This window comes from Microtus pennsylvanicus, chromosome 5 (genome assembly GCF_037038515.1).
Source record: "Microtus pennsylvanicus isolate mMicPen1 chromosome 5, mMicPen1.hap1, whole genome shotgun sequence".
NCBI classification, from domain to species: domain Eukaryota; kingdom Metazoa; phylum Chordata; class Mammalia; order Rodentia; family Cricetidae; genus Microtus; species Microtus pennsylvanicus.
The window spans coordinates 69,584,977-69,645,924 of NC_134583.1; the positions used below are offsets into that span (position 1 = coordinate 69,584,977).

A 60,948-nucleotide genomic window follows, 5' to 3' on the forward strand; every position below is an offset into this window, starting at 1 on the left:
CATTACGGTATGACTCTAAGCCTATGGGGCTCAGGGGGTGGCACATGGTGACTTGAATACGAATGGCCCCCATTGGCTCATGTATGTGAAGGCTTAGTACCAAGGGAGTGACGCTATTTGAAAGAATTGAAAGGATTGGGAGGTGTTGCCTTATTGGAGGAAGTATGTCATTGGGAGTGGGCTTTGAGGTTTCCAAAACCCATGCCAAGCCCAGAGTCCCTCTCGCTCTACTTTCGGATCAGGATGTAGCTCTCAGCTACTTCTCCAGCACCATGCCCCCCGGCCACCATGCTCTCCGTCATGATGATAATGGACCAAGCCTCTGAAACTTCAAACAAGCTCCCCATTACATGCTTTCTTTTATGAGAGTTGCCTTGATCATGACGTCTTTTCACAGAAGCAGAACAGTAACTAAGACATCGTGTCTTAGAGAAAAACTGCAGCCTACTTCTCCATTGGTCTTCCTTCCTTCCATGCATCCTCCACACAACAGGCACATGGTCTTTTTGAAGATAATAGAATTCCCATAATCCCATTGTTTGTTTAAGGTCCCCTGTGCATCTCATGGGATTCAGAATAAAGTCTGAATTTCTCCCTGTGATCTGTACAACCCCGCTGACTTTGAATATTCTCCTGGGCCTCACTATGATACACATGATATTGCCTCAGTCCATAGGTACATCCTGCTCCAGGGTCTGGGCTTTGTTCTTACTTTAGGCTCGAGGGGTCTTTTGCAGCTCTTCTCACAGTTGGGCGCTTCTCAGCTATCAAGTATAGCAAACAGTTCCTCCCGCTGAAAGTAGATGCCATGGTTTGGACGTGGTTTGAGGGTGTCTGCTAAAGAAGGACTTCCTCAGTCTCTTGCTTCTGATTCTAACACTCGGCTTTCTCTCCTAAGCATACTCTAACCAAGATGCGGTCCACCATGAGATTCCTCCCCAGAGACAAGACGACATCAGCACAATGCTCTTACACATACTCTAACCATAATGCTGTCCACCAGGAGATTCCTCCCCAGAGACAAGACGACGTCAGCGCAATGCTCTTGGCCCTCTAGAACTCTAGGCTAAATAAAACTCCTTCCTCAATAAAATGCCCAGTCTCTGAGACTTGTTGAAGCCACAGAAATGCAGTGGAGACCCCCCTTCCCCCCCGTTACTCTCTGGTCCATCACCATGGATTATTTATCGTGGTGTTTAATGTTGGAGCTGGAGAGACAGACTGGCAGTTAAGAGCATATAACAATCCTGCAAAGAACCTGAGTTTAAATTCCAGGATCTGGGGTTGGAGAGATGGCTCAATGGTTAAGAACACTGGCTGTTCTTCCAGAGGACCTGGGTTCAATTCCCAGCACCCACATGGCAGCTTACAACTGTCTGTAGCTCCAGTTTCAGGGGATTTGAAACCCTTATCACCAGTGTCCATAAAATAAAATTAAATGAATTATTTAAAAAATAACTTTCAGCATCTGTATCGAGAGACTCATAACTACCTGCAACTCCCAGCTCCAGGGTCTCTGACTCCTCTGGCCTCCTTGGGGAGGTACATACACACACACACACACACTTTAACATAATATAAATATCTTTAAAGGTCTACTTGTTTTATTTATTTACTTATCTGTGTGGACACCCCTAACTAGAATCTAAAGCCCACGAGAGTGAGAAGCCGGTCTCATCCTGTTGTTCACTGTCTCTCTAGCTCCCAGCTCAGTTCCTCGAGCACTGGACACTCCATACTGGTGGAAGGCATGTCAGGTCCGCATGACTTAGACACTGCCCTTGTAACACAAGTCTACTCTTACATCCCAAGAGACCCTGAAGCCCACCAAGCCCACCGGAGCTGCATATCTGGCCCTGGCCAGCTCAGCCCCCAGCCATCCGGGCTACAGTCAGAATGGAAACTGGCCCCGGGAGCTGAGAGGAGTCGAACTGCAGAATTACTAACGGCTCACCTCCCTGGAGCTCCTGGTATTAACTCTGGTTCCAGGCACCTCCACTTCAATTAAGACTCGGCACATTTCAAAATATCTCAGAACAGCAGGACACTGATTGAATTTGAGGTGCTGGGAAGCCAAACGGAAAATACAATAGTCAAACCACTAGTCCTCTGACATCGTCGTTAAAAGCTTGACCCTACACCTCCTTTAATGCGCCATTCTCTTCCAAATTAATCTGGAATAAGCGTAGTAACTTGGGCTGTTTTTCACCTGTCCCTTGGGGTGTCTGCTCCGACTCTGGATCTGAGGTCCCAGTTTGTGCCTCAGCCATATTCCTTACAGGGTTTGTGGATCTCGAAAGTGTGTTTGAATTATTCAAGTGGTGGTCTGCATGCATTTTTCAAAAATAGTCTCTGAACGAATATGTCATTATGTACGTTAAATACCCTGCTTTGGTCATATGAATTATGATATAGTCATCCAGCAAAATATTGATTAATCATTAAAAAAGAATGGTGAATCAGTACTCATTCATATAGAAACATACTCAAGATTTGTGTTAAATACAACATCTCTGTGCACGTGTGCAAATGGATTTCCTTCCTTCTCCCTGCCCTCCCCCTCTCTCTCTGAGACAAGGTCTCACTAGCTAGCCCTAGGTAGCCTGGAACTTGCTATATAGGCCAGAGTGGTCTAAAACTCACAGAGATCTGCCTGTCTCTGCAGACCCCACATGCTCAGATTAAAGGCATGTGCTGCCTTGCCCATTTTAGTTTGGTTGGTTTTGTTGGCTTTGTGTGTGTGTGTGTGTGTGTGTGTGTGTATGTGTGTTTTGTTTGAGACAGGGTTTCTCTATGTAGCCATGGATATCCTAGAACTCACTCTGTAGACCAGGCTGGCCTTGAACTCCGAGATCCTCTCGCCTCTGCCTTCCCAGTGCTGGGATTAAAGGCGTGCACCACCACCACGTGGTTGTTGTTTGTTTTCTGGCACAGGATTTCACATAACCCCGTGCTGGCCTTGGGCTCACAATGTAACCTGCTTCCTGCCTTTGCATTGTTGCGATCACAGGTATGTATATCATGTGTTTTCTCTGAGCACAGACTATTTCTGCAAAGGGGCTCAAAGTGTCTACGCTAGCAGTTGAGATAATGTGTCAGGAGCTGGTTTCTGTCGGGCATCACCAAGGGCTTCTTCCCTGCACCTGTTGGGAGCAGCCAAAAAGCACTTATCCCAAGTGCTGCCGTCTTAACTTCAGACTCCATTTGACCTGCGAGGTGAAACAAAGTTCAGGTTCCCAAGCCCTAGGAGAGCTGGGAACTTTCCAGAGGCTGACCCACCTCCTCCCTGAACCATAGAAAAATAGTCGTTATGCATCTTTAGTTCTCTAGAAATAATATGGCTTCTCCTAACCACAGAAGGAACAGTGAATCTGATTGGTTGGACGGCAAGGCTTGCATTGTACATCAGTCGACAAGGAAGGCCCCTCGTCTTTGATTTCCGATTGGTAAAAATGGTAACTGTAACTTGACAACAAATGCTTGTGATTTTTGTACTTAAATATTTGCTTCAGCTGGCATTCAGGATGGAGTCTGCTCTGCAGCCCTGATGGATCAGCCCCCACCCCAGGTCCCCCACCAGGCTCTTCTTTCGTGCTCCCTGCATTGAGTCTTGCTTTGCAATATCTGCTTGGGTTGATTCAGAGCCTTGAACCACAACACACCTGTTTAACCTCCATAGTAACTGGGAGAGGGAGATGCTACAATTATCTTGCATGTACAGATTAGGGAACTGAGGCTGAAAGAGGCAAATTATAACAACTTCGGTGTCTTACACTATTTAAGATATTTTAAAAACCCTATTTATTTCTATGTTTTATTTATTTGGATGTGTGGAGTTTTTTGTTGTTTTTTTTTTAACTCTTTGCCCTTTGGGGGCCTGCCACCCAGTTCCCAAGTAAATACACATTGACTTATTCTTACTTATGAATGTCCAGTCTTCGCTTGGCTTGTTTCTAGCCACTTTTCTTAACTTAATTATCCTATCTACCTTTTGCCTCCAGACTTTTATCTTTCCCTATTCTCTATGTCTTTCTTTACTTCTCACCCCATGGCTCTCTGTGTGGCTGGGTGGCTGGCCCCTGGTATCCTCTCTTCTCCTCTTCTCGCTTCTCCTTCTTCCTCAGCCTAGTTCCTCCTCCTATTTATTCTCTTTGCCTGGCAAGCCCACCCACCTATCCCTCTCCTGCCTAGCTATTGACTGTTTAGATCTTTATTAGACCAATCAGGTGTTTTAGACAGGCAAAGTAGCACAGCTTCACAGAGTTAAACAAATGCAACATAAAAGAATGCAACACATCTTTGCATCATTAAACAAATATTACACAGCATAAATGAATGTAACACATCTTAGTATTCCACAACAGATATGTGTGCATGTTTGTATGTGTGCACATGTGTGTGCCAGGGCACAAATGCAAAAGTTAGAAGACAGCCTCAGATGCTCAGTCTGCCTTCCACCTTGTTTGAGACACGGCTCTTTCAGTGTTCACCACTGTGTCTGCCAGTCCAGCTGGCCCATGAGCCTCCGGAGATTGTCCTGCTCCACCTCCCCGTAGCTCTGCTGGGAGGACAGACGAACACCGCTGCACCGCCTTTCCTGTGGGTTCTGCGGATGCAAAGCAGACACTGTCCACTGAGATATTTCCCCAGACTCTTAAACTGCATAAACAAACTATCTGGGCATCGGTGGTGCACACCTTTAATCCCAGTACTTGGGAGGCAGAAGCAGGCGGATTTCTGTGAGTTCGAGACCAGCCTGGTCTATAAGAGGTAGTTTCCAGGACAGGCTCCAAAGCTACCAAGAAACCCTGTCTCGAGAAACAAAAAAACAAACAAAACAAAACAAAAAAAAGCAAAAACCGACACTAAACCTTTTCCTTTTCTGAAATATCAAAACTGAGAGGAAGATGGAAATGTTTAACTTCTGTTGCGGCAGTGAGCACATACCCAGGTTATATGCCCTCCCTCAGCCCCTCTCCCACAGCCTCCAGTGAGGGCAGTCAAGAAGCTTCTAGATGCTATGCAGAGCTCAGCAGCAGAAGTAGGGCAGAGAGAAGGCAAGGCGGTAGGAGGCCCTGGGTAGTAGGCCCTGGGGAAAAGTCCCTTGAGATTGCTTTCCTGACTGAGGGTAACAGCGCAGGAAGTCCCTCAGGCTGCCCTCACTGCGACCTTTACCTAACAGCTCCCAGGTGAGACCTGTTATTAAGCGTGTTGATGTTAGACCTCCCACGAGCATTTGTGTGACATTCATCTCCAACAGCCGTAAACGTGACCTGTCCCATTTTCATAATTTGGTATTTTATAAAACCGTGCACCACCAGAACACCTGATGGAATGCAAGCCTGTCCTCTCCTATCCCTCGCTTGGGCCCGTGCCCAGACACAGCACGTTCTTGAGCCCTCTTTCATCAGGGGTCCCTTCAGAGCTGCTGTTCTCTGTGCTGGGGACAGAACTCAGGGTTTCAGGTATGCGAGACACGCAGTCCACTGCTGGCCCATACCCTGCTGATTAAGCCTATCTCACCCAAACCGTATGACCTAGGGAAAAGGAACAAGAATGGGCTCCCGATTCATGAGTCAGCGCCTCCCTTCAGTTACTGAGTGATTTCCACACTGGCAGGTTTGTGTTGTTGTTGTTTATTTTGTTTTGTTTTGAAAGAGAGGGTCTCACTATGCAGCCCTGTCTGGTTTAGAATCTACTTTGTAGGCCAGACAGATTTGAACTCAAAGGAACCCATCTGCCCCTGCCTCCAGGAACCTGGGATTCAAGGTGTGCACTAGCACCCCAGCTGGAGGAACTTCTTTTTTTAATTTAATTTATTTATTTTGAGGAACTTTTGATAAAGCAGTAACTGCTATTTGATCACCTGATAGCCATCTCCCTGCCGGTCTCTGGAACGTTCTCAAACTCACTTCTGTGGGCTGCTGCTGAGTTCTTCTGGAATTGGTTGTAGCCCAAGGTCTTCCCCAGCGCCTGGTTCTCTGGCCTCTGTGGGCCGCCTATTCTGCTGCCCTCTGCTGCCTGATTCTGACACTAAGATAGAGATGGGGTTTTGGAAAACAAATCTGTATCCTCGACAAATTTTAGGAGGGCTCAGGAGGCTGCATCTTTTAGGTCCTTGAAATCTATCATCTTGAAGACAAGACACTAAATGTCTTAGTTACTTTTGTGTATCTATGACCAAAATACCCGAGAGAACAGCTTAAAATGGGAAAGATTTGTTTATTTATTATCATTGTTTCTGAGGGTTCTGTCTAGCATGGTAGAGAAGGCATGGCAGAGAGAGCAGCTTTGCAGCACAGCAGCCAGGAAGCAAAGAGAGGACGCAGAGAAGACCAGGAAGGAGTCAGGGACAAGATGCCCCCAGTGACCTACTTTATCAGGTTTAGCTCTGCCTCCAAAAGTTTCCAGAACTTCTCACTTTCACCGGCTGAGGATGTATTGTAGGGGACGTGAGCCTTTGGAGGGATTTTCATATTCAAACCATAACATCTGGGCAGTGCGTAAATTAGGTCAGCTTTGTGTGTGTGTGTGTGTGATGCCAAAAATATGAGATTCCAGTTGCCTACTCATCCTGTCTAGGCTCTCTGAGATCCTATGTCAAGTTACAAATGCAGAGAATCACTAGGGAAGACCTAAGACTTTTGGGGATGTGATGTGATCATCGTGTGGAAGGGTTTCCGGATCCCTGTAGCACCTTGCCATGGACGCTACAGACAGCAAGGGAGGGAAGAGCCTCTGCCAATCAAGAGTGTTACCTCCTGGGATCTGAAGCTAGAGCACTGCGCACCCCTCTGGCCTCTGAGCTCAGCCCTGTAAGTCATCCCCATCGCCCTGCCTTGCAGGAGGATATGGCTGCGCTGCTCTGTAATTAGTTAATGAACTGTCTTAATGGTATTTTTGTATTCACTCAATCCCCACCCTTAGGGCGTAATGGTATTGTAGGCTATTTTTAAAACATTCTTGTATTCAAATAGAGTTTGCATCAGCAGAGACCACGGTGGTGGTCATCCTGCTCTCCCTGGCGCTTCCAAGCTGTGCTAGAAACTACCCAGTGAGTTCTATCAGGAGCAGCCAGACTATCTCCACTGCTCCAGGGGCTGCCCAGCCAGAGGCCACTAGCCCTCTAATATGGAAAGTAGTAAAAGCAGTTTATGGTCTGGATCCCGTGGGCCACGGTTTAGAACAAATTGTTTTCAAGAGTGCTGGTCATCATCTTTGGATGAGAACAAATTCTTCTTTATCTTTACAAGAAAATACTGACATGGTTCTTAGTCTACCCGTCTTTTACCTCCTTTTTTGGAAATACTAGAGAGTTACAGTTAGAAGTTCGAGCATGGGGTCCTGGCAGTGTAGCTCAGTGGTAGAGCTAGTGTGCACAAAGTGCCTACTATGTGCAAAGTTCTGGGTTCCATCCCCAGCACATCCCCCCCACAACGGCCATTGCTTAATGAAAACCTCAAGCTTCTATTTCTTTCATTTCTTCAACAAGTGGAGGGCATCGTTATTCTTAGTTCCTTGTCTTGTTGCGGTGACGAAGAATCCTGACAAAATCAACCCAAGAAAAAGAACGATTCCCTTTGGTTCACAGCTCCAGGCTGCAGGCTGTCACCACAGGGAGCTCAAGGCAGCAGGGGCTTGAGGCAGATGCCATATTATGACTGTAGTCAGAAGAGGGCTAGTGCTTGGCGCACTTTCTCCGTTCTAAGCATTTTATTTACTTATTTATTTATGTGTAGATGTGTATTTATGCGTGTACACATGTATGTGTATATATGTAAATGTGTGCATTGCATACATGTGTATGTGCCTACATGTGAATATGTATATTGCATACATGTGTATGTGTGTATATGTAAATATGCATACGTGTGTACATGTGTGTATATGTATATATGTACATGTGTATATGTATATATGTGTATGTGTACACGTGCATGTGTGTATATGTAAATATGTATGTGTATGCATGTATGTGTATACATGTAAATATGTATATGTGCACATGTGTATGTATGCATATGTAAATGTGTATATGTGTGTGCATGTGTATGTGTATATGTGTAAATATGTGTGCATGTGTATGTTTATGTGTGCATGTGCGACATGTGTATGTGTATATGTGTATGCGTGTACATGTGTGCATGTGTATGCATATGTTTATGTGTGCATGTGCGACATGTGTATGTGTATATGTGTGAACACGTGTACACGTGTAGACGTGTATGTTTCTGTGTCTGAAGGAGCTTCATGTGTATCATGTGCACACAGGTGCCCTCAGAGACCAGAGGACAGTTTGTATGCCCAGTAACTGGGTTATAGACAGTGGTGAGCTACCCAGTGTATGTGCTGGGACCCTAACTTGTGTTCTCTGGAAGAGGAGTAAACATTTTTTCCTGGTTTTCCTAGGCAGGGTTTCTCTATGTAGCTCTGGTTGTCCTGGAACTCACTCTGTATACCAGACTGGTCTCAAACTCACAGAGATCCCCCTGCCTCTGCTTCCTGGGTGCTGGGATTAAAGCCATGCACCAGCACCGCAGGGTGCCATTCTTAATCTATAAGCCATCTCTCCAACCCCACTTCCTCCATTTTAAACAGCCCAGGATCCCCTGCCCAAGGAATGGTCCCACTCAAAAGTAAGATGAGTTTCCCCACATCAATGAACTTAATCAAAATAATCTCCCATAGGCTTGCTCCACAGTCCATCTCCCAGGCTGTTCCAGTGGACAGGGGACACCATCACAGCCACGGGCACTGTGATGAGTTGAAGTACTTCGGTGTATATTGGGTGTCCAGCCCCATGCCAAGTGTGGTCCACGAACCTCCTATGACATCCTCATGGTAACTGAGAGTGATTGTAACTGGATACTGTCTTTTATCTACTTTTAATATCCGGAAACTGAGTCCTGGAGGCACTCAGTAACTTCCAGGTTCACGTACAGCAAGCGAGAGAGTCAGAATCCTTAAGGCTGTTATAAGAATACCATGAGACTCACTAATAAATAAATATCTACCCTGTGCCAAACATCACCAACTGTTTTAAGCACGTCTCTGGCAGACCCTGCATGCTAGCTGGGAGGGTTAACCCCTCAGAGCTTTTCGTGCCACCCTTGCGACAAGGTCTCCCCAGTTCCCCACGAGGAGCTTTGGACTTTTCTGCATCGTATTTTAGTTGCTTGTATGCAAGTCGGAATGCTCCCACAAGAATATCGGTTCTCTGAAGGCAAGATCAATCTCTGCTCCCTCTTAATCTCTAACTCCTCACACAAAGTAGGAATTCCTGTTAACAGCCATCTCTACAAACCTAACTCCGCCGGCATCCACAGTAAGCAAAGCCACGTTATTAAACGCCCAAAGGTCACATCTGCACAACGAGACTTCTCTGGAAGCCTAAGAAAAGTTTCCTCACAGATTCGTCACCAGACAAGTCCTCAAGCTCCTGCGGCCTTGCAGCCTAACCGCTTCAGAACGAAGTGTGGAGACAAGGGACCCCTTTGTACAGTCCAGGACACCAATAATCACGTTCCAGCAGACTGGAATTCACACACAATAGAGTGAAGTCTGAGGGTGCCTGCCTGTAGACTGTCTTGTTTACGTGTCCTAGAGCCAATTGTACAATCGCTGACTGTCTTTGTCACAGCTCTATTGCTGTGACACCGTGACCAAAGCAACTCTTTTAAGAGAAAGCATTTAACTGGGGGCTTGCCTATAGTTTCAAAGGGTTAGTCCATTATCAGTCACGGTGGGGAGCACGGTGGCAGGCAGGGTATGCTGGAGAAGTAATTGAGACCACATCTTGATGGGGGGGAGGGAGAGGGAGGGAGGAAGGAGGGAGAAGGAGGGAGAAAACATGGGATTTTGAAACCTAAAAGCCCACCCTCAGTGACACAGTTCTTCCACAAGGCCTTCCCTACCCCAACAAGGCCACACTCCTTAAACCTAACCTTTTCAAATAGTGCCCCTCTCCAGCATCAGACATATGAACCTACGGAGGCCATTCTTACTCAAACTGCCACACCAGCTATGTTCATAGAGACTTAGAAGGCAAAAGCTTATTTTTCAGAGACACGGCTCGCTTTGGTGACGATGGACTTAAGATTGCAGAGGTGTCTGTGAGCTGCGCAGGCTGGCGTTCAGAACCCTTGCCCTCTTGCCAGTCCACCTGAAATTGCAGTCCCCTTCTGTGCGACGGTGGGAAAGTTCCCTTTGCTCCCTGTACCTCAGTTTCCTAACCTGTGAAATGGCAGCTTCACAGCCTCCCTTTGGAGCTTCTTGTTGGGATTCAGTAAGTCCTAGAAGGATTTAACTCTTTGAGGACATTATTTGGGCTCAGAGGTAGAGAGACTTTGGGTTTAATCCCCAGGGGAAAGGAGGAAGAGGAGAAGGAGGGAGGGGGAAGAGGAGGGGGATGAGAAGGAAGCTTTATATGTTATTTAGAAAGCTCCATGGTGGGACAGGAAAGATATCTCAACAGTGAAAAGTGTTTGCTGCTCTTACAGAGGGCCTGGGTTCAGTTCCTAGTACCCATGGTCAGCAGCTCACCACCATCCATAACTCCAGTCCCACGAGATGTGACGCCATCTTCTGGCTTTTACAGGTACCTGCACACACGCACATACATACAGCGTGTACACATAACAAACAAATGAAAATAAAATAAATCTTAAGAAAGAAATCCTCATAGAAGTTCTTTCTATGATTATACTCTGGTATACATTACTTGATCTGCAACTGTGCTGTCAAGAAGCCATACTTAATAAATTTGTATTTGGCATTACCTACCACAGTTAACAAATTGAGCTAATGAATTGGTCTTATCAAAGAAGCCTTCCCATCCATCACCAAGGTCTGTGGCTTTTTGCTTTGAAATATGCTTGGACTCTATCTGTTTTTTCTCCCTGGTAGGTTGCAACTAAGGCTTGAAGTTCTGGTTATCCACTCACCAACTGTGTGCCACTGGGTAATTTTCTTCTTTAAAGATTTATTTAATCCCAGCATTTGGGAGGCAGAGGCAGGAGGATCTCTTTGAGTTTGAGGCCAGCCTGATCTACAGAGCTAGTTTCAGGACAGCTAGAGCGGTTCCACATAGAAACCCTGACTCAAAAAAAAATATTTTTATTTTATATGTATGACTGTTCTGCTTTCGTGTATGTACATACACTGTGTGTACCTGGTGACCATGGAGGCTAGAAGAGGGAAACAGATCCCCTGGAACTGGAGTTAAGGGTGGTTGTGAGCCATCGTGAGAGTGCTAGGAAGGTCCTCTCTTAACCTTTGAGCCATCTCTCTAGCCACTGTGAGTCTGCGTTCTCCATTAGTCAAACATAATAACCACGTTCCTTTCCTAGGTCCTTAGGAGAACAGAGTGAGATTGTACTGCCAATAATAATTGGCTGAAGGTTCTTTTGCTTTATTTGGATGACAACTGTGGAAAGACAGGGACCTTTATGTAAATGAGAAAGAACCAAATGATTGGTATCTTCTCCCACATCCAGATGTGGAATGTGAGGGTCTTGGATATAATTAATCAGAGTAACTTTAGGAAATCCTAATGGGTTTTCCTTGGATGAGGGTAAACTCCAGGCATGGATCTAATAAAATCAATCCTACAGAATGCAAACCGCCTGAACACTCCCAAGATTTCATCCCCACTACCAAAAAACAAAAAAGAAAGGAAGGAAGGAAGGAAGGAAGGAAGGAAGGAAGGAAGGAAGGAAGGAAGAGAAAAGGGAGGAAAGGAAAGGAAGAAAGGCCAGAACAGAACTTGTTAGGTGAAGCCAGATGTGGTGGCACTGTCTGAAATCCCAGCATTGAAAAAGCCGTCTCAAGAAGATCATGAGTTCAAGGCCACCTTCTATTATTTGTCCCCTTGTAGACCAACTTTGAACTACACAGAGAAATCCTATCTCAAAAACTAAAGTGGGCTGGAGGGTAACGGTGCCTGCTACCAGACCTGACCACCTGAGCTCCATCCCCAGATCCACACAGCAGAAAGAAAGAACTGGCTCTTTTGTTTTGCTTCTTGAAAAACAGTTGGATACAGTCCTGGCTGTCTTGGAACTTGCTCTGTAGACCAGGCTGGCCTCAAACTCATGGATCCACCTGCCTCTGCCTCCCGAGTGCTGGGATTAAGGGCTTGCACTACCACCGCCTAGCTATGAGAGAACTGACTTTGGCAAGTTGTCCTCTGATGTCTGCATACAAGTCATGCCATTCAGGCAACCACAGATTTACACATGCACATAAAATAAGACATAATAAAAAATTAAACTCTTAAAGAATAAAGAGAAAAGACGCATTGAAAATGCTTCATGCATGCAGTTGTTTAAATTTTTAAAATACAGTTCCAAATAATGACGGCCTTTCTATACTCTTTGTGCTCTTACGGTTATTAACATAAAACCATCAAGAAGGGAAATAGTGCACACTGCTGTGGTTCTTTCTTACTTGCAAAAAACAAAGCTTCTTTCCATCCCTGAAAAGAGATCAAATTAAACCAGTTTGACCTGCTGGGGTGAATAGCTGCTCCCCAGTAGAAGAATGTGATCTTCAGAAACAGACAACAAACCAAAACATCTCATTAAACTAAGGATGAAATTCCAGACAGACCTAAACGAAGCCATGAAAAAGAGCTCTTCAAAATGTCATACCCTATTTTTCTAGAAAACTGGGAATGGCTTTGGAGAAATGTTCTGAGGAGTTTTTCTGTTTGCTTTTACCACAATTTGGGGAGGAGATTACTTTTTTTGTTTGTTTTAAAGTGTTTTCAGGCTTAACACAAGAGTATCTGTCCAACAGCCAAGATGTGACCCAGAAACAGCAAAGCCCTTAGAAACTTGGCTTCTAGAAAATTCTCTGATCACTGGGAGCTCGTCCCAAGGTCCCATGCTGCCTGTCTGTTTGTATTTAGACCCTACATACAGACAAATGCACACGGATGCTCCATGGATGTGAGGGTTTGGACTCAAGAGCAAGGAAGTCCATCCGATAACAAGACAGTAATAAAGCACCCTATTTTACAGCTGAAGATGAATTATTGCCTCTGCTCTCTGGGCAGTGGAGCCACCAGGGCCTGTTTGTAGTTTTATGTACTGTCTGGATTGTTTACAAGTGTGTGATTTTGGAACATAAGGTACTAAGGACAAAGCGGTCCTCATAACCGTCATCGCCAGAGTCCCAATACTTCTGAGGACAAGGGAAGGGACTAATCATGCCACAGACCATAATTCACTAATTCCAGAACATTTATTCAGCATCGGCTTCAGCTATGAATGAAATGCAGTTAGCCACAGGGATACATGCATGCGAAGGACCCCTGCTTATGTCCTAATGATGAAGATGTGTGTCACACACATACTCATTTTAGGAAGTCCAGTTGCAGCCACGGCAGCTGCCAGGGGTGCCAGGAGCACCTGTGGGCCCTTGACTGGCTCCTTCGTGACCCTGGCTCTGCACATTGGTTCCTGTGAATGTGTTTCCCTTTCGTCTTCCCCAACCTGTTTAAACTTGACCTTGGTTCAGACACTACTCATTCATTTCCATCTCCTTCTCAAGACCTCCCTAGTTGGAGGCATCTCTCTGACTGGCATTCCTCATCCTGATACTGTCAGATATCATGTTGCTTGAAACAGGTACTCTGGAAGTGTTTTTGGAAAAAAAAAATTGATTCCTCACTTGGGCCTGCTACACAGCTAAATTTGGGGTAAAACTTAGTGCTTCTCTGTTTTATGTCTGTCTCCTCTACTGTGCGTTCCCTGCTTGTCCCTGGAACAGGTCAGCATGTCAATCACTCAAGGAGGGTCTGTCTAGCTTATTTCTTCCTTCCTCGGGACTGAAGGCCCTACCCCTGCAGTCACCTTAGATTCCAGGAAGAACAAATTCCACAGGAAAGATGTCCCTTCCCCAAGATGAGGGCACTTATCCATGATGGCAAGGCTGCACCCTGGAGCAGAAGTGACCATCTACTGAGAACAGACTGCGTCCCTCGAGTGATGACCGTGATGAGGACGTCTTCAGATTACCTTGCAGAACTGACATAGTGCTCAACCAGACCACAGCCTGGCCAGGATCGCCTGATTACGGACCCTTCGCCACCCCAATTCTTCCTCCATTTACCTCTAAACATCATGTCAGTACCCAGAGGGTGAACTCCAGCTCACTGGACCCCTTATGTTTTGTCTCACCAGCGTACTCACTCTGAGTTAAAATCCTTTCTCTGCTTGTCACTATCAAATTGGTGTGTTGGGCTGGGCGGCAGACACTCACTCTTTTGGAGATGTGTGAACCTATGCTTTCCCCTAAAAACTCCAACTACAACCTCTGATGGGCATGCAACCCATTTCTAATTAGCCAAGGTTTCCCAGAGAAGCAGGGTGTGTGTGTGTGTGTGTGTGTGTGTGAAGAGAGAGAGAGAGAGAGAGAGAGAGATTGATTTGTGGAATTTGCAGTATAGGGCATTGAGCTGAAGACTTGGGAAGCATCCAAAGACAAATTGCTGGCAGAGTCCCTCCTGGGAGGCCAGTCTGTATCCTCTTTAAGGCCTTCAGTGAACTGAACAGAGTGTCCCTTAGTTATGGGAGGCAATCTGCTTTGCTTTGTATCTGTGGGCTTACGGTGGTGCTAAGGACTGAACCCAGGGCCCTGCACATGCTAGGCAAGTACCACCGAGCTACGTTCTCAGCTCTACACTCTATGGATTTAAATGATAATTTCTTTCAAAAGCCAACCAAAGAAGAAGTCTTCCCAGAATCACCCCAAATAACATTTGCCCAAATACCCAAACACTGGTGGCACAGCCAAGTTGGGGTGTAAAACTAACCAGCTCTAGCACATCATCTTGAAAGGCACAGAACAAGCTGTGTGTGTCCCGTTCTAGGTCGGGGATAGTTGAGGTATTGGGTAAATCCCTAGAGAGTCTAGAAGACCAGGACGCCCAGGAAGCAACTGTATACGCACCTTTTGGAAACGACAGGAGAGGAGGAGGCACCGAGACCCGCTTGAGTCCCACTTGGCACGACAGAGACGCCACCAGCACAACCCTGGTGCTTTTCCCATCCTGAAAATAGCCTAAGAACAGATTCGAGCAGAAATGTCTGCTGTCCCTCTGGGTTTGAACTTAGCCCAGCCCTAACTATGGGAGGAGGGGGGTGGGAGGAGGAAAGAAAAACACAAAGGAATGCTGTGGCCCCGGGAGAACTCCTTGGCTGTGGTCTCTGACCTGCCCTTTATGACATATGTGTGCCTCCTGTAGTCTTCCGCTTTCTCCCAAGCCTACTTAATGCACCCAGTGGATTTTCTTACCTTCTGTCTGCCGCCAAGCTGACATCAGCCCCCTAGAGACAAACCAGGCTTGGGGAAGGGGGCCTGGTGGTTTCTCAGACAATTCAATTCCGAGCTTGATTTTGCAATTCTAAACCCCGAATTTAATTTCCTCCTTGGTTATAGAGCTGACTGTTGATTGGACAGGAGGGGAAAGAAATTCCAGGCAACTGGAGCAGAGGTGGAATGCCTTGGGCTGTTTTTCAATGACAGTCCTCATCTTTGTGTGTCTACAGCTATCCGGTGGCCTTATTCACTTCCCTGTTCTGCATCTGTAAAAATCCCTTTCATTCCTCCTCAATCCTAAAAGAAAAATGGGCAAAGGATAGGGACAGACTGTTCACAGTAGAGGAACCCAAACAGGAAAAGACACCCAATAGTACTCAACAGAGCCGTAACACAAACGAAAAGCACAGGGGAAAGGTGACCGCTTGGCCAAGACATGTTTAGATAGCCGCAGTTCAGCAAAATCCTGAAACACAGGCTCTCAGCTCTGCCCCACAAGGCCGACCTTTCCTAAACTTCTTGGAGAGGGGCTTAGCAAACTGACTAGCTGTTGCGGGAGGTCCTTCCGCTCCTCCAGCCAGTAGCCGCTGAGATAAGGACCTCCCGCAACACCGCACTGGGCAGACGACAAAAGCACTTGTACTTACGGGTATTGGTTGATCTGGTCTGCACATCCATGCAAAATCCCACTCATAGGAATATCCATTGCAAAAGACTTGGCATGTCTACCAAGCGGCGAGCAGTTAAATAGATAAGCAGATACTCTATAAGACCCTGCAGGGGGAGGAAAGGGATGTACGGCCAAGACAAAATGTTTCCCAGGGAAACTGTTAAGGGAAAGAGTGCAGTGGAGGCTGGGGAGATGGCTGCACACACATGAAGATCAACCCCAGACCTTACCGAAAAGGCTCGGACTGCCAGTGCGGTGCCTGTGAGTTCAGGGCTGGGGAGATGGAGACAGGAGGATCTCTGGGATTTGCTGGGCACCCACTTCAGTCAATAGGTGGAAGATTGTGTCTCAAAAATAAGGTGAAAGTTAAGACAGCTGATGTTAGTCTCTGGCTGGCACACGTATGTACATATATGATCATGTGAGCACACGTATGTGTGTGCGTGTGTGGTAGATGCCAGAGTACTGCTATGCTTTCATCTGCTAAGTAGGAGGAACAGACTCACGGATGCTGACAAACAGATGGGCCCGGGAAGAATTTCCACTAACCTAGGGATGTTGGTGGCTACTGGAATGGGAGCTGGCACGCTAGGAAACACTAGAAGAAGGTAGACTTACTCTTCACTGAGGGCCTACTATGGGTTGAGCTGTCTCCCAAATTCATACTTTGAAGTCCTAACCTCCATCCCTCCGAAGTGCCCTTATTTGGACATAAGGTTAGTGTAGACAGAATGAGTGAAGACACATTGATGGATCTTAACAAGAGGAAGAAACTTAGCCGGGCATGATGACAAATACCTACAATCCCAGCACTCAAGAGGATCCCAGTCTACGGTTCGGTTCAAGGCCATTTGTTTGTTTGTTTGAGATGGGTTTCTCTGTACAACAGCCCTGGCTGTCCTGAAACTCGCTTTACACACACGTGCCAGCCAGGGGGCTGACGTCAGGTAGACCAGGCTGGCTTTGAGGCCATCTTAAATACTTAGTGAGTTCAAGGCCAGCCTGGGCTAAATAAGACTCTGTCTCAAAAACAACTAGTGTGAAACTCGGGCACAGCTGAGCAAACAGGGAGAGCGTCACGTACCGGAGAGACAGCAACACGTACAGGAGAGTGTCTTGTACCAGAGAGACAGCATCGTGTACAGGAGAGCGTCAAGTCACGTATAGGAGAGCGTCACGTACCGGAGAGACAGCATTGTGTACAGGAGAGCGTCACGTACCGGAGAGACAGCATTGTGTACAGGAGAGCGTCACGTTCAGGAGAGCGTCACAGGAGAGAGAGCATCGTGTACAGGAGAGCGTCAAGTCACGTACAGGAGAGCGTCACGTACAGGAGAGCGTCACGTACAGGAGAGCGTCACATAAAGAGGAAGCTGGGTATGGTAGTTGTAAACCAAGTACTTAGGAGGTTGTGGCAGGAGGATTGCTGTGACTTCAACATCAGCCTGAAATACAGAAGGAGACCTTGACTCAAATAGAAGAACAGTCGGGTTTGGTGTCACACCCCTTTAATCCCAGCATTTGTTAGACAGAGGCAGACTCATCTCTGGTTGTTCAAGGCCAGCTTGGTCGACATAGTGAGTTCCAGGACAGCCAGGGAAATTTTATACGCATGTGTGTGTATGTGTATGCATATATATGTGTATATATATATATTTGAGAGAGACCCTTTTTCAAAAAAATAGAAAAGGAAGAGTACAAGTAGTCTCTCTCTGTCCCACCCTCCAGTTCTCAAATGACAACACAGAGACCTATTAATTATGAAAGTGTGGCCTTAGCTTAGGCTTGTCCCACTAGCTCTTAAAATTTAAATTAACCCATTTATTTTAATTTACGTTCTGTCATGTGGCTGGTTACCTCATCTCTCTGTATTGTTCATGCTGCCCCTTCTGAATCTGGTGACTCTGCTTTTCTTCTTCCCAGAGTCCTCTCTGGCTCTGGAAATCCCTAACGGCTTCCTGCCTAGCTATTGGCCATTCTGCTTTTGATTACACCAATCACAGCAATGCATCTTCACACAGTATGCAAATGTCCCACAATGGAGGAGGAGGAGGAGGAGAAGGAGGAGGAGGAGGAGGAGGAGGAGGAAGAGGAGGAAGAAAGACCAAGGTAGAGTGTGGAGTGGTATAGTAATTTGAAAGAGAATGGCCCCAATAGGTTCAAGAAGCTAAACTGTTTGAGAAGGATTAGGAGGCGTGGCCTTGCTGAAGGAGCTGTGCCACTCCAAGTGTCTGTTGCCTGTGGGTCAGGATGTGAAGCTCTCAACTACTATCCTGGTGTCATGGCCGTCTGCTTCCCACCATGATGATAACAGACTAACCCTCTGAAACTGGAAGCTAGTCCCCAGTTAAATACCTTCTTTTGTAAGAGTTGTCTTTGCATTCCCAGAGCTCCAGAATTCCAGGGATGTCAGTGGGGTGCCTGTGACCCCAGTGGGCAGAAGCTTCCATGATGGGTTTCTGTACCTGACGAGGAACAATGTGTGGCTGTGCTTGAAAGAAGACTGCTCTGTGAGGACAGCAGCGACAGTTCCGAGTGTCGCTCTGAAGCCAGGCGATAAAGACCTATGGTGTGGCTGCTGGGTGCTGTCTTTATTTTCTAGGGCCACTCTGATAAAGGTCTCACAAGTCCCGGGTCTTAAAACAATAGACCGCATAGTGCAGGAGGCCAGACGTTTAAAATTAATGAATCAATATGACTCTCTCTCTCCTCTCTCTCTTGTGTGTGTGTGTGTGTTCTCTCTCTCTCTCCTCTCCTCTCTCTCTCGTGTGTGTGTGTGTGTGTGTGTGTGTGTGTGTGTGTGTGTGTGTGTGCATTCTCTTTCCTCTCTCTCTCTGGAAGGTTCTAGGAGAGAATCCTGCTTGCTTCTTGCGCCTTCACTGACAGTTGCCAGTTGTCCTTGCTTGTCAATGCGTCATGCTGGTTGTCTGAAATCACAAGGTGCTCTTCCCGTGAGTCTTCCCTTCTCCGTGTTCGCACTTCTTCCTTATAAGGATGCCAGTCCTTGGATTAGGGTCCATCTTAATTCAGTGCAACCTCCTCGATATGGTCACATTTGCAGGTGGCCATGAACTTGGGTCAGGAGATGGACTCTATCCCATAAAGCTTCCCACGGGAAGGAGAGAGGCACAGCGGCACGAGCTGTGTGTATCCAGGCCATGGAATCCCAGAGACCTGCGATTCTGACTCTCAAGGAATGTAACCCTCTAGTGAGATACTCGGTAGTTCTAGACTGTTCCTCAGGCCTCCAGTGGGCTTAATAGCAGTCATGCCCCTAGGTCTGCTGGACAGTCGGGTCCTGACAGTCTTAGTACAGTGTCTGTGAAGGTCACTGCCAACTCCACAGTCACCATCCAAGCACACCTCTGGGTGTATCTAGGAGGGCATTTCCCAGAGGGTGTTTCCCAGAGGGTTAACCGAGAAGGAACGGTCCACTCTACATGTAAGCAGTATCATGGGTTGGGATAGAGGACTGCAGAAACAAAGTGAACAGGCGCTGGTACCCGTGCCTCTACTTCCTGGCTGAAGTTGAGGTGTCCCGCTGCCTCTTGTGCCCGCTGCCCTGCCTTACCCACTGGGATAGACTGTACCCTCAAACTGTGAGTCAGTGAGAGCCATCCTTAAATTGATTTTGCCAGAGCTCTCGTCACAGCAATCAGAAAAGTGACCAGCATAGTGTGGATTGTGATTCCTCAGCGTTTTTAAGCTTGGGGAATGGTAGTGAGGGGAACAAGTTGGACTGTGTTGTAATTAAGGCCTCTGATAGAGGAACTAGTTGAGGGAGGTAGTTAGGGGAGGTAGGAGAGGTAGTTAGGGGTAGTAGTTAGAGGAAGTAGTTAGGGGAGGTAGTTAAGGGAGATAGTTAAGGGAGGTAGGAGATAGCGGGGAGAGGGTTATATTTTGTTTTTTGGGTTTTTTTGTTTGTTTTTGTTTTTTCGAGACAAGGTTTCTCTGTAGCTTTGGTGCCTGTCCTGGAACGAGCTCTTGTAGACCATGCTGGCTTCGAACTCACAGAGATCTGCCTGCCTCCCAAGTGCTAGGATTAAAGGCGTACACCACCACCACCCGACTGAGATTTTATTTTCTTAAGGTGTGTGTGCGCGTGTGTGTGCACACCACATACGTTTGGGTATTTGTGGAGACCAGAAAAGGGTATTGAATCTCCTGAAGCTGGAGTTATAGGAGACTGTGAGACCTCAATGTAGGTGCTAGGAACCAAACCCAGCTCCTCTGGAAGAGCAGTAAGCATGCTTAACCACTACTGAGTGTTCTCTCCAACGCCACCAGCAGAGTTCAGGCTTACAGCAATGCACTCTGCACTGATGTGCTGTCTGTTAAAGCCAGCTGGGCAGTCGTCCCTCTGCCCTTGAGCTGCTGACCACACTTCAGATAAATCTTAACCTCCCTGCCAACACCAGAGTCACACCACCATCCTGCCCCCCACAGGCTCACTCAGTTCTCTTCTGCCAGCCCCAGCTTGACTGGAGATCAGTTCCACGTCACTGTGTGACTCCCTACCTAATCTGATCCCTTTAAATCCCAGGCTCGGACCTCTTCTGGGCAGTATCCAGATGCATGACTGCTCACTCCCTCTTCCTTTTTCCCTTCTCAAAAACAAACAGAGGTGAGAGAGAGGGCTCAGTGGTTAAGAGTGCTTTTCCAGAGGACCCAAATTCAGTTCCTGGGACCCATGTTTGTGGGCTCACAACTGCCTGCAGTTCCAGCTTCAGGGGAATGCCCTTTCCTGACCTCCACCATAGCATATGCACACAGTCACATAAAAAGAAATCTATAGCTCACATGATGGTGACCACCTTTAATCTCAGCACTCAGGGGGATGAAGTAGGCAGATGTCTATGTGTTTGAGGCTATTCTGGTCTACATAGAGAGCTCCAGGCTAGCCCCTTTTCTGGCCTCTTCCATACATTCACATAAAAAGAAATCTGTAGCTCACATGATGGGGACCACCTTTAATTTCAGCACTCAGGAGGCCAAAGCAGGTGAATGTCTATGTGTTTGAGGCTAGCCTGGTCTACATAGAGAGCTCCAAGCTAGCCAAGGCTTCAAAGTGAGACCCCATCCCAAACAAAATAAAACAAAATCCTTACAAACAAACCGAAAAAGAAGCCCCAGTATTTACAGTTACATTACAGTACCTAGTTCCTTGGTTCCTTCCATTTTTTTTTTTCAGGGAAGAATGTAGAGAGTAAACTAGCACAATTGAACGTCTCTGATTAAAAGCCAGTTGTTTGTTACAGGGTGTACCTGCCACAGGAGGTCAGAGAGTGCAGGGCAGCTGTGCTGGAGCCCGCACAGACTTTGGATTTTAATGACAAACAGACGCAATGTTAGAGCGACAGTCTGAAATGCTGTAGCTAAACCATATTGATTTCCCCCCTCCACCTCCACCAGGGTGTATTTATAGAACTTATCATGAGTCTCCGTAGCATAGCCAGACCAGACATCTCCTCTCCCCACCCCGTCTGTCCCAATGCCTTCTGCCCGTGTCACCCCTTTCCCCAGCCATGTCTCCCACCTAGGCATCCTTTAGACGCCCCTGCCTTCCTCTTAGGCTGCTCACGGTGGAAGGGGCCTCTGAAAGGGAGTGGCTGGAGGTGTGCCTGGCTGCGTGATATCTCTGATAGCAACAAAGGCAAACAAACATGATTTGAAATGATCAGTGTTCTGCATGGATCCGAGAGAACTGGCTGTTCTCAGTGCCAGCTCATGTTCTGTTAGAAATGTATTAAATCATCCAGGCACTAAAATCTTTGGGGTAACATTTCCATTTAAAAATCATAGCTGGGCATGAGTCCCCCGTCTTTGACCTGAAGTATGAGTCAGGTCAATTGGGACCCATCCTTGACAGGCTGATTTAGACTCTCCCATAGTAACTGCCTGCTGCTCATGTCTTGGCATTGAGAAGAATCATGTATACATAGCTTTGCTTCTCAATTACAGCTTTCTACATTTTTTCCCTCTCGGTGACTAGTGGGACTGCGCCATTGACTAATTTACCGTATGTACTGAGTGCCAGATTAATAGCGTGGGCTCGAGTCAATTGCTAAAATGCAGATCCCACCTCCACCAACCAAAGCTTCGTGCAAGCATCTCCAAACCCAAGCTGCCTCATTCGTGAAAAGGAAATCACTGGCTGCCTAGCCATGGAGCTACTGGGAGCACTGTTCCAGCGTGTGTCCCTGTAACCCCGGCAGGCCCTCAACTTTTGACTCCCCTGACCCAGCCTCCTAGGTATCTGGGGTAGAAAGCCTCTGTTGCAGGTCTGGCCCCTACTCAGGGTCCTTAGGAAGGGGACTGTGACGTGAAGGTTGTAGAGCAGGAGCCAGGAGCCAGTCAAGAATCCTCTTAGCAGCATGGACACAGGCTGAGCTGTGGTACAGTTCCAGAGAAAACAGTAGTCAAACCCAGAGGGCACGGGAACTGGGATGACCCATTGGTCCTGTCCTGGGGGCTGGGCAGAATGGCCCTCAGTGAATCCATTCATTGAATACAGGCCACCTTAGAAGAAAGGTTGACCTTGGGCAAGGTGGTTTTCTTCACTTAGGTTAGTCCCCGGACAGTGAGCAAGTTACTACTAAACATCTCTAAACCCATTTCCTCAAGCACACAAGGTTTTAATAAAAATTCCTATCTCACTGGGCCTTATGGTGCATGTCTTTAGTCCCATTATTCCGGAGGCAGGGACAGTGGAACCTCTGCAGGTTTGAGGCTAAATATGAGCCTGGTCTACATATCCTGTTCCAGGACAGCTGGGGCTAGAGAGGCCCTATCTCCAAACAACAAACAAACAAACAAAAAGTCCGCGTTCTTTTGGCACTGTTGGTAGAGAAATGGGACAGGTCCTGATCTCCTCTGGCAGGTTCTCTGCGGAGGGGAGAACCAAGCCTTCACTCCTGGAAGGGGATCTAAGCAGTGTATCACAGCTTCACCACAGAGATCAAATGCGACAATCCAGGGAGAGCCATTAACGCAGGGCCGGGCATGCAGTAATTGCCCGACGAGCGGTAGCCATTACAACTGTTGCTGCCTTAATAACTATTATTTACCACACACTGCGCCCGGGGATGGGGACACAGTGGCGATCAAGATCCTGCTCCCGCTCTCAGAAACTCAGCCCAGAAGTAAATCAAACAAATAAGCTTTACAATGTAGAGCAACTGGGAGGGTGGGGCAGGATGTGGATGGAGGGTCACGCCACTCAGGTGCGGTGTATGGGGTGCTGGGGGTTGACAGAGAGCGGTGCCAAAGGCAAGACTGAGGAAAGCCGAGATGGGAGGGCCGGTGAAGGGAGCGGAGAGAGGGGCTGTCCTCATGGAAGAAGCCGTGTGTGCCAGACACAGCAGAACCAGCTGTAGTACACGCCAGGGAAGTGAGAAAGAGTTCTTCATGTACCAGACCGAGGAAGGAGAGTGGACTTGGGTGCTTGTAAAGGTCTCTCTGGCTGCCACACGGACCCAGGGCTTAGGGACAAGATCAGAGACCCGGAAACCCATTAAGAGGCCTTGTGAGGATATGGAGGGTGGGATGACCTGGACAGGAAAGATAAGAGTCAAGGAATATTTAGGAAGTTATGATTGGGTGGTGAAAACAAAAGAACAATTCAAGGGGGGGGGGCGGGAGTGGGAAGGGCGGGGTACTGGAGAGATGGCTCCGCAGTTAAAGCATTTGCTAGTCTTATAGAGGACCAGGTTCAGTTCCCACAAGGAAGTCTGAAACAATCTGCAACTTCAGTTTTAGGGCATCCAACACCCTCTTTGGGCCTCTGCAGGCACTCTACACACAGTGTACATACATACAAGCAGTCAAAAACAACCATACATGTGAAATAAATATTTGTTTTTAAAAGAAGGACTTACCCAGGCACAGGTGGTGTACACACCTTTAATCCCAGCACTTGGGAGGCAGAGACAGGCAGATCTCTGTGAGTTGGAGGCCAGCCTGGTCTACATACAGAATTAAATGACAGCATGGGCACACAGATAGACCAGGTCTTTTTAAAAAATCATTTCTCATTCAGTCTTCAATAAATATTGATCCTTCTCCACCTGATTGCCGCCATCATGGACACGAGTCGCGTGCAGCCCATCAAGCTCGCTAGGGTAACCAAAGTGCTGGGCAGGACTGGTTCGCAGGGACAGTGCACGCAGGTCCGTGTGGAATTTATGGATGACACCAGCCGTTCCATCATCCGAAATGTCAAAGGTCCCGTTCGAGAGGGAGACGTGCTCACCCTATTGGAGTCAGAAAGAGAGGCTCGGAGGTTGCACTGACTGACCTTCCTGCTGGGTCCTGAGTATACACCACTTGGCCCATGATGACCTGCGACTATTAAATAAAACATTTGTATTGTTTTAACTCTTAAATAAATAAATAAATATTGATCTTTATTCTTTTAAAGAAGTTGGACTCTGTGCTGGGTGGGTTCAGGTATAAAGAAGCAAAAGGCAGACACTGGCCGGTGAATCTAAGGAGACATTTCAACGTGATTGCCATATGGTAAGTCAGGACACCCACATTAGTCCCAGGTGTGTTTGGTGACAGTCAGTCCCTGGAGGCTAGCCATTTCAGTACTTATACTGAGGCTTAGGGCCTTCCAGGCTGGTAAGACGGTTCCTGGACGTAAAAATCACTCATTGGAAATATCTGGCAGAACCCTCTAGCATTTGCTACAGAATAAAACTCTTAGGGGAAGAGGTCAGAGATGGTATCTTTGAAGGTTCCAGAACATTCTCTGAATCTGAATTGGGAATTTGGGTTTAGTATTAGGCCACGGTGTTCCTGAAGTAAGGAATGAGTCTGTATCCTAGCCTGAACTGGATCCCCTAACACTCTCCAGAGTGCACTGGGAACCACGGGCGGGGAAGCGGGGGGGGGGGGGGGGGGGGGGGGATATTAGGGGTTGATTGCCATTTAAACAAAATCGCAGGGTTTGGTCTGATCGTTGTTTTCGGAATCAGAGTCCACCTTTACCATTAAAAACAGAACCAAATAAACAACAAACCCACTCTGAATCCCAGAGAATATAAATTCTAAGGCTAGCCACTGTAAGAAAGTGTCTATACTAGAGAAGGCCAAGAGCATGAAACCATCAGTTCATTTCTTTGTTCTTCAGGTTTCCAAAGCAGACAGGTGAGTTTCCACAGTACTTTCATGCTTTTTTTTTTTCGTGACGTCAGATCAGCATTCTAGAACTTCTCGGGAGAAGTCCCAAAGCCCTTGAGAGAAAGTTATTAAAACGTCACTACAGGACGCCAGTGTATTAGCGTACTTGGGCGTGGGGGCGGACGAGACTTTCCGAGTTTAAAGATGATTTAGTCCCGTCACAGAGGCGGGGCCACAGGCACCCGACCCGTGGGCTTCCTGGCCCGAGACTGCCCACGAGGAGTGAAGAAGTAGCGGCGAGCCCGGAGATCAAAACCACCGTGGGCGCAAAAGGACACCGGTGCACACCCATCCATTGCGAGGCGCACTGGCCCTAAGACGCAGAAGCGCCCCGGGACGCACACAGGACAGCTGCTGGGAGGGACGGCAGGAGAAGGCGAGGAGGAGGGGCGGGTGACAGATTCCCGCCTCCGATCCCGCCCACGGTCCCGCCCCACCGCGATTATAGCCGATGACTCAGGGCGGAGCTCCACATCCAGCCCGCGGCGGCCGCCAAGTTCTCTGGATGGGACCAGAAGTTTCTAGCCGGCCAGTTGCTGCCTTCCCTTTATCTCCTCCTTCCCCTTTGGCAGCGAGGAGGCTATTTCCAGATACTTCCAGCCCTCTCCGGCCACGTCACCCAGTCCTTTAATTCATAAAGGTGCCCGGCGCCGGCTTCCCGAACACGTCGGCGACGCAGAGGTGCCCGCGCTCCACGACCTCGTCACCCGCGCCCTAGCTCCGCGCCCCGGGCGGACCCCGACCCAGCATGAGCGCCGCAACCCAATCTCCTGTGATGCAGATGACGTCCGGCAACGGAGCCGGTGACCGAGACCCCCTGCCCCCTGGCTGGGAGATCAAGATCGACCCGCAGACCGGCTGGCCCTTCTTCGTGGACCACAACAGTCGCACCACTACGTGGAACGACCCGCGCGTGCCCCCCGAGGGCCCCAAGGTGAGTCGGGCTCGCGATCCCACCTCGACCGTGAAGGGGCCAGGTCTGGCCGGGGCTACGGGGATCACCCCACCCCGCGCCCTGCTGCGCCCGCCCGGAGAGCCCCTTCCCGTACCCTCCCCGGACAGGCGTTGGGCCTGGGGGAGCCTCCGGAGGGGTGGCCTTGGAGGGTAGCCAGCGAGGTGCCACCCTCGTGGTGACATCATGGGGTCGTTTTCACCAGCTTCTTGCGTAGGACGAAGAGCCTGCGGCAGGAGCTGCCGTCCGCAGGGTCCCCCGGGAGGGACGAGCGGCCCGATGAGCCGGCCGAGGCCCAGGCCTGGCCCGGCCGCCGCCTTTCCGTCCCGCCGCCTCGCGTGCTGAGACCCTCGGCTCTCTCCGGGGCTGACGGCGCCCGGCCGGGCTCCCAGAGCTGCTAGAGGTGGAGTTCTTTGGGAATTTCACCTTCAAGTTCTGAACTTAGTTTTTTTTCCTGTGACTTTGCTGGATCTCAGGCATAGAGTGACTCAGTAGGCTCGAATAAATAAGTTGATTTAGCCCTATATTAAAGTTTAACTTGTGTTATTGATTGAAACAGCTTTCAATTAGAGGATACTTGATCTTGTTGTGGTTGTTTTTTAAGGATACAGTTTCAAAACTAGAGATCCGACATTGTCTCGCACGCTTAGCCATTGCCTCACACTGGAGAGAAAGAGAATATATTTTTAATGGCGTAATTCTTTCTTGTGATTGTCGTATTAAAATACTCGGACGTTGTTACTAGAAACAGCTGGGAGTCTTGTGAACACAGCAGGTGTATGCTGTGTTTGCGTACAACCAGGCGTGTTATGTCAGCATCAAGGGCAAGAAAATTTGAAAGCACAGATTTGAGATGAAGTCTGGGTCTGGCATGGTGCAGTCCTGTCGTCCCAGCACTCAGGAGGCTGAGGTGGAAGGGTCTGGAATTCAAGGCCAGAGTCTGCCTCAAGAGACATAAATCTTTAATAAATAAATAAATTTAAAAAAAGAAATAATAATTAATTAAATTTGGAATGAAACCAGCCTGTGCTGCAAAATAAGGCCCTGTCTTTTAAAAAAAATTAAATTTTGAATAAAATACTTAAAGATACAAATTTAGGTAGGATCTCTTAATATATAATTAACAAGAGTCATGCTTAGCATACTGATCAGTAATAATTTATGTAAATTTGATCTTTTCAAAATGAAAAGTTTGGCAAAATAATTACACTTCAAGATTAGTCTTAAAGGCGCCGTGGCTCACACCTTTAATCGCAGCACTTGGGAGGCAGAGACAGGAGGATCTCTGTGAGTTCAAAGCCAGCCTTGTCTACAGAGAAACCTTGCCTTACACAAAACAAAAAAACAACAAAACAAAAACAAACCAAAACAACTCCCCCCCCCCAAATTATTGCTGTTTGAAGAAAATAAAAGCAGTAAAGAGTTGATATATTATTTGGAATTTTCAAAAAACTCACCAAATTTGAAATGCTTTATAAATCAGCATTTTAGAAAATTCTACTTTCATTTTTATGCATGTGATGCTGGGGTTGAACCCAGGGCCTTGAGGATGCCAGACACACTTTTTTTCTTGCAACTACCGCTATAACCACGGTACCCAGCAGTGAGCCACTACTCAGGAGTTTACATTTACAAGGAATTAATTATGTATGTATTCCTGGCTGAATTGGGTGGGCATACTTGTATCTTTTGTGTGTGTGTGTTTTACTCATTAGTGGGTAAAATGTTCTCTTTTTCTGGGGAGTAGAAAACCTGTAGTGTATTACAGCTGTATACATCTGTATTTTGAGACCTCCTTTCTATAACTCCAAGAAGAATCACACACAACCTGCTGGCACCCCTTGTTGGGAGTGAGGATCCAGTTTGAGCATGCCCATGCTCGTGCTCAGCAAGTTTGTTGTTGTTGTTGTTGTTTGTTTTTTGTTTTTTTCAGACAGGGTTTTTCTGTGTAGCCCTGGCTGTTTTGTAACTCTGTGACCAGGCTGGCCTCAAATTCACAGAGATCCTCTTGCCTCTGCCTCCCGAGTACCAGGATTAAAGGTGTGTACCACCACCGCCCAGCTTGAAGGCTGGGATCTTTCTCTAGCCACAAGTAGGTGTTGTAGCCACGAAGCAGATGCTTTAGACTGTGCAAGGTTAAAAAAAAATTAACAATTTAACATTGTTCTTACTAAACAAAGTGCAGAGTATTAAATCAGATGTCCTAGGCTTAAAAAACTTGGAAATTTTCACCATTATAATTTTAAACTTACAAGACCCTTAATGGTGCCCTACTTCCTTCCGTATAAGGAAATGCAGAGAATTCAAGTGTGTTTCGGAAGGCCACCCACCAAGCACCAAGAGCAAACCGAGGGGTCAAGCAGACTGACCTGCACAAAAGTGGAAGTGGGTGAATTTTTATGAAACTGGAGCATGCCGACTGCCCTGCTAGCCGGGATTTTGATGGTGGGTTGTGATTAACTCAGGAGAAGGGCTTCCTTTACCAGCATGGTACCAAAGCATGAGGAGAAAACGAACATTTCTGTCTAGGAGCCAAGTCCCTCAAGCTGTGCTTGCTTTGAGCCCGGGCTTCGCTCCTTCCAAACTGAAGCTTTGACGGTCACAGAACATCTGCGTGACTGCGGTTTTACTTACTGCAGGCTGCAAACTGGGAACACCTTTAATATTCTACAATAGAAATTGGTTTCTACGGCTGGGCCACCGGTGATGGCGCACGCCTTTAATCCCGGCACTCAGGAGGCAGAGGCAGGCGGATCCCAGTGAGTCCTAGGCCAGCCTGGTCTACAAGAGCTCATTCCAAGACAGAATTGATAGCTACAGTGAAACCCTGTCTCGAAAAACAAACAAAAAACCACCACCAACAACAAAAAAGAACTAGTTCCAGGACAGTTCCAAGTAGTTCCAAGGCTACAGATGAAACCTGTTTAGAAAAACAAAACAACAAAGAGAAAAAAAGAAATTGGTTTCTTTATTTTTATGTGTCTGCCTGTGTACAGGTGCCCTCAGAGCCTAAAAGGGTGTTGGATTTCTTGGAGCTGGAGTTATAGGTGGTTGTGACCCAACTTGTGAATATTGGGAATCGAACTCAGGTCCTCTGGGAGAACAGAAGGCCCCTCTTAACTGCCAAGCCGTCTCCCTATTCCTTGACATAGATTTCTTGAAGCCTAAGGAGAAAGAGCTGCTGCCTAAACAAAGGCTTGTCTGGGAAGAGCTAAGAGACCCTCAGAGCATATTCCCCTTGGGTGGGAGCTGCTTCTCAGTCGATGAGGATCCCTTCACTGAGCTGGGAAAGAAAGCCACGTGGTTGTTGACAGTCAAAGCTGATAAAGATGAGTCCTTTGTGGGAAGAAGGGACCCACTGGCCCCTTGTGTTGTAGTCAGTCTTAAACTTTGTCTCCTCAGGGTTGACTTTTGTTGTCTCTGAAGAGGTGGTAGCAAGCCTCCTGCCCCGGTTTTTTTTTTTTTTAAGTAAACCAGTGTCTTGGCCTGTTCCTGCTGAAGCCAGTGATGTCTGTATGCAATTGCCTTTCTCAGCAGCCACTCGATTCCTCCTTCTTAGTTTTCCGCACAGTTTTCCACTAATCAGGGAGGCCCACGCCAGCCAAGACCCCTTTTTCTGTAGCAACATTAGTGTTCACTTTGGGGTCTGGAGATCCATGAGCCCTAGTAGCCCCTCCCCAGCATCTCTCCTCCACGAACATAGGCCAGGTACTCAAGAGTGCTGGTCCCTTACCAGGCAGATTGTCCTCTTTCGTGGAGCAGGGCTGTTCATCTCTGTGGATCTGGGGACTCACCAACCTGGCAGTCTCCAGAGATTTGTTCTGTTCTTTTAATTCAGTTTAATTTTGTTTGCGTGGCACACACATCATGGCTTCTATGTAGAGGTGAGAGGACAATGAGGTGGAAGTGTCCACCAAGTGGGTTCTTGGGATGGAACTCAGTCCCGTAGGCTTGGTGGTGGTAGGTGTCTTTACCCGTCAAGCCATCTTGATGCCCTCTAGGGGAGCGTTTTAAGGCTGTGCTAAGGGGCTGGAGAGATGGTTCAGGAGCTAATCGCACTTGCTGCTCTTGCAGAGGACCTGGGCTCACTTTCCAGCACCCATATCACCTGGCTCACTCCAGTTCCACAGACATATGTGTAGCCACTCTCAAATAAAATAGAAACAATAAATCTTTAAAAATGCACATTGTAGTTACCTGACCCATTCTACTCCCACCCCGTGTTGGATCTGAATTGCCCACAATGGCACCCCGAAGTAAGTTCAGAGGGTTTTCTGGCGGTTCTGATTCTTCCACCTTGGTCGTGAAAGCCACAGTGGCCCCCTGAACCCGACCTGCTTCACATCTGGCCTGCCAACGCCTAGGGAATCTCGAGACCCTGTGCCCAGTGGCGGGGTGATCGTGGCAGTGTGAGGAGACCGCCCTCCTCCCTGGGCCTGGAATTTTTGCCTCCTTTCTCTCCTCCACCGACTCACCTCCACTCTGGCAGATTGGACATAGATCTGCGAGAGGGAGCAATCTCCCTTCTTCACAGAACATTGGAAGTCTTTTCTGAGTTACGGTTAAAGTGGAAAGACCCATTTATTCTGCTTCGGGCTCAGCCGAGCCTCCTGCTCTCCAGAGATGAGGTCATTTTGCTCTTTCTACATTCATCACAGGCCAGTGCGCCTCTTAGCAGAGTCAGGAAATGAGTGGCTGTTTATTCCCCTCGCCTTTCCAGCAGGTCAGTGGTTAGGTGGGAGTGGACCGGGAGAACAGCCACGTGCCTCAGGAGGGTGTGCATCCAAGACCTTCGTTTTCCCTCTAAAGAACAGCCTGTGTATTTGGCTCACACAAGAACTGATTGCACCTCCCAGGACACAGTCTGTCCCTCATTTTGTGAAGTAGATTTGTCCTTTATGAGGGTTAGAATTCGTACACAGGAAAATTGTGGCAGCGCTTGACGTTAGTCAGGGCTGAGAAAGCTTAAAACGTTGGGTGCCGTCGGGGCTGGTGGTGAGTCAGAAAGCCTCATACCACCCCGTGAGGCTTGATTAGCACTGGCCCTGTTTCTGGGATGGCACATGGTTTCCTTATATAAACCACTCTACATGTTTATGACCGTTTCTCGACATTAAAAATGTTTGTTCTGGTATCTTCCATCCAAAATAGGAAACCATACCTAATCTAAACCTTTTCTTTTCTTTTTTTTTCTTCATGTTTTAATTTGATCTTAAACATATGCGAGGCCTTATGAAGGAAAGCTGAGAGCTGAACAAGGCTCTTGCTTCTCAAGAGTCTCTGAGACTCTACAGTGACAGCCCTGATGAGCATCCTCATGCCCCACCCCCACCCCGCTGTTCTGTTCTCCTACCCCTTCTCCCCTGCTTTGCACTGTGAGGAACCACTGCATAAATCTACTGCTGCCTCACACCTTAGGCCTAGCCAGGGACGGATCTCCTCACTGAACACATATACAGGAGCTGAACTTTGTCCGTTGTCCGGCACATGTGACTCTGTGTGTGTGTGTGTGTGTGTGTGTGTGTGACAACTGATGTTACAAAGCCATCACTTGTTTCTATGGAACATATCTCTGGGGCCTTGGTAGCTTCTGGGGGAAGCCAGGCAGTGTGGATGTGTGTTGGATGTGGATGTGCGCTTTTGAAAACCTTGTCTCTTTAAATACTCCAGACACTGAGGTGGAAACTATTCCATGACGCAGAGGGATGTACCTAGCCTGTGGCTCCACAGAAAGGCTGGCCTGTCGTTCCTGCCCCTGCTTCTGTAGAAGTGTCAGGCATGTTTACTGACGTGCCTCGCCTCTCTCGGGCCAGAAGCAGGCTGTGACAGCTCTGACTCCGCACTGCTCTCTAATCTGAATCTCTTCTAAGTGGGGGTCTCTCTTGCTTTGCCCTTTTGGCTCTCAACCCTGAGTGTTCCCGGCAGTCTGTTTCATCTCAGCCTCTCCTTGCCTAGCAGAATCTGTGGGCATGGGACAATGGCTCCATAGAAGTGTAAACACAAAGAAGGCCGTCGGCAATCCCTCAGCACAACTGTGTTGTCCCTAGGTTCCCAGATGTCCCCCAGAGGCCTGTCCCCTTAGTCACTTTCTGAATGGCCTTTTCTGTGCAGCGGTCAGTGCTGACTCCCTGAGCCCATCCTCGCAGATCTGGAGGAGCTGTTTCGTTCCCATCAGTGACACAGCATCTTCGTCAGGTCTGTAGGGAGGGGCTAGGAAATGACAGCAACCAGACACTGCAGATCCGGAGCAGACAGTGCCTGGTGGCTCTGGCAAAGGAATCTAATTATTTTTTCTTGTGGCTGGCAGTAAGATCAGACACCACATACATAAAGTTCTTTACTGTCTATCCAGAACCACTTAGAATCGTTATTTGCTGCCAGTCTGCATCAGGGGAGCCTGTAAACCCATCATGTTTCCCGAGTTGCCAGCACAGGGCTGTGTCCTTCGAACTGGGGCTTCCCACTGAAAATGCCTTAGCATTTTGTTGGAAAACAATTCTTCCTATTCCAAAGGATCTTCTCCAGTACTCACCAAATCAGAAGTTTAGGGGCTTTTCCTCGGTTATTTAGAAATGTCTTTCTCGGACACTGAATGGATAAATAAGGAATGGGTAGTTTTGAAAAGCCAAATAGTGGGAGAATTGGAAGGCAGCTGAGTGTGTAGAAGAAAAGACATTGTGGTTGGTTCACCCTTCCAGGTTAACTCAGGCTGTCTGCATCCAAGCCAGACCCCCTCATCCATGAGGTGTGACTGTCTTGTCTCCCTCCCGTAGCACCCCTGTTTCTGGTGATGGTGAAGTCTTAGAGGCTGGGTGACTCAGAATGGAGCCCAAAGTCTTTGCTTGCCAGTCCTGCCTTGGCTGGGCCAGTGACTCAGCACACAGCGGGCGCTCCCTGACTTGGAGAGTACCCAGACTGAGCCTCGGTTCAGGAGCAGTGGAACCGAAGGGTTTGGAGAGATCACAGGTATTGACACACAGCATTCACGAGTGACAGGGGGCAGGGGAAGAGTTAGGTGCCTGGCCTTACCGCCAGACAAACATGGTTCTAGAAATCTCAAGCAAGTTGCACGCCCTCCATTAGCCTGGTCCCTCTGTCGGTGGACCACTCTTAACAGGGTTGAGAGAATCAAAGGAGATAGGGCACAGACAGTGCTTCGTTCAAGTTCAGCCTGTGTGTTGTTCCTAAAGATGTTTACCGTGAAGTGGGGAGGTCTCTGTAAATATGCAGCCAGCTGACCTTCCCATGTAGCAGACCTGGGCATACATGGGTCTTTCAGACAACAGCCAAGCCTGAAGTCTTCTCTCTCATAAGTTTGTCCCAAATGTAACTGGTTCTCTCTTGGTTGGTGTCCAGATAGCCCTCAGAACGCTGACCTAGGCTTCCAATGTCCCTGTGAGGGTTGTGTTCAGGTACACGGTAGCTTGGGACACAGCGGGGGTTCAGATGAAGGCCTTGGCACCTTCTAGGGCCTCCATCAGGCCCCTTGGCTCTGAGGACTTGTTCCTTTATACCAGGGACGGACGGGAGGGGACTCTGCACTGTACTGCATTGAACTCTTCATTTTTCGGCCCTGACTCCTTGAGAAGAAGTTGTCCCTCCATTGTCTCCGCAGTCCTGAGAACAGTGCCAGGCGAGAGCCAGGAGTCCGGTTTATGGCAGGGAACATGGGACCGAGAACCTTAACGTTAGAGGTGAAGGCCCTGTGACAGGACCACCGTGTTTCCCTTTAGTCTGCCATGAGTGAACCTGGGGAAGGCTGTGGAACTGCTCCAGCCCGAGGAGGGCCTCCTCCTGATCTTTTGAAATTCAGTTTGCTTCCCAGATAGAACTTTTCTGTCTGCATTGATTAAAGCAGGTGACCTTTCTCTTTCTTTTCTCCCCCAGAAGAAAGTGCTTGATTTTTCCCTGAAGCTGTGAGTGTAGGAGCCAAGTGTCTCTCGATTGGGCTCCTCATGGAGCTGCGCACCAGCTTCCCCTGTGACTAGGGATCCATCCCATTCTTTTATCTGACATGTGGAAAAGCAGAGGAAGGTTCCAGGGCTTGGGAACGTGGGAGGCTGGAGGCTGGCTATGGGTTCCCAGTGCTCCCTCCAGCAGGGGAAATACCTGGCAGCTGCTGCTGGTTACACTTGCCCTCAGACTGTGCGTGGGCTCCTCAGAGGGACACAATGTGAACTTTGAGGAGGTGGCAGCAGATGCCCTGCTCCCAGGCCAACCTTCACGCACCCTGCCCTGGCCTGACTTTTCTCCCCTAACTAAGCCTTTGGGTGTGCAAGGGAGCCCTATTCCTTGCCTTTATGTACAGTTTCCCAGCAGCGAGGGTTTCTGTGTGTGAGCCCCTCCCCAAGTAGCTGACTAGCATCTGAAAGAATAGCTCAGGGCTTAGGTTTTTAGGGTGCTTCTTTGGCCCTGTTTACTTCCAGGTTAGCTCTCAGTGTAGACCTTGGGATTCTTGCTAACTAGTCTCTCTCCTTATTTTTTAAAAAAAACTTTATTTTTATTTTCTGTGCATTGGTATTTTGCCTGGATGTCTGTGTGAGGGTGCCTCTGGAACCGGAGTCAGAGAGTTGCGAGCTGTCATGTGGGTGCTGGGAGTTGAACCTGGGTCCTCTGGAAGAGCAGTCAGTGCTCTTAACCGCAGAGCCATCTCTCCAGCCCCAACTAACTAGTCTCTTAAGACTGAGATAAAAAGGCTTCTAGCTGTAACAGACTTATTACCAAACCGGTAAAATCCACCAAGGAACTGGGCTTTGCAGCGGTAGGCTCAACCTTAGTCCATCAGTAACTGGAAACGATGGAGCGGGATTGTAGTTCAACACAGGGAGTAGCTCAGTCTTTACAAAGGCTTTCTCATGCCCTGTTTCACTATGTCTTTTAATAATAGCCAGTTGAGGTGGCACATGCCTCTAATCCCTACACTTGGGAGACAAGAAGCACGAGGATCGTGAGTTCAAGACCATCCTCAGGTACATAGCAAGTTCAAGGCCAGTGTGAATGTGCAAACCCAATTAAAACAAAACAACAAAACCCTTTAGAACCCCCTAGAAAGTGAGGGAATTTTTATGGCTAGGACACTGAGTCTTTTAAAGCAAGTTCTGTCCAAGGCTAACGAGTTATAGGGAAGGGTTGGAGCCCAGGGTAGCAGCTTACAGATCAGGGCTCATGCCCATCATTCTTATTTATCTGGACACAGCTGCAGAGACAAGCAGTATGGGTTTCCTCTTCTAAAACATGTAGGGACATCTCTTTTATTAATCCTAGGATGAAGCGTTTCTTTTTGTTTTGTTTTGCCTGGTTTCCAGGAACTCACTTTGTGGACTAGGCTGTCCCCAAACTCAGAGATACATATATATGCCTCTACCCCTTGAGTGCTAGGATTAGAGGCGTGGGTCACCGTGCCAGCCGATAAGTGTTTCTATCTGAATAACTGGCATACCTGGGCAAGCCTCTGATCACAACCCATGACTCATGATATTTTGTGGTCAACACAGACATATCTTTTTTTTTTTTTTTTAAAAAAGACTTATTCATAACTTTTTAAAAATTTTATGTATGAGTGCTCTATAGTCAAATACAACTTTATTGCCAGAAAAAAGCATCAAATTCCCACCCCCACTATAGATGGCTGTGAGCCACCATGTGGATGCTGGGAAGTGAACTCAGGACCTCTGGAAGAGCAGCCAGTGCTCTTAACTGCTGAGCCATCTCTCCAGCCCTCATATTTTTTTGTTTTTAACTGTGTGTGTGTTGTGAATGTCTGTTTGCACATATGAGTGCAATCTAGCCCTCAGAATTTTTTGTTTTTAACTGTGTGTGTGTTGTGAATGTCTGTTTGCACATATTAGTGCTGTCATTTGCAAAGGCCATGGGAGGAAGGGGATTGGATCCCTTACAGGTGGAATTACAGGCCATTGTGAGACACTAGATGCATGTGCTGGGAACCTAATCCTGGTCCTCTGCAATAGCAGTGTGTATTCTTAGCTACTGAGCCATCTTCAGCCCCACGGCCCTCGGTCTTCCCGGGAGTCCCAGAATAAAACCCGTCTCCTCAGAAGCACTGAACGGACTTGAGCAGCACATGGGTCTGGCTTCTAGTTCTGAATTTGCCCTCCAGAAGCAATGTCACAATCCAGGGGAGTAAGAGAGTTTTGAACTTGGCTGCCAGAATGCATGTTGGCTTAGGTATCTCATCGATGGTAAGTCATTTATGTGGCCTCTTGGATACAAAGGCTGTGATGGGTACCCCACCTGATAGAGGCGAGCCCAGCCACTTTGTTTCTGCCCAGATCCTGGCCCCACTGGACTTGCACTGTGTCTCTTTGAAACCTCTGCCTTTTCACTGGTGTTAGCAGTTTTGAGTATTGTTAGTAAGACTCAACAGCTCAGCTGGGAGAAAGCTCTTCTGGCCTGAAAACCAAGCTCATGGAATTAGTGTTCTACTTAAGACTCCGGGGCTTGAGTTGGAAGTCCTGCTCGTCACCATTGCTCCTGATAAATCGGAACTGTAATTTTAGGTATTAAGCCCACTTCATGTAAGAGCCAGGAAGGGGTATCCAGGGTTCAGAGAGCCACCTACGGAGTGTACAAGGAACCAGCTGTGGTTGGGTTGAGGCTTGCTTTTCATTCTGTTCTGGGAAACTGAGTGTGCCAAGCCCAAGAGCTGTTCTCCCAACCCTGCTTTTAATATATGAGGGTGGGGGTGGGGTTCAGCCTTGTCTTAATTTGGGCTATAAAGCTTTGGGGTACTTTGAGTGTCACTGGTTTCTGACAAATGAAGGCATGCCTGTGATGATATAGTCACAGGAAGAGTTCCAGGAGTTTCTGGTGAATACCTCAGGTCCTTCTCCACGCCAGCACCGCAGGCTGTCCTCCCAGTTTGAATAGGATTTCTTGGGATGGACACAGCTTTCACCATTTTTATTTTCTCCTGGGTGCTCCATTGTCCTACAGCCTGAGAACCAATACTTTGTAGGATATTTCTGGGCCTTCTCTGAATTTATAGCTAAGAAAACCTGAGGTCTAGGGAGGGGCTGCAGTCTGCTCACGGAGCACATGGGGGGGCAGCCACGTGCAATCTTTGTGTCGGTAGTGCATCCCCTTAGTGTTTGTGCACTTCCTGCAGACCTGCAGACAAGCCCATCACTCACTGGGCTCAGAGCCTATCTTCATGCTTTTTCTAATAATGTCTTATGCCTAAAAGGACACATTTGGGCTCATTTAGTATTTTTCCTGATTTTTTTTTCCCCTGGGTCATCTCATGGAGTTGTTTGGTACCCTAAGATAGCCTCAGGATTTTAATGTTGGCAATAATGTTTTCACTATGAAACAAGAGTAAGATTAGTGCATTCATTTATACATTAATGCAGTATGATAAGTCAAAGTCAGCCCCAGGCCCTCGTTTCCTAGTTAGAGTTTGTGCGCCTTCCTGAGGGCTTTATCAAAGATAAGGATAATGAGCTGGACTGCAGGGAGGTCACCAGGAAGAGGTGAAAGGTTCTCAGACATCTAATCAGTAGTTGTGTTTGTGCCCAGCCCCTGTTGTGTGGCTGGAGAGGGTTCCTGGGGTCCTCACTACAGTCAGAGGTGGTTGAGTCTTGCCTCAAAGACGCTGATGTGACCTATTCTGTGAGTCAGTTGGTTTTTCAAAATACTTTTTTTTTTTCAATCAAAACCCAACAGAGGGATAGAGGGGAGCGTGGAACGTCTTTAGGGTACTGGACTCTTGAAGATGATGATGGCTTTCTATCAATTGGCGTGTTCACACACCCACGAGACTCAGGACTCTAAGGAAAATCCCTGGGCCAGGCTTACCTGGATGCCTGTCACTACTCTCCAGCTAGTACCAGCCAGCAGTGCCATTTCCTGTTGACTCAAGGCCAGAGTCTTGGTGGAGGTTCCCGTTTTTCCTTCCTGTAACGGAGGGCTTCCTATCTCTTGCTCACTTCTCTTTCTCATTCTGCCCCCTTCCCATCTCTGCCTTGGTGTCCCCACTCCTCGTTCATCTCTGACTTCTTCGTTCCTCCTTGGCTCCTCCTACCTCGTTGAGGCATCCGAGGATCCTCTCTCCCTTCAGTTTCATCTGCCATAGCTGTAGCATTCGCTCTTGGTTACTGCACCCCTTCCTCCCTGGGCCCAGGCCTAACACTTCTGGCAAGATGGCGGGTTACCCTCCTGCCTAGGTCCCTGTGTGAGCTGGATGGGGCTGCCTACTTGTATTCCTTTGCTTTTCCAGTTGAGGTACAGGTGAACTGCATAAGATGCAAGGTCTTTAGTGCCTTTGGTATAGGGGCTGACCCTAAGAGAAGCCCCCCCCCCGTCAGGCCTGTCTGTGGGGGCATAGGGTCGGGTGGGTAAGCTGTGACGGGGTGAGCGGTAAGGGGCTGCAGAAAAGTGCAGTGTTTGAGGTATGTGTACATATGCACCACCCAGATGCAGAGAATGTTTTAACTCAAGGTTCCTTCTAGAACCTTCCAAACCACTTTTATAGATGACCACATGCAGATTTATGTCACCATCAGTTACCTTTGTCCTTCACTTTGGGTTCCTTTGATGCTTTGGAATCTCTTGTGTCTCTTTAGGGAGGGAACCCTGATTTGTTCTAGGCATTTTGCATATCCCTCTTCAGTGTGTTGTATAAAACTTCACCCAGGGGGCAGCAGTTACAACTATCTATTAAAGGCCAGCAAAGGCAATTGGATCTGGAACATATAGTGAATTTCAGTCTTTAAAACAAACAAACGAACAAAACCCTCAGGCCTGGAGAGGAGTCTCAGCAGTTAGGAGCACTGAACGCTCTTCCAGGGAGCTGGTGATTGATTCCCAGCATCCACGTGGCAGCCAATAGCTATTCGTGACTTCAGTCCCTGGGGATCCCGTGCTCTCTTCTGGCCATGGACATATGGCACACATTCATGCAAGGAAAACACTAAAACACATTTAAAAATCGAAAAAAAAAATCAGAAAGCAAGGCCTGGCATCTCACCTGTAATCTCTGCATCGGGGTAGCTCAAGGAAGACCAGAAATTTGAGGCCAGCCTGGGCTACATGTAAGTCCCTGTCACAAACAAACAACTCACAGTAGTTCTGTAGGGTGCTTGTTGCCTGCTTTGCTTTAAAGAAGTGGAAGTGAAGGCTTACAGGGAAAGGGAATTGTCTGTGCTCACTGAGCTGTTGGCTGATGGTAAAAATGGGCTTGGAGTCTAGCGAGGCTAGCCTCCACGTGGGAAAGCCCCACGTGTCTAATACCTCAGCCACCCTGGCTTTTCAGGTAAACACGTTTCTCATTTGTTTCATGCGTTAACTTGTCTAGTTTTTGAACAAGGTTTCATGTAGTCCAGGCTGACCTCAAACTCAGTGTGTAGCTGGAGATGGCCTTGAACTTGTGCTGGGGTTATAGGTGTGCACCACTGTATCTGTTCTTATATGCTCCTTAGGATTGAACGCAGGATTTCTTGCATGCTAGGCCAGCACTCTACCAAGTGAGCTTTATCCCCAGCCCTTTAACTTGTCTTATTTGCAAGGGTCATATCTTGTTGGTTTGATGACCCTTGGGGCCCATCGGAGTGGTGGTTTGATGTCCCCTGGAAGTTTTAGATAAGGCTAGCTCAGGCTTGTTAGCTGCCTGACTCTGGGGGGGTAGGTAGTGCCTGAGGCTCTGTTCGTGCTGAAGAAACAATTAGTCACAGGCAGTCCCCCAAAACACAGGATAGGACTATGCAAAGTCTGGTTTCAACTGCAAAGCAGGGTGTCTGTCCCAGTGAGTGGACACATTGCCTAGAAAATACGTTATAGCAGGGTTCTTTGGTTGTCTCTTGCCAGCTCCCTATGGTGCATGCCTCATGGCCAGAACTGGGTTCTGTCAGTGAAGCCTGGATCTCCTCCCAGCTCTTGGGTGACCTGAGAGTTAAGCAGGCTAAAATAATGCTGATGTCCTGAGCACGTGGGCATTCTAATCTGAGAGTACCGAGTGCTTGTCTGCCCCTCTCCCCAAGGACACAGTGACACCCTTGCCTTTTCTGTTTTTTGGAGGCCCTCCAGGGGCAAGGTCTCAGCCGGAGAGAGTCAGTGGATGGGCCTGAAAGGGTCACATTCCAGGGCCAGCTACCTGGTGTCCAGACCTGTACATAAATAGAAAGCGTGGCGGAATTAATGCCTCTTCACTCAAAGTGCAAATGAACCGTAAGGGGTCCATTCTTAGCCTTTGCCCGGGTCTGCAGCTGTAGAAATGACACCCCGAGCTCACAGAGTCTCAGCTTCTGACATTTGTTTGCCATTCGGAGAACTACCCCACAGAGGAAGGCTCGCTCTCCTAAATACCGACCTACTTGGATATGTACAAGTGACAGAGCCCAGCTCCCCTCCTCTGTGGAAGGGCACGTCTGCTCAGGAGGCTGCTGGAGGCTACGTTACACAGCCGCCCGCCGATTGGAGAGAGATGTCATTGCCCAGTGGGTGGCTGGCCGGCCTCGGTGTCTGAAATAAGATCTTCCCCATAGGTACATCTGGAACTTGGCCTTCTCAAGGGTCCCCAAAAATAGCCAGGCCTCTAAAGGGACAACTTTGTGATAGGACTTGAGAAGGACCCCCAACTGTTCTTAGCCCAAACAGGGTGTAGCTTATTGGGGGATGGGGGAAATGTTCTGTGGTATCTATGGGACTTGTCAAAGCGGGGCCAGGGAAAGTTTAGATGAGCACAGCTCCTTCTGGGCACGGCAGCGCGCAGGGTGGGACATGTGGCCAGGAAATCACTCAAAGGAGAAAGCTGCTCCAAGCCAAAGGAGATTCTGACCAAACTCACCCAGCAGGATTCTTCCAAGCCAAGGGTGATCAGACACCTGGGGAGGATGGTAACCCTGGGAACCTGATCCGATAGCCACCGTGGTGGGCTGGGAGGAGGGGGTTCTGCTGACCTGGCTCAGCGGTTCTTTTGTCGTAACTGGATTTTACAAGGAAATGCACAGATGGGCCTAGGAGAAAGTTCAGCAACCTTGCTGTAAAGTCTAGCCAGGCAGAGACTTGCGAGCTGGCCCGGGAGACTGGCACCGTGACTAATCCCCGGGTTTTGTTCTCTTCTTGCACCACTTCTGCATTCCTGTGTATCTCCCTTTCTTGCAACTTGTTCTAAAAATATTTCCAAGTAGCTAGCCCCTGAAACACACACCACACCAAACACACACACACACACACACACACACACACACACACACGACCACATTCACGGCACACAAACATATATGCTTCTCCAGAAAGATTTTCAAGTTAGGTTCTGTGATTGGATCAGATACAAACTTTGTGGTTGGGAAACACGAGAGCTTTATTGGGAGCAGAGAAGTTTCCTGCAGTTTAGTAGCCCTAGTTGAGTCTTTCCGGGTCACCTCCTGGTGTCGGGCAGCCAGCCCTAGTTGAGTCTTTCCGGGTCACCTCCTGGTGTCGGGCAGCCCTAGTTGAGTCTTTCCGGGTCACCTCCTGGTGTCGGCCTCTGCAGATATGCAGGGGCTGGTTAGCTGCTGTCTGCTGCTGTCCTATACTCTGCCTTACTGTCACCCAGAAAAACCTGTCTCCCCACTGTGGGAGAGTGGGATCCCTCTTGTGCTTCAAACTGATACTTGACTTCCAGGTGCACCTCAACTTTTTTTTCCCTCTCCTGAGACAGGTTTTATTACATAGCCCAGGATAGCCTGGAACTCACCAGGATGGCCTCCAAGTCAGAGAACTGCTCGCTTCTGCCTCTCAAGTTCTGGGATTAAAGGAATGCACCACCATTCCCAGTACCCTTAAATCTTAAAGTGTTGATCACATAGCAGTCTCTGGGAATCTGGGAAAAGCAGAGCCGGTGGAGTGGTCTGTCCACTGTGCTTAGCTCGCCTGTCTGACCTATGATGCCCAAGTCACCTCGAGGATCAAGGCCTTCGGCACCACCGTTCCCCCTCAGGGTCTCTCTGCCCTGTTTCTAACCAGTCTTCATTTCTCCTTACTTTATTTTAGGAAACTGCATCCTCTGCCAATGGCCCTTCCCGTGAAGGCTCCAGGCTGCTGCCCGCTAGAGAAGGCCACCCTATATACCCGCAGCTCCGACCAGGCTACATTCCCATTCCTGTCCTCCATGAAGGCACTGAAAATCGGCAGCCACACCTTTTCCATGCCTACTCCCAGCCTGGGGTGCAGCGATTTCGAACCGAGGCAGCAGCCACTGCTCCTCAGAGGTCCCAGTCTCCTCTGCGCGGTGGCATGACAGAAGCCACCCAGCCGGATAAACAGTGTGGACAGGTGCCCGCAGCTGCAGCAGCTCAGCCTCCAGCAGCCCATGGGCCTGAGGTAAGACACCAGGCTCTTGCTGGGCCAGATACCTGGTGGTACACAGGGCTCAGGGCCCGGCCTGCTGCACCAATGCAGAGACAGTTTGGCAGCCTCATATTGCTCCCTGTATCTTACACCTCTGTTATTTCTGTAGTAAAAGAATTGGTGCCAAGATGGCAGCTGCATGGTCAAAATGCATAAAGCTGACAGCAGCTGCCTGCCTCCTAGGTCACAGCGCTCTATTCACCCTGGACTCTCTGTTTCGGAGAGGGCCCTCAGTTATTCTGCTCAGTCCTTCCAGACGCACATCAACCATTTGGACCTATGCTGAGGATGAAATCAGGGCAGCAATTCTGTCTTCAGAGCGTGCCGCTAAAGGAAACACAGCTCAAGTCAGAGGGCAACAGCTTTAGACTTGGGCTTGAGCCCTGAAGCTCAGCACTGCAAGGTGCATTAACAGCGAAAAGATAGAGTCCATCCGGTTCTGAGCTGAGGCTTGTGGCCGGCAGATCTGGTAGGGTTCTCAGCAGTTAAGCCCTCTTCCTCCTCCTGTCTCCAGATCATCCCCTGGGCCCCTGGCATTGTTCTTGAGTATGAGCCCTCGTTTCCTGCTTGTATCAGTGTCCTGACTGCCTCCCCTACGTATGTTCAGCTCCACCATCCCGGGGTGAAAAGTCGTAGTTGATGTGGGACATTGGAGGTCCCTTTCCTTCCTTGGAGATGTGCTTCCCATGTTTGTAAAGTTTTGCAGTATCTGAGTCAAAACAGCACACTGGGCAGAGATCTTAGAAAACTTAAGTTAACAAGGCTTTTAGTTGTGAGCCGCCTAAGGAGCCATCTTCTTCACTTTCTGGATGACTAGAGGGTAGATTAGAAGAGAAAGGGACCTGGCCTGCATGCAGACACGGGCAGCTCCCTAATAGAGGTCCCACTGCATTCTCCAGTAAGTGGTTAAGAGGAAGTGAGGAGACCTAACCCACACAGCGGACCACGCCCTTCCAGTGCACAGCGCTGCCTGCCAAGGCATGTACACAGACGCATTCAGTTAATCCTTAAAGCAACCATGTGAGGTGGGCAGGCGGCTTGCCCGTATTTCAGGTGAGGCCCAGAGAACCGAGCTTCCAAGTGTTTGAACCTGAGTGTTTTCATGCCGGGGCTCTGAGAACCTTGTGCGTGCTAGGCGAGTGCTCTCCCAGTGAACGACATTCCGAGCGTTAGGAGAGATGGTGCTGGAGATCAAAACCAGGGCCCCAAACACACTGAGCACGTGTTTCCTCACAAAGGGACAGACAAAGGCTGCCTTTCTCTCCACACCTTGAAAATGTTTGTAGTGGAAACGTTTTTGGGAACTGTGCTATCCTGGCCAGGGGGTGCCTGATGGAAATTTGGAGTGCCAGGACAGAAGGGTCACTCATGACACACGCCTCTGCCCTTTGTCTCTTACAGCGGTCTCAGTCCCCAGCTGCCTCTGACTGCTCCTCCTCATCCTCCTCAGCCAGCCTGCCCTCCTCCGGCAGGAGCAGTCTGGGTAGCCACCAGCTCCCCCGGGGCTACATACCCATCCCTGTGATACACGAGCAGAACATCCCTCGGCCGGCAGCCCAGCCCTCCTTCCACCAAGCCCAGAAGACCCACTACCCAGCTCAGCAGGGTGAATACCAGACCCACCAGCCTGTGTACCACAAGATCCAGGGGGATGACTGGGAGCCCCGGCCACTTCGGGCAGCATCCCCATTCAGGTCACCAGTCCGGGGTGCATCCAGCCGGGAGGGCTCTCCGGCCAGAAGCGGCACACCGGTTCACTCCCCGTCACCCATCCGTGTGCACACCGTGGTTGACAGACCTCAGGTATGGAGAGGCAGTGGCTGACAGAAATTCAGATGGCTGTCGCAAGCTGAGGGGTTCTACAGGTGCGCTGGGCTTCCTCAAAATGCTGTCTAGTCAGCTTAGGCAGAGCTCGAGAAATGCTGAACTCTGGAAGTTGCCGGTCCTTGATGAAAACGCAGGACAGGGACTGTAGAGCCTTCAGTACTTTCCACGGCATTTGCTCAGCTGTTTGCTTCCCATTGCACTCACTCTAGGGGCAGAGGGGAGAGCTTGATAATGCTGCCTCCCAGTGTTGTCTCTCTCATTCTTTATTCCTGAATGCTCACCACACCGGTGGTTCCTGGTCTCCCTGTGGCCCCACTCACACCTCAAACACTGTGTAGTCTCAAGTTTAAGAGGTACACTGTTTCCCTTTCTCTGGTCTCCAAGCCATCCTCTTGATCCCTCTGGGAGTTTGCCCAGGCCGGATCCAAGGCATAAAACACCAGCGCAGTCGCTGCTCCCCGCCCTCCAAAGGGCAGCTAGTCTGTGCCCTAAAGCCACCTCCTTTCTCCCACGTCTTGCTTGAGTCCCTTAGGGTCCAGCACCTGATTATTCTGTACATTACCAAATGGCCCTCTTATCTCGTCAACCCTGAGCCTGATAACAAGGGACCCTGTCTGACACACACTCCGCCCTTTGCAGTAGGGCACTGTGGCCCTTGACTGATGCGTTGGCAGGCGGTAATGGAAAGCCATCTTGGTCCGGGGTATAGCATGGGTACAACCCTGTGTATCCTCCTGGGAAGCTGGGGAGAGAATATTACTGAAACTGAACAGCCTGCAACTTAGAGGCAGGACACTCAGTGTCCTTGGCCTCCTCTGGCTGCAACACGAGCAGCTGAATTATTATCACAGTTTTTAAAAGGAAATCTCCTACAAACAGTGATATTATCTAAGTCCCTGAAACAGAAAACCTTCATCTTTTTGCTGGTTCTGCATGTGTGTGGCGTGCATGCATGCATGGATACATACATGTTCTGTGTGGTGGAGGCCTGTGGTTTCCAGGACGTGTCTTCCACTCTCCACCCTTTATACCGAGGCGGAGTCTCTCACTTGAACACAGAGCTTGCCAGGACAACTAGTCTAGCTAGCCAGCTTGCTTTTGGGGTACCTTCTCTCTGCCTCCTGAGTGCTAGGATTACAGGTGGCCCACCACACCATCCAAGCGGTCACGAGGGCCCTGGGACCCAAACTCCAGCCCTCTCGTGTTTGCAGCAGGTGTCTTGCCTGCTGAGTCATCTCCCCAGCGCTGTCTTTAGCTTTTTTTCAACTTTTCAGAAGACTTCTAAGACTCATACAAAGAAGTCCCAGGGGCCCTTCATCCATGTCCACTGTTTTGTTTTGTTTAAGACATTCTCTCAAGTAACCCAGGCTGGCTCCAAAGTTACTATGTATCTGAGGATGACTTTGAACTTCTGATCCTCCTGTTCCTATTTCCCTAGTGCTGGGGTTAGAGGGTGTACCACTGTGTTGGGTTCACGTGGTGCTGGTATCCTTTACACACTAGTCAAACACTGGCAACTGAGTTACACCCCCAGTAACCCCTTCCCACCCCCCACAATGCCCGCCCTGTTCGTGCTCACTGCTCTCATCTTCTGTCACTTCATTCTCTGTATCGTCCACTTTTTAACTGCACGAGAAGTGTTTGCAAATACCATGCCCTTTACTCCTGGAAACTTCAGCAAATATTTGCCCAAGAAGCACGGCCACAGTAGGATGGCCCGATTCCAGAAATGTCATATTCTTGCAGTAGCACGATCCAGTATCCTCTCCACTTTTTAGATTTCCTTCCCAGCATGTTCCCGTTTCGGGATCTGATCCAGGACTGCAAACACCGCCTTTAGACGTCACTTCTCTTTCGTCTCTGGAACTGTTCCCCAGCCTCTCGAGCTTTCATGACCTTGACATTTCTGAAGAGCGGGACGCCCTTTTCTAAGTGTTTCTCCTTATCCGGCCTTCTGTTGCTTTTAGAACCCAGGGTGGGGGGTGGCTGTGGAGGCAGGAGCGGTGAGGGCTGATGTGGGGCAGAGGGCATTTGGTGGAAGCAGAGCTTGCCAGTGAGACAGACGTGCTGCTCGGCATCCTGGGGTTTAGCAGTCCCGGGAAAGAGCGCCCATTGGTAGTGAGAATTTCCCTCAGGCTTGCTCCACGTTTCCCCTGTCAGCCAGGGAGCATTTAATACTAGTTTGACCTCTGTTGACCTTGATCTTGGTCGCCTTTCTCTTATATTTTGTTCATAGAACCATTTTTAGAGCTTTCAAGGATTTCACTCATCTGACCATTAAAGCAGAATTAATATTTTTACTTGGGGCGGGAATAGAGCAACATTTCCTCCCGGTTGGTGAAACCAGGGCATACGAGGATTTTAGAGTCCAGGTGTCATCTAGATGCTAGAAGAGCCCTGCTCAGTTCCCATTCGGAGCATAATTCATTTTTAAAAATATGACTGTGACCTCCAGTCCCTGGAAGGACTGTGTGACAGATGCCAGGGTAAGGTGTTGTATCTCAGCAGAGCACCAGTGTCCAGGGGCCAACCTCTTCCAGGGTTCAACTATTTTGAGCATCTTGCTTATTCTTAAAAATAAACAACTGGTCTGAGCAGAAACCACTAGACTGTTACAAGTCTGGACCAGGTATTTGAAAGGTCACCTGTGAGGGTCCAGCAAGGAGAGGCTGGAGCCGAGGCAGGGTCTCTGCCGAGGGCTGAGATAGAGTCACTCAGAAAGTACCCTGAACAGCCAGCATGCTGTTTCATTTTTGAGAATTACTGTGGCCTGCTTTTTCTTGCCATGAGAATATCATCTATAGCCGGGTGGGGATGGCACACACCTTTATTTAATCCCAGCACTCGGGAGGCAGAGGCAGGCAAATCTCTGTGAGTTCGAGGCCAGCCTGGACTGGAAGAGCAAATTCCAGGACAGACTCCAAAGCTACAGAGAAACCCTATCTCAGGGGGGAAAAAAGAAGAAGAAGAAGACTATCTATCATCTACAAGAAATACACTGATCCCTGGAGGCTTACCAAATAATTTGGTCACATACATAATTAATACCCAGTTTGTAATTTGGCTCTTGGCTGACCTTAAAGTCTCACTACCAGCCTAGAGAGATGCTCAGCAGGTAGAGCACTTGTTTGCTCAGAAGGTGCCCACCTGCCTGTAATTCCAGCTCTGGAAGATCTGACTTCCTCTTCTGGCCTCTTCAGGGCACATGACGTACATACAGATCACATAGAAATAAATAAAAGTAAATCTTAAAAAATATTTTTTATGAAAGGCATTTTCTAGCTCAGTGGCTAAAGAGGAACTTTCCGTGCGAGGCTGACAGTCCAAGTTCAGTTCCTGGAGCTCATGGAGCGGTGGGAGGACAGAACTCTGCAAGTGGTCCTCTGACACCCACAGGCACACCAGGCACAAAGTGCCTGTGCGCGCATACACACACAGACACACACACACTCAATAAAAGGGTTATTTCCGATCTTCTTACTATTTGGTATTAGCTATAAATTATTGCTTCAGACGGCTATTAAAACTCTGTGTCCTCTTTTCTCAGCAGCCCATGACCCAACGAGAGCCTCCACCTGTCACCCAACCTGAAAACAAAGCAGAAAGTAAGCCAGGCGCAGCTGGACCCGATCTCCCTCCTGGACACATCCCCATTCAAGTCATCCGCAAGGAGGCAGACTCCAAGCCTGTTTCCCAGAAACCGCCTCCTCCTGCGGAGAAGGTGGAAGTGAAGGTCTCCTCTGCCCCAATTCCTTGTCCTTCTCCAAGCCCAGCCCCTTCAGTTGTTCCTTCTCCCCCCAAGAATGTGGCTGCAGAACAGAAGGCAGCCCCGAGCCCTGCCCCTGCAGAGCCTGCATCCTCCAAACCAGAAGCCGAAGCCCCTCCTAAACACCCAGGTGTGCTCAAAGTGGAAGCCATCCTGGAGAAGGTACAGGGGCTGGAGCAGGCTGTCGACAACTTTGAAGGCAAGAAGACTGATAAAAAGTACCTGATGATCGAAGAGTATTTGACCAAAGAGCTGCTGGCCTTGGATTCTGTAGACCCGGAAGGGCGAGCTGATGTGCGTCAGGCCAGGAGAGATGGCGTCAGGAAGGTTCAGACCATCTTGGAAAAACTCGAGCAGAAAGCAATCGATGTCCCAGGTCAAGTACAAGTCTATGAACTCCAGCCCAGCAACCTTGGGTCAGAGCAGCCGCTGCAGGAAATCATGGGCATGGGTGTCGTGGCCCCTGAGAAGGATGAGAAAAGTCCTGGAACCGAAGATCCACAGACTGAAAGCCAACAGCCGGAAGCCAAAGCAGCCTCGCCTCCGAATCCCAGCAGCACAGCGGACTCAGCTGGCAATCCAGTGGCTCCCTAGAGTCCGCCTGGAGCCTCGGACTGACTGCTGTAGAGACTTTTAAGTTGCATGCACTGCAGGACCTGCAGTCTGCTGGTCCTTATTATTCATAGCCGCTTGGTATGCAGTAATGTGGGGTGGAGGCAAAGCACTAACTAACCAAGGGGGCTTTTCTTCTGTATTCTTATCTGTATAAATAAAAGAAGTTGCCTGTTCTGAAGTCTAACCCTGCTGCTTGTTTGGAGAGCCCTTTCTGTGCATGAGTAGGGTGAGTTAACCATGACTGTGAGTGATCTTCCTGTAGCTCTGGACTGAAGGGCTTTGGGGGGATAGGCAGAGAGATACAGGAATCAGAAACCCGGTTTTTGAGACATGTTGCCATTTTGATGGGATAATCTTCATCTCATTACTGAAATACCTACCTTTAGCCGAAATGAGATGTACAGGAAGCCCTAGGAATATCTGTATGTTGGAATGGCTTTAATGTTACATTTTGGGGTGGGGGAAAAAATAAAGTGATTATATAACTCTCGAGATGGTTTTTGTGCTTTCTGAACTTTGAAGAGTGGCAGATAGCATCAAGGTTGTTCCAGGACTGGGGGTGTAGCTCAGTGGGTGAAGTGGGGATCCGCATATGAAAGGTTGGGCACAGGCCTATCATCCCAGCACTAGGGAGGCAGAGCCTAGGATGCCCAGGGCTCACTAGTCAGCCAGCCGTGCTAGACCAGTGAGCTCCAGGCTCCGTGAGAGACCCTGTCTCATAAATGAAGTAGAGAACAGTTGAGGGCAGCACTCCATATTGACCTGTTGACTTCTTCACATGGGTATGTGCACACACATGAAAACACACAGGAAGGGCTGGAGAGGTGGCTCAGTGGTTAAGAGCGTTGCCTGCTCTTCCAAAGGTCCCTAGTTCAATTCCCAGCAACCACATGGTGGCTCACAACCATCTGTAATGAGGTCTGGTGCCCTCTTCTGGCCTGCAGGCATATACACAGACAGAATAGTGTATACATATTAAATAAATAAATAAATTTAAAATAAAAAAGAGAAAACTCAGGAAAAGACTGCTCCTGACTTTAGGCAAATGATAGATGAACTTGTAAGACGGTTTTGGGAACTGTCTGACTATGAGAAAGTGAGTCTTGGTCTTGTTCTAGCTTCCAGAGTAAGCAGTGTTGCCAGCTTAGGGAGTGGAATTGCTTGCTGCGCTCCTCAGAGCTGTCAGTCACCAAATGCTACCTCTGCAGCCTTTCTACTCAGGCATCACTTACTACTGACCTCAGGCATCACTGTGGGGCTGAGATGGTTTACTGGTGCACAAGGAAGCCAGTTCTCACTGTTAACAAAGTGCTGTGTGGGGTCCAGGCCCCTGGGGACTGGAAATGCTCCCGGAGAGTCATGGAGGTATCTTGATTTGTCACTTCTGAGTCAGAGCTGGATAGGACCAGGTTTCTCTCTTCAGATTGGCTTCCTAGAAGGCTTTGGGGTTCAGGGTTGTTAATTTATCTCAGGTCGAGAAATACCAGGCTAACTACAAGATACATCAATTATATTTTTCTTGATTAAAAGGGGCAAACTCACGAAACAGGAACGAGACATCAAGCTCAGCTGAGTAGCACAGGAACCACAGAGAGTGCACCTGGGCCAAGTATTTTTCTGCTGGTATCCAGAAAGCCACACCCTAACTTGGTCCCTCCTCTTAAAGATAATTGGCTGGCAAAGATTCTCCATCACCTCCCCCTTTTGTCTAAACAAGAGCTATCCAACCCCAATACAAAACTATATATAATAGGAACAGATATCAAGTATAAAATTACAGCCAACATAAACAATATTAAGCAAGGAACACATGATAAATGTTTTGATAAACATTCTATTCTAAAGAGTCTAAGTCTTGCATCGGAAATTGGCTTGGCTAAATCATAAGAGGAAGGTAACTAAGACTATCTAATCTTCAACCCCATCAAAGGCCTGAGAAGGGAGATAATATTAGAGTAGGCAGGAAGTGCAATCAAACAGCTTCCAGAGTGAGCAGTATATGACAGAGACAATTGGCTACCTGAGCAATCACCCAAAGTCTCATTTGCAATGTTGAAGCAACGAACTTTGGCTAAGGTCTAGCATAACTGATAGACGATAGACCATATTCAGAGGCAGGAAAAGTTTTAGAACTGTCTTATCTTGTCTTGGCAAGATTTGGCAGTCCTTTTCCTTATGCCCTGCTTATCCAGTCTGGATATCATGTATTTTGTCAGTGGTGGAGGTCAATTGTGCCAAGAAGAAAACAAACTCCAAGTAGAGTGTCTTCGGTGTTCCACATTCTCTTGGGAATAGATTGGTGCTATCAGGAGCAATCATGTCTCATGTCAACAGAACCCTAAGTTATTTAAATGCCATGTTCTACAGATCCTTGAGGTGGCTGAAAATTACCTATCTAGGCAGAATACAATCTCTATGTATCTAAAGAACCTACTTAATCTTACTATATGTATAGCAAACATGAATAACTATTCACCTATAATACTTAATACTTGTATAACTTAAAGACTAAGACTTCATATCAGAATATTAAATAATCTGTAAATAACTGCAGCAAATGAGGACAATGACCTCAAAATGTAAACAATATATAACTATCTTGATCAGAGGTAAGAATAATATATAATGCAATATGAAAATATATCCTAAAAGTTGTATCAATATACAAAATGTCTTAAACAGAGGGAGAAACATGCATGTATACAATCTGACATAATAACTTTGCGTAGGTGTATAAATATTGTAAACAGAAATAACAAATATAATTTGAACTTGTATCAATATACAAAAACTATACTAATGTAAATTATCCACAAATAATAGCTCACAAGTATTCACTCTATTACCCACTATTATTATTAGTGTGAATAAGTTCACACTAAATTATCTATAATTCCATTTTCTCCATCACAGGGTCACGTGTACTCAGAAGAATTTAAAGCTCTGGAGGGGCCATAGAGATGGCTCAGTGTGTAAAGGCGCCTGCCGCCAAATCTAACAACCTGAGTTCCATCCCTTGGGCCAGTGTTAAAGGAGAAAACTGATTTCTACAGTGGTCCTCTGATCTCCATGCACAGGCCATGGCACAGATGCATGCATACATGTGTAATAAATCTAGGTGGGCATGATGGTGCATACCTGTCCCAGCATTCAGGAGGCAAAAGCAGGTGGATCTTTGTGAGCTTGGGGTCAGCCTGGTCCACATAACAAGTTCCAGGACTGCTAAGGCCACAGAGATCCCAAGAGACTCCCAAAACATACAGCCTGTTGCTATTCCCCTTGATCTCCCCCGAGAGGTGGAAGATAAGTCTCTATTGCTGAAGACATCGTACATTTCAGAAACAGGGCCCAGAGGCTCCCAAGCTGGAACTGACCTGAATGCCCCACCTTCATGGAAACAGAAAATACCATGCAAGCGTCCAAAGGAGAGGCAACAAACAGTCCTGCCCAGCTAAGATGCCTACAGACCATATCAGTGATCAGCAAGGCACCATAACCCTAAGGATGCAGTGGTGGCACACATACTTCGGTGGTGACCAACAGCTCTAATTGGACTTAAGACCTGCTCAACAGGAGAGATGCTGCCTGGTACTGCCAGCTACTCACTGCTAATGATAGAAACCTAGCCAGCTACTCACTGCTAATGATGGAAACCTAGCCAGCTACTCACTGCTAATGAAGTCATAGTTACCAAAGGAGGATCTGCAACAGCTTCGCTAAACCAGCATCATCACTAACTGCATTTGAAACCCTTGTCCTTCTCCTCACAGGTAAGTGTAGTGTTCGCCCTTCACCGAGGAAGCTTCTCCCGGCAACAGAGGGAGGCAGCTACAGAAAGCTTCAACTGATCAGAATGCCAAGCTGTGGAGCCCAGTGTCAATGGGGATACATCTACAGAACACTCCCACACCGAAGACTCAGGGAACATTGCAGAAAAGGGGGGAATATGTTGTGAGCTAGAGAATCAGGGTATTTTCTGTGAGATTGTGTCTCCTGGTGTCTTAGTTAGGGTTTCCGTTGCTATGAAGAGACACCATGACCATGGCAAGTTATGCAAGGAAAACATTTAATTGGGTGGCTTACAGTTTTAGAGGTTCAGTCCATTGTCATGTTGGGACATGGCAGTGTGCAGGCAGATATAGTGCTAGAGGGGTAGCTGAGAGTTCTGCATCTTGCTCAGGCAACAGGTCTGCCTCTCTGGGCGTGAGCTGAGCATATATAAGACCTCAAAGCCCACCTCCACAGTGACACACCTCCTAATGGTGTCACTCGCTTTGGGGGCCATTTTCTTTCAAACCACCGTACCTAGTAATAGTAAAAGCTACACCCATAATAAAGTCCCACCAATGTGACTGCCTAGCATGAGCTGAACAAGCACAGCACTGGTAAACATGACCAAGTGTAGGGAAAAGCCCCCGAAGCCCTAACCCTACACAAAGAACTACAGGCAACTAAGGAATGCTGAGTGGCAGAAACGATCTTCTGCAGGGAAGAGTACACCAGTTGATTATCTAATAACAGACTAAGCAGGTTATATTTAGGGATATATCTGCAGGTGCATATACAGATATGCATGCAATAACAGTGAAAAAAGAGGCCATGAATTTGAAAGAGCAAAGTGGTATATGGGAGAATGTAGAGGGAGGAAAAGGAAGGGAGACATGGAATCATAATCACAAAGCAGAAAGTAAAGTCAAGCTTAGGAAAGACCATAGCCGCTTCCACCCTCATGCCCTGTGTGGAGATGTGCTCAGTGTTCTGCCTCCTTTCTTCTTGCATCCCCACCCTTCCAAATGAGGATGAAAAGGAAGAGAGGGGCCTGAGACACTGAAACATGCGGGTAAGTTGACTTCAGGGCCCCAAGCTGAGTGCCTCATGATGATCCTGAGTTTAATATTGGTGCCTGACGAAGCCACACAAAAATACACACTGCTGTACTTGCGGCTCTTAGCTTGCTGAGGAAGGCTGAAGTCATGCTGGTGGGGTGCTGCCAACATCATTCCTGAGTGAACTCACTTGGGGAGGACCAGCCAATGTGCCAGAGACTCTAGAAACTCAAAGGTAAACAGAGAGAGAAGCCTGCCGAGTACACCCTCCCCTGCCACCTCCCAGAACTGGAGAGCAAACGAGGAGCCTCCTACATGCTTCTTCCACTAAGTGAGAATCTTCATCTGACCATGTTTGTAAACTAGCTACAGACAGAGAAGGCCATCACCCAGACATTAAGGTCCCTTGAGATTTTACTGACTCTGACTGAAAGAATATATATGTATATATAAAGCATGCATACATATACAATATCCATAAATAGTTGTGAGTCAATCTCAGTCTCTAACACAGACTACTTTGGTCCATCTAAGCCAGATATAATGTGGACATCAAGATGACGGCTTACGTAGTCCTGGGTTTTGCAAGGAGACCGAGCATACTGCTGACTGCAAGGAAACATAGCTGTCCCGGTCCCTTAGGAGTTGGGGGGCAGGTAGCACTGCTGAGTACCCAGTGTCAGGGGACTTTGGCTCATTTAACCTAAACCCAGGTAACCAGGTAGAGCGTGTTGCAGTTAAGAACCCAGCTTGAGTGACTCCAAGTTCAAATCCCAGCTTTACTGTACGGGACTGGTTACAGAATCTTTCCCTCCCCAGGGTCCTCATTTACAAAATAGGGAAACGATTAAATGAATTAAGACATGGGAAGATGACAGGGTTAATTGTAATTTACATCCTCACTCCCTAGACGCAGCCAGGAGCAGGCAGGATTGGCATAGAGATCCACGCGTGGCGTCTCATGGTCTAGCACCCAGTGGGCTACCGTGGCTGGATTAGTCACTTTTCTCTCTGCTGTGACAAAATGCCTGACAAGCAAATCCAGGAAGGGGAGGGGTCAATTTTAGTTCACCCCTGCAGGGCACAGTCCTTGGTGGAGGAGACTTGGATCTGGAGGTGACCAATCACTTTGTGTCCGCAATCGGGAAGCAGAAAAGAGTGAATGGCAACGCTCAGCTCGGTTTTGCGTTTTCAGATCCGGAGCCCATCCCAAGGAATGCTGCCACCCAGATTCAGGGCAGGTCTTCCTACTTGGATTAACTCACAGGAGTGCGCAGAGGTGTGTGTCCATGGTGATTCTAGACCCATGTTGACAAGACCACAGTAGCAGAGGACCGCCAAAGGGCCACAGAGTTTTGAGACTCTCTTAACTCTTCTAAACACAGAGGGCATTATTTTTCAATGCATCCGTTCATAGTCTTATGGGGTTCTTTCCTATTGCCCAGATGCAGCAACTAGCCCAGACTGCAGACAGTCCTTGGCTTACTACGGTCTGAGCCAGACTGCACTGAGTAGAAGCTATACTTCAAATATTGAATTTGGATCTTTTCCTAGCTTAGTGATACGTGTGCAAATTTGGTGTGAGATGCTGGCTGTGATGCAGTTCTGTGCAGCTGCAGTGAGCCACAGCTCAGGTCAGCCACACCATCACAAGAAGAAAATGGCCAGCCCTGCAGTGTTCTGTTTTATTGCTAAGCCAGAATGTTCAGAAGGTTAGATGATGTATGTACCTTTTCTTTTTAAATATTTATATGGAGGCCAGAGAAATGGCTTAGAGATTAAGAGCCCTGACTACTCTTCAAGAGGACCCAGCTTTGATTCTCAGCATCTGCATGCATGATAACTCACTCTAGTTCCAGGGAATCCAAGTCCCTCTTAGAGTCTTTGAGATCACCAGGCACACAAGGGTTACACACACACACGCATGTACACATGCAGGTAGGCCAACACCCATGTACATAAAATAAAAATTTAAACAACAAAAAAATCTTAGGCTTCCACACCCCATCCTGCTACATACACACACAGTCTCACTGCAGCTGCCAGATGTGGGTGCTCTGAACCCCTGGGCCATCTCTGCACCCCCTGCATTTTCAGTTTATGATATAGCATATGATAGGTTTTCTGGGATGTAACTGTTACTAAGCTGGGCATCTTTTAGGCCTCCATACTGAAAGCCACACGCGGCCTGCATATGAGCCCCCTGCACCCCTAGTGTGGTTTCAAGCTCTGCTGTATCCTCCTCCTTCTTTTGTCCTCTTTGCTCCCCTCTCTCCTTCAACTGTTCCTACCCTGTGCCTCACGTTCTCTTTTGTCCCTCCTGAGGCGCAGGTCATCATAAATCCCCCTCATGTGGGCCTTACGTTCTTTCTCCTGCTTTCTCTTGTCCTTTCTCTCAATTGTTGTCACCCGATGGTTTTCTAGTTTTTAAAACATCTTCACTAATAGCCTTTGCAGGACTAAATCCATCTCGAAACTTCCTTTTTCGAAGTGTTGTCCCAGCCTGAGTTCACAGACACACTTAATGGCCACAGGGCCCTGATCATCTGCTTAGCGTGTGCAAGGCCCTAGGGACAATTCTAGTAACACACACACACACACACACATACCCAGACACACACCACACACACACACAGAGAGACACAGCACATACAACACACCACACACACAGACACACAGACATACACACACCACACACACAGACACACACACACCACATACAGAGAGACACACACCATATACACACACCACACACAGCCAGATACAACACACACACACAACACACACAGAGAGACACACACCATATACACACACCACACACACAGACACACACACCATACACACACCACCACACACAGCCAGACACAACACACACACACAACACACACACACACACACATATCCTTTTACTTAGATCTTATGGTTCTAAGGCAAAATGGATATTTCTTCAGAAGTAATCCCATCCTCTTCCTTTTGTGTGTTTCTTTGTGTTTGTGCGTGTTTTTAATCATTGTGTGTGCACACGTGTGTATAATATACAGGTAGAGGTCAGAGGACAACTTGAAGGAGCCCATTCTCTCCCCCCACCACATGGGTTCAGGGATGGAACTGAGGTCGTCAGGCTTGGTTTTGAGCATCTACATCCACTGAGCCGCCTCACTTACCCATCCGCCTGTGTACAGTCTCACAATGAAGCACACTCTGGCCCCAGACCCAAGATGATCCTCCTGATTCAGCCATCTAAGAACTACGTCTATAGGCTTGGGCTACCACGCTCGGCTTATCAGCTTGCTCTCACAATCCCCAGTGTCTCCACTCTCTGGACCTTTCACTGCTAACTGTGAAAGGTGAGAACCAGCAAGATGGTTCAGCAGGCAAGGGTACTTTCTACCAAGCCTGACGATTTGAGTTCAGTTCCCTGAACCTACATGGTGTAAGGAGAAAGCTGGGTCCCAAGCGCTTGCACGTGTGTATGGCACATACCACACATACATATACACAAATTATTATTATTATTATGGCTTTTTGAGACAGGGTTTCTCTGTAGCTTTGAAGCCTGTCCTGGAACTAGCTCTTGTAGACCAGGCTGGCCTTGAACTCATAGAGATCCTCCTGCCTCTGCCTCCTGAGTGCTGGGATTAAAGGTGTGTGCCACCACCGCTCGACTACAAATAATTTTATTTTATTTTTTTTTTTGATTTTTCAAGACAGGGTTTCTCCGTAGCTTTTGGTTCCTGTCCTGGAACTAGCTCTTGTAGACCGGGCTGGCCTCGAACTCACAGAGATCCACCTGCTTCTGCCTCCCGAGTGCTGGGATTAAAGGCGTGTGCCACCACCGCCCAGCTACGACTACAAATAATTTTTAAGTGAGTGTTTTTCTTGGCCTGTTGGGTATACTTGTTACTGCTGTGGTGTTTGTCTCTGGTATTTGTCCTTTTGCCCCAGCCCAGAAGCTTAGCCAGGAGCTCCATTGTGGGTGGAGCATTCGCTACAAACCAACCCCTGCGAGTGTAACCCACCTGCTTGCCACTCTGTAACATTAGACAAATGGAATCACATGCCAGCAGCCAATAGCCAGGCCAGCAGTTTATTTTGGGATGTGCAGGAGCCTGTGAAAAATGCTCGAACATGTCTTAGTCACTAGGGCAAAATACCTTTCTTCCTGAGTTCCAGCATGTTTTGAACTTTCTGAGAGCGTAGCAAAAGCTTGGGCAGGTCCACACTCCCTAGTGACATCCCTCCCTTCTCTACGCTGCCTGTGGCTGGGCCCATGCCTCCTGCCACATCCTCCTGGCTCTTAAGTTGCACTGATTTAGGGTGTGAGAACAGGGCTGTATTTAGCTCTGGGAAGCCTCGAGCATGGGGGGGGGGGGGGGGGGAAGAGCCTCCCTTGATACATAATTCAAAATAAACACAATAGTACTGGTAATAGAAGTGTAAGGAAGATCTCAGCTTCCCCCGCTAAATTTTGTTGACTTTAACAAAATTAAAAAATTCCTCCAGGTGTGCATATGCGTGATTGGGCATGTCCCCATTTTCTGGGACTTTCTGAGATTTCAGCACAGCAGGAGCCAGTAGCAGCTGAGAAGAGCAGCTTCAGCCCCCCGGGGAGAATGCTGGGCAGAGGGAGGATTCAGTCATGGGATAGAGTGGCAGACAGATGCCATGGTGCCCACTCTGTACCCAGTGGGAGGTAAGGCAGCCACAGGTGCTGAGACCTGGCAGCTTGGACACAGTGGGGTAGAGTTCCAGGTGCAAAGGAAGCCAGTCTGGGGGCTGTGCAGAGGTGGAGCGTGCACCTGCTAAGTAACCACAGTAAGTGGTTAAGAACACCTGCTAAGTTACCAGCCACAGTAACTCAGGCTATAATCCCAGCTGAAGCAGCAGTCTCAAGTCAGACAGGGCCACAGACTAAAGAAATTGCACCCCCCCCCAAAAAAAAAAAGACAATCAAAAGCAAAAGTGTTCTTTAGAAGTTTCTAGAACATTTCCTTGCTGTCCTTGACTATTCCAACCAGGGTTTCGCCTTGGTGAGCTGGCAGTCCTCGTGGAGACTGCATTTTTCTTAGCGACCTATTGCTAAGGGAGACCTCCCTTTCTACCCTCAAGAGAAACTCTACCCCTAACCCCACTCTCTCTTTCTCCATTTGCCTTGTCTCTCAACTAACTGCCTTCTTTCTCTCCTTAGTTGACAAGAAGTGCAACCTCACCCCACCCCCCAAAAAAAATACTCCTCCTCAATGCTCAGCTCACCGCCCTTTGTTAGCAAATATCTTCAAAGAGCCACCCACGTGCCCGGCTGAACTCCCAGGGCTTGCACGGTCCTCTGAGATCCACCCGTTCTTCCCTCCCACTCCTTCGAAACCTCTCCTTGTGGGCGTGTCTATGCAGCTTCCCCAGATCTCCTCCCCACTGGCCTCTGACTCACCATCCTCCCTGCCCACTCAAGCACCGCGTCCCTCCCTCTGCCTACCGCCCTTCCCGTCACCACAGGGTGAGGATGAGTTCACGTCTGCTCAGCGAGGCAGTAGAGCCCACGTTGGATCAAGCCCTGGCTGCTGCTGCTCCCAATGTGTTAGCTCAGTGGCTAAAGTGGTTACCCAGAATGCTCTTAGAACCACATAAAACTGGGCATAGTGTTGCATATCTGTAATCTCAGAAATCAGGAGGTGGAGGCATATCTGTAATCTCTCAGAAGTCAGGAGGTGGAGGAAGGAGGACCAGAAGTTCAAAGTCATCCTCAGCTACATAGCAAGCAAGCTTCAGGCCAACCTGGGCTACATGAGACGCTGTCACAAACAAACATAGATGTTTATTTCTCTAGAGAAAGGTGTGTCCTGACTCGGGTGCCCAGCCTCTTTTTCTGAGTCCCTGGCCACTTGTGGTCAGTATCTCTAATGCCTTTACTCAAAAGGTGAGCATTTACCCGTATCCTTTGGGGCCTCAAGTTCGAAACCTGAGGGCTCTTGTGAGTCAAGACAAAGCCAGGTTTGGGCCAGCAGCATGCCACAGGGGCAATGTCGAGGTCACAGAGGCCAGTCAGGTGGATGAGAGGCAGTGCCAGCTGCCACAGGTTTGGGTGGCAAGAAGCTGATGCTCAGTTGCTGCCAAGGGAAACACAGTGCAGTGTTGTGAGAGATTTCTAGTTTCCAAGAAAGACAAGAAATCTGTTCTGTGAGATTTCTCCGTTTAAAAATATTTTTCAATGTTTTAAAAGAACTAGCCAGACCCAACAAAATCTGTCTTCAAGCCAGATTCGGCCCTGGGGCTGCCAGCAAGCAAGCTCCAAGTTCCACTATTCTGTAAAATATTTAATAGTCTCCATTCCCTGCTGTTCCCCTGGCCCTGAAGGTGTTGAGAGCCAAGACTATAACTTGGACTCTCACCCGGCCAGCTTGGGGTGGGACAAGTGACCTAGAGAGGTGGCAACAGGGGAGCATGTTTGTAGCTCTCCATTGTTTCCTCCACCCTACCAAACTCCTTTTTAAGCCGTGCCCATCCAAGTCTTGCCCATCCCACAAGTGCACCCACACCTCTGTAGCTGCCTTAGGATCCTCTCTCAGCTCTGCCACCCCTCTTTACTGGCCCACACTGCTCAGCACCAGTGCTCAAGGGGTGATGGCAGAGAGTTGGCTCTAACAGTCAGGAGGGTTGGGTGCCAGTCCCAGCTTCCTCATTCAGTAATCAGCCACATTCTTAACCTGTTCCTCACTTCTAAGTGCTGGGAACAGGTGTGCACCTCCACACCTGGCTAGGCATCTTTTCTTTTTATTTATTTATTTATTTATTTATTCATTCATTCATTCATTCATTTATTATGGATATAATATTCTGTTTGCATATATGCCTGCTAGAAGAGGACACCAGACCTCATTACAGATGGTTGTGAGCCACCATGTGGTTGCTGGGAATCTAACTCGGGTCCTTTGGAAGAGCAGGCAGTGCTCTTAACCGCTGAGCCATCTCTCCAGCCCCTAGGCATCTTTTCATGTGATTATTTGTAGAAGCAAGAAACAGGGACAATGACCCCTCTTAAGGACCTAATGACGTAGTGGTGGTGCACACCTTTGATCCCAGCACTCTGGAGGCAGAGGCAGGTGAATTTCTGTGAGTTTGAGGCCAGCCTGATCTATAAAATGAGTTCCAGGACAGCCAAGACTACACAGAGAAACCGCATCTCAGAAAAACAAGACATTTATTTTGAAGGTCTCAGCTGTGGAACCAAGGAAGCAGGCAGACCAGGCCTAGAGAGGAGAGAAAGATGGCCCTCTGTCTCCTTTGACTGTGCTTTTTTCTCTGCCAGTTTGTAAGACAAGAGAACAGTGGTTCATGTAGGATGCCCTCAGGCAGGCTCAGCTTTTTGCCGCTGGCCATTTCAAAGATGTGTCTTTTGGGAGAATGACCTCAGTAAAGAAAGCCTGGGGAGTAGTGGCTTCCAGGA

General features: G+C 48.2%; 2 protein-coding genes across 3 annotated transcripts; both read left to right on the top strand.

The window, feature by feature from the left end:
* Positions 1 to 24,065: 24,065 nt before the first annotated feature.
* Positions 24,066 to 24,355, top strand: LOC142850970 (small ribosomal subunit protein eS28-like). Its single transcript, XM_075974857.1, has one exon. It carries the CDS (start codon positions 24,076 to 24,078, stop codon positions 24,283 to 24,285), a length of 210 nt encoding a protein of 69 aa, XP_075830972.1. The 5' UTR covers positions 24,066 to 24,075; the 3' UTR covers positions 24,286 to 24,355.
* Positions 24,356 to 25,648: 1,293 nt separating this feature from the next.
* Positions 25,649 to 49,171, top strand: Bag3 (BAG cochaperone 3). Of its 2 annotated transcripts, none has more exons than XM_075972447.1 (4): positions 25,649 to 26,111; positions 42,117 to 42,446; positions 43,875 to 44,276; positions 47,848 to 49,171. In XM_075972447.1, the coding sequence occupies exons 1-4, from the start codon at positions 25,926 to 25,928 to the stop codon at positions 48,658 to 48,660; spliced, it is 1,731 nt and encodes a 576-aa protein (XP_075828562.1). In that variant the 5' UTR covers positions 25,649 to 25,925; the 3' UTR covers positions 48,661 to 49,171. The 2 variants fall into 2 exon arrangements, with proteins under 2 accessions (XP_075828562.1, XP_075828564.1); XM_075972449.1 differs by having other exon boundaries at positions 47,851 to 48,865.
* The last annotated feature ends 11,777 nt before the right edge of the window (positions 49,172 to 60,948 follow it).

Excerpts from the sequence above, each read along its gene's own strand:
- LOC142850970 (XM_075974857.1), top strand. The coding sequence starts at position 24,076 with ATGGACACGAGTCGCGTGCAGCCCATCAAGCTCGCTAGGGTAACCAAA.
- Bag3 (XM_075972447.1), top strand. The coding sequence starts at position 25,926 with ATGAGCGCCGCAACCCAATCTCCTGTGATGCAGATGACGTCCGGCAAC. Across the intron at positions 26,112-42,116 it reads TGCCCCCCGAGGGCCCCAAG|GAAACTGCATCCTCTGCCAA; the intron begins GTGAGTCGGGCT and ends ACTTTATTTTAG. Across the intron at positions 44,277-47,847 it reads CCGTGGTTGACAGACCTCAG|CAGCCCATGACCCAACGAGA; the intron begins GTATGGAGAGGC and ends CTCTTTTCTCAG.